The 56,918-nt window shown below is 32.0% G+C and overlaps 4 protein-coding genes across 5 annotated transcripts; 2 read left to right on the forward strand and 2 right to left on the reverse strand.

Moving 5' to 3' along the window:
- The first annotated feature begins 18,574 nt into the window (after positions 1 to 18,574).
- On the forward strand, positions 18,575 to 27,510 carry LOC122602152. 2 transcript variants are annotated; one of them, XM_043774874.1, is made up of 10 exons: positions 18,575 to 18,839; positions 22,308 to 22,412; positions 22,859 to 22,947; positions 23,586 to 23,679; positions 24,127 to 24,253; positions 24,361 to 24,474; positions 24,983 to 25,181; positions 25,698 to 25,743; positions 26,138 to 26,213; positions 26,900 to 27,510. In XM_043774874.1, the coding sequence occupies exons 4-10, from the start codon at positions 23,623 to 23,625 to the stop codon at positions 27,454 to 27,456; spliced, it is 1,176 nt and encodes a 391-aa protein (XP_043630809.1). In that variant the 5' UTR covers positions 18,575 to 18,839; positions 22,308 to 22,412; positions 22,859 to 22,947; positions 23,586 to 23,622; the 3' UTR covers positions 27,457 to 27,510. The 2 variants fall into 2 exon arrangements, with proteins under 2 accessions (XP_043630809.1, XP_043630810.1); XM_043774875.1 differs by having other exon boundaries at positions 22,859 to 22,915.
- A 2,655-nt stretch (positions 27,511 to 30,165) lies between these two features.
- On the forward strand, positions 30,166 to 33,455 carry LOC122600467 (transcription initiation factor IIA subunit 2). The gene is made up of 4 exons (XM_043773184.1): positions 30,166 to 30,212; positions 31,693 to 31,828; positions 31,920 to 31,970; positions 33,157 to 33,455. Exons 2-4 carry the CDS (start codon positions 31,700 to 31,702, stop codon positions 33,295 to 33,297), a joined length of 321 nt encoding a protein of 106 aa, XP_043629119.1. The 5' UTR covers positions 30,166 to 30,212; positions 31,693 to 31,699; the 3' UTR covers positions 33,298 to 33,455.
- Positions 33,456 to 36,020: 2,565 nt separating this feature from the next.
- Positions 36,021 to 45,682, reverse strand: LOC122598998 (probable sucrose-phosphate synthase 1). Its single transcript, XM_043771447.1, has 13 exons — positions 45,455 to 45,682; positions 44,677 to 44,766; positions 43,558 to 43,799; positions 42,192 to 42,255; positions 41,063 to 41,761; positions 40,623 to 40,730; positions 39,961 to 40,092; positions 39,702 to 39,878; positions 38,954 to 39,007; positions 38,810 to 38,872; positions 37,565 to 38,464; positions 37,181 to 37,308; positions 36,021 to 36,481 (listed from the first exon to the last, which is right to left on the reverse strand). The coding sequence occupies exons 1-13, from the start codon at positions 45,632 to 45,634 to the stop codon at positions 36,202 to 36,204; spliced, it is 3,117 nt and encodes a 1,038-aa protein (XP_043627382.1). The 5' UTR covers positions 45,635 to 45,682; the 3' UTR covers positions 36,021 to 36,201.
- A 1,385-nt stretch (positions 45,683 to 47,067) lies between these two features.
- LOC122598979 (spindle and kinetochore-associated protein 1 homolog) lies at positions 47,068 to 47,784 on the reverse strand. Its single transcript, XM_043771429.1, has 4 exons — positions 47,745 to 47,784; positions 47,552 to 47,627; positions 47,384 to 47,451; positions 47,068 to 47,232 (listed from the first exon to the last, which is right to left on the reverse strand). The coding sequence occupies exons 2-4, from the start codon at positions 47,585 to 47,587 to the stop codon at positions 47,082 to 47,084; spliced, it is 255 nt and encodes an 84-aa protein (XP_043627364.1). The 5' UTR covers positions 47,588 to 47,627; positions 47,745 to 47,784; the 3' UTR covers positions 47,068 to 47,081.
- Positions 47,785 to 56,918: the final 9,134 nt, after the last annotated feature.

A 56,918-nucleotide genomic window follows, 5' to 3' on the forward strand; every position in this document is an offset into this window, starting at 1 on the left:
TCTCTTCAAATCTCAACCACTCATTTTTTCTTTCTCCTCCGTAAATCTAAGAGGTCTTTTTCTATTACTTACATAGTATCCGAAAGAAGCCTCTTTATCTTGTTAGAGGTAACTAAGGTTATCTACTTTTTAACATCTCTCATAAATCGTTGAGGTATTGAGACTCAAAATTCGTAAAAACCGATATTAGATGTTTCTTACTTTACTAAACTTGAGTGAATTTTTTTTCTCTCTAACTTTAAAACTTGTATACTCTTCTTTTTTTTTTTTTTTTTATTGAGACTCAAAGTATTTTATATACTCTTCCTTTTTTGAACCATTTTTTTTAACATATACTCTTCCTATAATCAATTATTTAAATACATTATACTCCGTATATTTATTATCAATTTTCATAAAGAAACAAAGGAATTGGTCATTGCCGTGGGAGAGACGCAGCAGGAAAGGCGCGTGGGAGTATGTGTAGATTTTGGCAACATTGAGATGGCAGGCAAGTTTGGGTCTGTTCGATCAATAAAATACGAGTAAAAAGGAAAGATGGCAGGAGGTCTGACAGGTATGCCACTAGAACAGGGTTCCAACCACCGTCCGATCCGGATGGAACCCCACACCCCCAATTTCCATGGACCTATTTATTCATTCGCTCATATGTTTCCGACTTGTTTTAGTTCTTCCTATCACATACACTTAATTATGTTATCTTAATTTTTGTTTTCATGTGTTTTTATTGTCTATATTCCTCAATTAGCTAGGACGATTTCTAACGGAAAACTCGTTAACTAAGACAATTTTATTAGTAATAACTGGATCGATTTTATCTTCACTTTTAATAAATATAATAAAATACACATTGTATTCGCTAATTTAATCTTTTCCTGGATCGTGATACTAATGGGTTTTGGCTGCATTCAGTTGGCTTGAACTAGCTAGTTGGATGTAGCATTTGCCTTTTAGCCACCAGGTTCCTTAGCAGTGACAGAATCATAGAAATTTTTTTTTAACACTAGCATCATATAAATGCAAAGTAACGCTAATTACTAGATTGTTACGATTTTTAAGCATTTTTTCACGATTTTTTGCTATTTTTAGCATTTTATTAGAGTTTTAGCAATTTTGTTAGTTTTTGTTCACCGTTTAGTTAATTAAATACATCTATATAAGTCTGTTGCTATAAAAATTATTTAAAAGTTTGGAGTCATCTACATAGACCGGTATCCCTAATTTTATTGACTTGTAGCACCAATAAAAAAATCAACGTATTTTGGAAAAATTTACACTACGTGGTTTAAGTGAACCTGTAATCGGGCTACCCAAGTGGCGGAACCAGGATTTCTAGGGATGGGTAGCACAAATTTTTTATTGCTAGACTTATGTCAACATAAAATAACGCTACCGACTAAATTGTTACGATATTTAGCAATTTTTTAGGATTTTTGGCTATTTTTAATGATTTTTAAGAGTGTTTAGCACTTTAGTAGTTTTCATTTATCATTTAATTACACAAGTCCGTCTTTATGAGTTTTATTATTAGGATAATCGTTCACAAGTTTAGAATTAGTTATATTGACGAGTATACTATATTTGTTTGACTCGTAGCACTAATAAAAAATACATCGTTTTTCAAAAAAATTACACTACATGGATTTAGTGGACCCGTAGCTCGGGCTACCCCAAGGTTCTATGTATTTCCGCCTATGGCTACCCCTTTGCTAAGTGTAGTTACGCTCCTAGTCTTTAGACGGAATTTAGATTATAAAGTATTTAGTAGACTATTAAAAATATATATGCATGGTCCGGTCGACTTGTGAGATGTATCCATTATTTTACTTCAGCAAAACATAAATGTATCAAGATCTTTCTTTCACATTTATCTTTTTGGCTCACCAAGAAGTATAATGGCCCTTCTTCCTTTTCTCTTGTTTTTTATAACAAGAATGAGCTTGTTTTTTATGTTTATGCTATATGAAAAAGGTTTAAAAATGTGAAATTGTTTATAATAATAACTACTATGATATTATGTGCAATCAAATTTTAGGAGTGATCAACCTATATATATTTTTTGTATTTGATAAAATTTTAAATGTTGAAAAGTTAAAAAGAAAATTGTAATATGATTATTTGATCCTTATTTAATTAATTAAAATCATTACTTTTTATTTTTATAAAAATATCTTCATTAACTTTTCAAATTAATTATACCAACAATCGCCGTCATTACCACCAATCTCCATTATCACCGCACTGATGTTATCACCGCTACTCACTGCATTGTGCAAGTATTCTTCTATTCAGGTACTATAAGATTGGTCTAATTTATCCAAATTAGATGGTGATAACGGGGTGGCAGTGTGGTGGTGGCGTCTGATGTAAGGTATTTATGTAAAAGGAGATAATGCAATTATTTTAAGAGTTAAAAGATAAATGTTGTAATTAATTAATTAAAGGTATATTTGGTAGAACATATACTATATATATATATATACTAAGTCTTTTACCCGCACGATGTGCGGTTATTTAAAAATATAATTAAATTAAATGTTGGTAAAGTTTACATTATAGACGTCAATTATTATTAATAAATCGCGGTTGTTTCAATCTTTAAAACCTAGAGTGCCATTAATAATGATTAAAATTATAATGAGCAACATATATAAACTTAATTAAACATATTTCAAGTTCTAGTAATCAAATTTTGTCAGAGTTACTTAATACAAACACATGTAAATATAATTAAATCCTTGTAACAAATTAAGTAACCGAAACAAATTTTGTAAAAATATAAGAAGATTTGTCAATCTTGTAAAAATTAACAACTTGAACTAATAAAAAATGTAGTAAACATAAGAAACGGATTGTAACCCAAGATCAAAATAAACAAATTGCATGTAATCCGATCTTAATTTTGCAAAACATAATATACAGTGAAGTAAAACAAACATAATACAAATTACTACCATGAAAATTTGACATTCATTTTATTAGCATTACATCCATTTGTAATTGATAAAACCCAAGATCTAAAGTAACAAAGAGTTAAGCAGATATAAATTTTGAAAAACAAAATATATGATGAAGTAAAAAAAAAAGAACATAACTAAATTATTGGAAAAAAAATTATAAAAATGCCACATATGATTAAAGCTTATGTGGCAATATCATAAGATAGTTTGAATTTTTAGAAAAAAGAACATAACTAAATTATTGGAAAAAAATTATAAAAATGTCACATATGATTAAAGCTTATGTAGCAATATCATAAGATAGTTTGAATTTTTAGAGGCTATGGAATCGTTCGGATTCTTACTGTTTTAATAATTATATAGATATATATATGGTGTCTATCAAATGAGAACACTTTTAAAATGAGAACAAATGTAAACACTTAAAAACTACATGTTGATGCATTAATAGTCCATAAAAATGACATAGTGCATAACTAATTATCATTATTTCAGTGTTTAACAACACATTGATCCATCAAAATCAAAAAAATCACGTTTTTTTTTTGATGCATCATTTTGATGAATATGCATCCAAGATGGATGAAAAAAAAACGTGATTTTTTCAATTTTAACGGATCAATGTGTTGTTAAACACTTAAATAATGATAATTAGTTATGCACTATGTTAGTTTTATAGAGTTTCAATGCATCAAAATGATGTTTTTAAGTGTTCTCACCGTTCTTATTTTAAAAGTGTTATGATTCATTTTTAATCTCCACCCTTCAAAATAAATTCAATACTAAATGTTAACCATTGAAACTAATAAACATAATTTATAGGAAAGATGGTGTCACATTAAATGATGGTTTAATTAAATAATGAAATTCAGAAAACAAATTGTATAAGTACATCGTATCCTTGACCATTCTCATGTTTTAACAACTTTTGTACATATTATTATAATTTTAAACTAACATCCAACAAGTTTAAATATATAATTGAGTTAAATGCAAAAATGGTCTATGTGGTTTGTCGGTTTTTGCAAAGGCGGTCCCTCTTTTGAATTTTTAGTAACGATGGTCTCTAAAGACATGTTTCAGTTACAACGGCGGTCCCTCTCTAACGGATCCGTTAATTAATGTCATTAAGTTTTTCACGTGAGTAGAACGTGAGGGGTATTAATATCTTTCAACCTACACAAACCTAGGGATGTTCAAAACTATCTATATCTGAACCTGTTATCCGAAAATCTGATTCGGTTTTCTTTGAAAACTCGGATATTCTATATTTCATATTTGAATTCGGATAGTGACTTTTGAAATAGTTTAAGAATTTCAATATCTTTATTTTCTTAAATCCGAAAATATTCGAAAGTGTCAAAAAACATTTATCGAAAATGACTACTTTCAATATCCGAAAATATTCTAAACTTTACAAAAATATCTGAAATTTAGTCTCAATACAAAAATACATAGGATATCTATTTTTTTTTCTTTCTAAAATTCGGATACTTCAGATATCTGAATATGGATCTTTCTTTCAGGACCTCTATTAGTACATTCTTCCCCAGGTGTAAATGTTAACGAGGCTAGCTTGCTTAGAGCATCGGCTTTTTTATTTTGATTTCTTCGTATGTGCTCGATGTCGAAGCTTGCAAATTGCTCGATTAATTCCTTTGTTTTTCCCAAGTATAGCTTTATGATTTCTCCCTTGGCTTCGTATTCATCTTTGACTTGGTTGGCTACGAGCTGGGAGTCCACGAAAGCTTTGATGCTTCTGATTTTCATGCCTTTGGCCAGGTCCAATCCTGCTATCAATGCCTCGTATTCTGCTTCATTGTTCATTGTTTCAAACTCGAATCTTAGGGCATATGTATATTCTTGCTTGTCTGGGCTTACTAGTCGTATTCTGGCCCCGCAGCCTTCTGAACTTGATGCTCCGTCAGTGTATAATTCCCAGGTTTCAGAATCTGCTTCCCCAGTCACTGTGAGTGTCATGGAGTGAGTTACTGAATTTCCTGTTTCCCGTATTTCGGTAATGAAGTCTGTTAGGATCTGTCCTTTGACTGCGTGCCTTGCCCTATACTCGATATCATATGCTCCTAGCTCGATTGCCCATTTTGCCATTCTTCCAGATTTTTCTGGTTTTGTTAAAATTTGTCTCAGTGGTTTGTCTGAGAGTACCACAATTGGATGTCCTTTGAAGTACCTGCGTAGTCTTCTTGCTGCGTGAACAAGTGCTAACACAAGCTTCTCCATCCTTGGGTAGTTTGCTTTCGCTCCTTGCAGTATTCTGCTTACGAAGTAGATTGGCATTTGTTTTTTTTCCCTTTCTGTTAATAGGACTGCGTTTACGCATTCGGCGGAGGCTGCGAGATATATGTACAGGGTCTCTCCTTTCCTTGGGGATGTCAAGGTGGGGAGTTCTGCTATGTGCTTTTTTATTTGTTCGAATGCTTCGTCAGCCTCCTTTGTCCACTCGAACCCTTTTTTGGCCCCGCAGTTCTTTAATGTCTTGAAAAATGGCAATTGCCTGTCCGCTCCTTTTGAAAGAAAGCGACTTAATGCTGTGAGTTTGCCGTTTAGGCTTTGTACCTCTTTTACTGTCTTTGGAGCTGGTAGCTCGAGTATCTTGTTTACCTTAGATGGGTTTGCTTGGATTCCCCTATCCGAGATATAGTACCCTAGGAACTTCCCAACCTCCATTCCAAAAGAGCATTTTTTGGGGTTGAGCTTCATTTTTATCTTTCGCAGTGTCTTGAAGGTTTCTTGGATGTTTGCAAGTAGTTCTTCCTCCGTTCTGCTTTTGATGACCATGTCATCTACGTAGACCTCCAGGTTTCGCCCAATTTGCTTGTGGAATGCTTTGTCTACGAGTCGTTGGTAGGTTGCTCCTGCGTTTTTTAGTCCAAATGGCATCTTTGTGTAGCAGAATGTTCCTTTGCTTGTATGAAAAGATGTCTTTTCTTCATCTTCTTTAGCCATTTGTATTTGATAGTATCCTTTATAGGCGTCTAGGAAGCACTTCCATTTATGCTCTGCCAAAGATTCAACTTTCCAGTCTATTTCTGGTAGTGGATAACAGTCTTTTGGACATGCCTTATTTATGTCTGTGAAGTCGACACACATTCTCTAGCCTCCGTCTTCTTTCTTCACCATTACTGGGTTTGCGATCCACGTAGGGTACATGGCTTCTCTTATGATTCCGGCTTTTAGAAGCTCGTCTACTTCTTTGCATGCTGCCTCATCTCTGTCATTCGATAAACTTCTTTTCTTTTGCCTTACAGGTTCCATGCTTTTTCGTTCATTCAACCTGTGTTCCGTAACAAAGGTCTGTTCCCCTAGGGTGAGCACCCTGGGGACCCCTGTCATATCCGCGTATTCCCATGCGAATATGTCGATGTTTTGTTGCAATAATTTGAGTAACTTCTTTTTGATATATTCTGGCAGCCCTTTCCCTATGGTAATTAATTGATCAGGAAAGGCTGGGTTCACAAGTACCTTGTCATTATCCTGAGCCTGATCGCTCTGGCTGGGTGTTTTCACTTATTCTGGTTCCTCCTTTGATTTTTTGACCTCACTAATTTGTTTAGTTTGGTTGTAACTTGATTTTATCATTCCGACGCCTGATTTCTTTTGGAATAGTACCATGGCGTGGACTGTGGAAGGTACCATCTCCATTCGTTGTATTGCTGGTCTTCCCAGGAGAAGGTTGTATGGTGAGGGTGCTCGTACTACAGTGAAGTCTAGGGTTTCCGTCCGTGCAAACGGAGGGTTCCCCAGGGTAACATCGAGATCTATTTCCCCCAGGGGCCATACGCGGTTTTTGGCGAATCCTGCGAGTGGGCCTGTAGGGTTTGTCATTCTTGCCTTTATTGCTTTTGATAATTGCAGGAAGCAATGCTCATAAATAATGTCGCATTCGCTTCCATTATCGATATATACTCTTCGTACTGAGATATCGAATATTAGTGCTTGTATTATTAATGGATCTTTGCAGGCTTTTTTTGTCTCCCAAAGCTGGAAAACATAGATCTCTTGACTGGATTTGCAAGTCTTCTGGATCTTTTCGTTTCATGCTTGCTTTATTAGGATCTTTGCCGGCATACATTATTTGGATCTGAGCGTTAAATCAGGGAATCTGACCGTTTTTGTGAGAAAAATTTTCCGGATTTTAACCTTTTTTGGTGTAAAATTTTTTGAATTTGAACCTTTTTTTTGATAAAGGTTGTGGTGATGAGTAGCGATTGTCCCGAGGATGGCGCCAATTGTTTGTACAACGGATTAGGTTAAAGGATTTGGAGGTGTTTGATGGGTTGGACGGCGATTCCCTGCTGATAAGGTGTGAGAACCTTTTGTACGCCGGTTTAGATGTGTTTTAGATCTCTTAGGGTTTTGCCCGTGGATCTTGTATGTGTTTTAGGGTTTTGGCCGTAGTAGGCATAATGATAATGATTAGGGTTTTCCCCCTTTTATAGTTGCTTTTTCGTGGAGAATAAGTCTCTCACGCGTTTTGTATCTTTGGTAACGATCTCCTTTATTTAAGGAAGTGGTATGATCGTATCTTTTCATGTTTATCTTCTTTTTCCCAGACTATGTGATACTCTGGGTGATCTTTTTAGCCTACCTAGGGTGAGACTTTATCTTGGGTGACGGTGGGTACACCATCAATTTATGTGTTTACATGATGCTTATTTGTCAATCTTTTAAATCGAAGATGTCGATAATGTACTATCCATGTAGGCTTAAATAACTATCTAATAAAAACGATGTGTACTTTCTTAAGTAACTTCCCTTGAAACACCCGGCAATATATGATAATGGAAGGCCGATGGTGGCTTTTGAAAAGTGCGGATCGAATTGACAACAAGAGGTCTAGGCTATGTTATTTTAACAGGGCCTATGCGCGCTAGATCGAGAGCCCCTCACCTAATATCTTATAAGAGGAAAAACCCCTAATAGTTGAACCCGAATCTTCCCAAATTCAAACCCTCATGGAAGGACTAGGACTTCCTTATCATTCATAAACAACAATTTAGTTTAATTGTAAGTAAAACTTAATTATTATAAAAATAAAATGAAGTTAGAACAATATATTTAATTTTTTATTGATTGATTTAAAATAAATTAACAAATATGTAACTGAAGTAGTAAGAAATAATCTAACATAATACTCTAGCTTGAATGACAAATTCTCACATACAATATATATTTTACTTTTAAAGAAAATGATCCGTACTGCAGATTTTATCTAAGTTTAAGTATTATTACTTTAAAAAAATTGCAAATTAAACCTTTGAATTTGATAAACATACATAACTCTCTCTGAATTTTACATAATCTCCTCCTGAATTTTACATAAACTCTCTATGCTTTACCTAAGATAGGTATTACATGTTTTACCTAACTTTTTCTCTTACTTGTATACTATAAATAAATAAAAATATCAATCTCTTCTCCTTTTGCCATTTCACTTGCACTAATTTGTTGTTTGTACTAATACCGCTGGTGAACATGGGGACCAATACATTCAAAATGCATTTGGTAAGGGTAGGATGTCCAACAAAGAGAGTCGTAGGCTTCTAAATTGAGTAAATGTTGTCTCCATCTTTCTAATGGTATACTTGAATTAGACAACCATCGACTCTTTTCTACATAGTGGCTAATCACGGCGTTTTCCTTTTTATATCTTTGGGTAATAAAAGTTTTTTATTTAAGTTTTGAATTGAGAACATTTTGCAAGAAGCTTTGTATCGTTAAGAAAACAATATTAGATCGCCTGTTAAAATAATATGGTTGCGTCCGGAATAAGTTATTGAATAATTCTTTACAAACTTGCTAAAACTATATATGGTTCATATTATCGGTATTACTAACAGGCCACATATGAACCATGTATAGTTGTAACAAGTTTGTAGGAGATCCATGGTCATAATTATTTATAGTGTAACTGTGTATATTAAGAAAGGTAAATTAATGCAATACTGATTAAACCCCTAAAATAGTTGATCCAACTTTTTATGTGAAAATTGGATCAACTTTAACCATTGAATTAAATTCAATAATCAAGATTTAAACATCAAATTTTAATTTTGATTATCGGATTTAATCCAATAGTTAAAATTGATTCTAAAATAATTGTTCTTTTTTAACAGAAAATCATATTTATGTGTGTGTGCACGTGCATGTATGCAAGGATTTTGCAAATCCTTGTTAAAAAGCTTTACTTTGTTAATTTGATCTCTTTTTTTTTTCCTAACTTTGATAGAATATAAATAGGTTAGTATATGTTTTTTCTTCCGCACTTGAAAAGCGATTATTTTTCCCTATTATTTTGATGTGTAAGTTAATGAAAGTATCTTATTGGTAGCTCGCAAACATTCAATTATTTATATTGGTACAACCATTTTCGAATAGCTCTTACAATTTTCTTTTTTTAGACATTTAATATGTACTGATAGTAATGGTGATAAATCTGATTTCATGATAAGACACATTCAATCCCATACAATAAAATTTCATACTAATAATTTGACATGACTTTACACTTAAACAAAAAGGTACAAAATTCTTTAAAATCATTGAAACAAGGTGGACTTGTGGGAGGACTAAATAAATAAATAATAAATGAACAAGGGGAGTTAGTAAAAAAAAAATTAAATATATTTCTCAAATACAAAAAAAATAAAGGTGTGGGGTATCATAAGTTTCATTATACCTCTATTATTCTTCTTGGGATTGGTGGTAAAAAGTCCTCCATTCTCCTATAAATACTCACACCTTTCCTTCATATCTGCACACCCTGCAACAAACCCCCTCTTTCTCTGCTGCACAATCTTTGTGTTTTTCAATATGTCTTTTCAAGAACCCTAATTAGGGTTTTCATGAAATAGATTAATATGATTCTGTTTCTATTCTTCCACGGCTTTCTTGAACTGCAAAGGTTTCGATCTATTAGATCTATGTTTTTTTTTATACATATAATGTTTTGCGGTTCAATAAAGCCGTGGGAAGATAGAAACAGTATCACCACAAGAAGTAAAGAGACATAATTATCTCTTATCTTTAATTTGTTGTTTTTATTTCTAGCTTGATAGTTTCAATTCAATTTTTCTTAATCTTTTTTCGTGTTTTTAGTTTTTAATCTTATATGTTTAGTTTTTGAAACTTATTATTACAGGCCAAGACCCAGAATTATTACATTACAATTTTTATTTAGAAATTGTAGTTTAGATATCAGATTTGACTATTAATTATATGTTATGAATATTTAATCTTTTGTTTTGCAGGTGAAAAAAGACTCTTGAATTATCTAGGTATGTTATTTTACAGTATGTAACTTTTTAATTTATGGGGTTTTCTTCAGTTGTTCATTGGGCCATATAATTACTAATGTACGCATGTTGATTTGTCTTTTTTTTTTCTATGTTATGTAAATTTAGTATATGTATATATGTTTATATATGTGTATAGGTGTAGATATCATGTTGGAATGGATCATATTATGGATATATATATATATATAATTCGGTATGGGTAAATTTTAGATTTGTATATTTCTTTTTGCAAAAAAGAACAACTATAGATATGTGTGTGGCCTATGCATCTTAAAGAAGATTCAAATTGAGATTAGTCACCTTTCACATCTTTGAGTATTGGTTTATTAATTATTATTTCAAAAGAGTTGATAATTAAAATGCAAAAATTATATAGATCATATATAGAAACAGGCCAAAAAAAATTGGAGTTTAATGAATATAGTAGGGTACCAATCTATAATGTATGTCAATGGACCACAAGAATACAAATTCACCTTTCTCATATAACCCCTCCCTTTACCAACTTAGCTCAGACACAACTCTAAAGCCATTCATGTGAATTAGGTAAAAAAACATGTGATTGATGGGCAATTTTAGTGTTTATTTGATAAATTTGTCTAAAAATATTTTTTGTAAAACTTGTTGCCTTTTATTTTCTCGAGTGACAAAATTTGCTATCATCCTATAATTAAATTTCAATTGGTTGGTGATCTATCCTTTTGTCATATTTTTGTAGAACTTGTTGTCTTTTATACACACTTGATCCATTAGCTTTCCAAACGAGTAAGCATATGTATATGTAGAGATTAATTGGAAGGACGACTAACCATGTCAGATTTTGTTTTTGAGTTGAGCTAGCTCTTGTGACTATAGATACACAAAAAGGGCTATCGTCTATGAGGCCAAAAACTTCGGGCTTCATAATGTCTTCATTAACCTTATAGGACGTACTTACATTATGGCATTAGAGTCCTTTGCATATATTTCAATTTAATGGAGTGTATATAATCGCATATATATGGGTCTTTAAAATACTTCTACACATGTATGATGATAAAAAAAAAAAAAAAAATGTTTTCATAAGAAGATCTCCAATACAAGGTTGGATAATATCATTTTATATATTTGAAGAAAACGTCTTTCTTGTCGGAGAATGGAATGTTGAAAACTTGACATATTCCAAGTCTACTTAGGATGCCGAGCAAGAGGTTCCGGTAGTCAGCTTTGAGTATGAGTGTAAAAGAGTCGAGCCGAGTCCCATCTTGATACTGCCCGAGCTCGAGATCGAAATCGGGTTCATTCGAACTTTAGGATTTAAACTCAAGTTTGGCTGATGTATTAAGAAAGCTCAAGCTCAACTCGGTTGTCTAAAAATAAACGAGTTCGAGCTTGGTTCAAGCTCGACTTGTTTAGGCCCAGCTAGATTAGTATATGAAAACTCGATTAATATAATAATATGTGTAAATATATATAATATATGAAAGCTCGTTTAGGCTTGCGAGCTTAACCGAGTTATGTATTCGAGGTTCGAGATTGGGCTCGATTAATAAACGAGTCAATTGTTAAGCTCGTATTTGACTCGAGCTCCTTTAGACTTTTTACGAATCGAATTCGAATAGTTCGCAAGCAGATTTGACTCATTTACTCCTTAGCTTTGACCCATTAGGGCTTTGTTCACCTTTAATTAAGTATATAAAATTTGTTTATTATATATTATTTATATATTTAAACATAGAAATGATTATGTAAAAAGAAATATAGAAATGGGTGTTTGAATAGTATCTTTTATTGTACTTTAAAATTAAGAATTTAAGACAAATACAGATTACTTAATACAATTTATGTAATAGTTGAAGTCAAACCATAATTTAGGAAACATAACTATTTCATATGGGGTGTCATTACTGAAACCGAATTACGAGTAATATTTACCTTTCATAAATTTATAATTGATTATAATAACATATGGTGAAGGATAAATGAGTGAACATTTTATAGTAACATATGAATTATGATATACATGTAATTTCCATCATAGCTCAGTGGTTGAACACCAATTTTACATACTGGAGGTCTCGAGTTTGAGACATGGGAATGACATTTGAAAGAATTTCACAATAAAGTTCTTCAATGAAGCAGGTTTGTCCTCCAGTGAAGCAGGTTTGAGTCCTGCAGAAAGGGCAGGTTTTTATCCCAATTAAATGTGGTGGCTTCGGGCGGTTTAATTGAGAGTTTTTCCTCCTACTAAGTATTGATGGTGAGGGGGCTCTCTAACGTGGATCCGATTAAGACAACGTAAATTAGATCCTCTATTACGAACAAATAATCCACATTTAAAAAAAAACATATGATACAGATGATTAAAAACATCAAAAGTTCAATTCAGGTTATTATAAAATGAATATTTCATATGGTTTATTATTTAAAAATTATAAAATAAAAATAACGATTTATCAATTGTAAGATTGTTCATTATCACATTTATTATACGTGGAGACGGAAAGTTCTTGGTTTTAATTCTTGGCAAGAGAAAATGTTTTCATGAGGAACAGAGATAGAGTTTCCCAATATGAATTTTTTTTTGAGAGATAGAGTTTCCCAATATGAATTTCTTTTTGAGCTGAAGTTAAAGATATGAAGAGGCATGTTACTATAACCAAATTTACCATTTAAAAATAATAATAATAAAAATATAGATGGTAGTTTTGCAATGCGCAACGGATGACTTTTCAAAGATTTTGGTATATTAATGTTGAAATCAACTTTAAAAATAAAAATTCAATAAAGTTTTTATATGTAACCATGGATTTCAAATTATTTAACACGGAAATATATAAAATTTTATTATTTATTTATTGGTGAAATGTTTAAAAGTTGAAATAGTTGACCAAAATCATTTATATATTTATTAGTGAGATTATCAAAATAACTTTCTGTTTTCATGTGTCCCCCAAATTTTATTTTTTTTTTTATTTTTTTATTTTTATTTTTTTTTTTGCGATACAAGAGATTTGTCTCACTTCATTTACAACAATCAGTACTACAAAACTGTGACGAATTTTGAAAATAATCACAATTAGCAATACAAACTTTTGGATTTTAATAATGTTGCTGATTAAACAAGAAGACATTTTACTAACTTTAGTCGACAATTACCTTTACTTTTAATTCTTCTTTAATTATAAAGGTAATTATATTATGATTGTCCACTAATATTGTTGGAACAAACCCAAACAAATTTGATTAAATCACAAATTACTTTAAACATTATTATTAATCTATTCAAATGAATGGCAATGATGCTGACTAGGCTACATTGCTGACTGAGTTAGGTACGGGTCCAACAATCTAGACTGTACGTACATTATCAAGTCGATAGTCGCATTGGAAACGACTTTATATATACGCAATAGTCTAATAAAGGATTTCTTAAAACAAAGTTTATATGTATATAATCTTATGAGTACTTCTAATGAAAAATATAACAATCAAATTGACATACGTTTTCATAGAATTAAAAGTTCAATAAAAATCTATTTGTCTTTGAGCTATAGCTTAACTAGACATTAATGGTGTTGATGAGGCTTAGAAACCATTTGATCTTAGGTTCTAAGTCTTCACCATAAAGGGTTTTCCTATTAAATAGGTTTTCTTTTACTTAAACATGGTGTGAGCAAAAAATGCTCTTTAATCCTAAAACATGAATTTTCCAGATTAATTGGATTTTCTTCAAATAATTGAAAATGAATACATGAATAAACATTGCCAGTGAACCCAATTTATCATTCTAAATAAATAAAAAAATAAAGATCTATTTAATATATGTATCAAAACACCAAATTGGGTGTTTTAATATGAAAATTCATCTCTAACCTAAACAATCAATAATTTAATGTAGTTTCAAATACAAGATTAAAATTTTGAGACTTTTTAAATTTGGAGTAACACTAGCATTAGTACTACAAATATTAACATAAGTGTATTTTGCATTTATCTATAGTGTATTATATATAAAAGGGGTTTGCTAAATACAGCCCTTAGGGCTGTGTTTAAGGTGCATAAATTGTTTGTATATTTACCATGAAAATCAGGGGCGGACTTTTAATATAGAAGGTACAAGTTTTTTTATGCACGTTAAATACAGTCATTAGGGTTGTATTTAGCATTTCCCTATATAAAATACATGTCTTTTTCTTTCTATCAAGTTACGATTCAATCTACCTATTTCGTTCCTCACTTTAATTACTTGTATATATATTTCCAATTCCAAATTGATGTACCAAAAATACCTCAATTGAAATGATTACAACTCTTATCCTTCAACTTTAAAAATAATTACATATATTATTCTCTTTAATATCAATTACTTTTTTATCAATACCATACAATCATACACTATTAATGCACGCATGATGGTGATGGTGGTAATGACGACGAGTAGTACTAATATGGATTGTTTTGTAAAAGTAATTCATTTAAATGATGACGGTTTACTATTTTGGGAGTTCGATCAAAAATATTGATGATGTAAATTATTTCAATTAAGTATTTTTAGTAGACTATACATGTAGGTTTAAACTCAAGTTTTGCCTTATCTTGCCAGTTGACGAAGACGTCGATCGAGAGGAAGGAATGAATTTCCTATGCATGCATAGATTTAAAATGTATTTCAATAAAGTTCTAATCATCAAAATTTAACAAAGATTGAAGCATTTTGTGATGAATATATGCATTAATTAAAGATGCGCTAAATTTAAAGAAAGTAATCTTTTTGACTTTTTATTCATCACTTTATGTGCTAATTATTTGAATAAGTGGCCGGCTAATAAAGTTTAGACTAACCTTTAAAAAGAAAAGAAAAGTTAAGATTAGACAGCATAATTTAGCTGTTTGATTAATTATTAAAAAGGTTTCTTATGTATATATATTCATACGAGTACAATTAAACTGATCGAATCCACCATATATTGTCATACTAAATTAATCGCGACGATCTCCATGAATGTTGATATGGTTGTTTTTTTATGTTCTTTTATAGTCACTGCCATTATTGTTACATATATATATATATATATATATATATATATATCATATATACTAATAATTTTAGTTGTAGGCGAGTAACCATTAATTATTTTTGAAAAGAATTTGATCAACATAAAAAAGATCTTGTGTCTCTCATAATTATTAATGTCACAAAATGATATGATGTTGGAAACTTTCGCTCCAACTTAGACTAGATAATAGAAATTTTCGCCTCTAGTTTTTCATGCACATCGAGATATATACATAATTCGTGTGCACATACTTAATTAGAATAAACTCGCAAAGTTTATACAACACAGCAAGTCGAAGCAATAATTAAAAGTCATGACTTTTCATTCAAGACAACTGAAATTCTTCGCCTTTTATGCATCAATTGTTAGCTTTTATAATTAGTAGTGCGTGTTTTGTAAATATGTATTTGTAATGTCTTTAATGTTTATCATGTTTAGATAAAGGGTTTGTCTTGTTATTATCCATGTACTTGTTTGTATTTATGAAGGGGGTTTAAGTGCAATTTATATGCCTATATAAACCCCCCACATGTAATGAAACTTAACCTTTTGCCTATTTAATTATTCTATGTTCTAATACCTACTTTCTCTCCAAATACTTACTTTCCCTTCTTCATAAAGGTTCACGACACCTTTTAGCATACATTACATCAATTTTAACTGTTATGTGACTTCACAAAATTCATAATATGAGACTTCGACTTTCTCCCTTCATTTTTAGTTACCATTGTAGTATTGGTGGTAATTTGTTCCGGTTTGTTTTTCTCTAAGTTGACTTCGCAGTGTGTTTATCTTTCACGGGTCAAAACTCAAAAGGGGTAAAATCCTTGAAAGTCAAGCCAAAAAAGCAATGGGCCAAACGGGTCAAAATTTGCGCAAATGCTCTCACATAATTCCATTAGAGAACCCTGAAATAATTTTTCTAAGATAAAGTATGGATGATCTTATCTAAGGCATTACTTAGTTATAGAATTCAAAACGATGGATGCTAAACAGGTCAATCTGTATTTTAAAGTTGAGCGTTTCATCAATCAAATAACTCGATCCCTTGCTTTCTTAATCTCCCTTTTGGTGCGTACCCGTCAACCATAGCCATATTAGACACCACATTTCTCCTTGCCATTTCATTAAACGCACTGCTTCTCAATCTTTTCAAGCTTGATAAAACCCAGTAACCATAGCATTCCACGACGTTATATTCCTCCTGTGTCACGGTATGAAAATGAATCATTCATACAACCATTTTTCTATATAACCCAACGATCATCGAGTTCAATGAAATGACATTTGTAAGTGGCTCTATACCATACATGTATCTAAGTATGTGATACAAGTCTTCATTTGTTTAACAATTATAACAAATGTATGTATAAAGGTGAATAGTATCACTACAAGAAAAATAATTTTCTAATAAAAACTTTAAGGTTAAATGCAAATTTCGTTCATTTGGTTTTCCAAAAAAATGACTTACCACCTAAAACCCCAACCCCCACCCCCACCAAATCATCGTATCCACTTTCATCGTTGTTACATCCAAACACATAGACTAATAGACTTGGCACTTAATAAATTTAATAAGAAATACTTAATAAAAAAAATCTAATAAATAAAAAATAATTGCATTAACGAAATTCATAAAAACATTATCTATATATCCATCATTCATATAATTAATTCCATTTAATTAATGCATGGTTAAAAAAACAAACATGTTTACTTTTTTAAAGAAAACTCACACTTACAAAATTTAATGGATTTTTCTAATGAAAATATAAAAGGCATAAACAACTCATACTTTACCATTTTAAAATTTTTTATGATAAAGATATACTGTACCTGTGGTTGTTGTTTTCAAAAAAATAATAATATTAGTATCATCAGTTTTGATATATTTCATAAATATACAACAATTTATGTCTACTATACAACTAGTTAATGCATAATAATGATAAATGTATCAAAAGACATGATAAAAATATCATTACCCTACCTTTTCAAAAACCCAACTTAGAATGGGTATTTTACGCTTATTTCAAAGTTTAATAAATTTAAAATCTTTCTTTATTTTTCCAAGATCATATAATTATATTTCTTTCAACTTGTTTCTAAAAAGGAAAAGTTATAAAAATGTAATATTTTTTACTCAAAATTAATGATAAGGGGAACTTATTTAAGTTTCATCTACTAGAAGGATTTTATTGTTAAAATTTTTTTTCCAATAAAGGTAATACCGTTAGTTTTTACCCTTAGGGTGTTTGGCTCGCAGAATTCCAAAAAATTCGATGGAATTGGAATCTTAATTCCATTCCACATCCTGTTTGGTTGACAGAATGGAATTCAGATTCCATTCCAGTAGTTGTTTGGTTCATATGGAATTGGAATTTGATTCCTTCAAATTCCATCATATGATGTAATTCAAGATTCCTTCACATTTTTTATGCAAAGTTTGAAATTCCTTTGGAATTAAAGCTTTTTTTTGGGAGTTTCAAGTTTTGATAAAAATTAAACCTTTTATAATTATTTTTTAATTATTAAAATTATTATAATATATTATAAAACCATGTTTATTATTATTATTATTATTACTGTTAAAATTATTATATTTATAAAACTATAATAATATTTATTATTATTACATTATTAATATTATTGTTAATAATTACTTCGTATTAGTTAAAAAAAATTTTAAATTTTATAAAAAATTATTAATACTTATAAAGTTTATTATTACTTATTAAAGTCTTTTATATAAGAATCTAATCCTAGATTATAAATTTTAATATTATTCGATAAAAATATTATTTTATAAAAAATTAATAATTTATATATATATATTTTTAAAAATATTCTTTTAAAAAATTATAAATAATGATTATATAAGTATTTATAATTATTGTATAAAAATATTTATAATTTTTTAAAATTTTATTACTATTTAATAAAAAAATTCCTATTAAAAATCTAACTTTAGTTTATAAAGTTTAATCTTATTCTATAAAAATATTTATATTTTATGAAAAATTAATAATATTTTATATAGATTTTTATATTTTGTAGAATATTACAAATTAAAAAAAATATATTTCAATTTTTATTATTATTATTTTTATAATTAATATTATAAATTCCATTCAATTCCACTCAATCAAACACAAAATATTTATCACATTCAAAAATTCCTTTTAACGTATTTCAATTCACTATACCACGTCATTAAACAGCCCACATACACATTTGATGCGGCATTGTATGTGGGTATAATGGACTTTTTAACCTTCCCCCAAAATTTACAATCTCTCTGCGTACAATCACCCTGGCCTATAACACCACCGTATCACCATCAGCCCACCACCACCTCCATTAATATTTAGACGTAACGTTGGATAAGAAAGATCGATCTTGACCGACGCCTGTGAAAGGAACAAGTGTTGAAATCCCAGAATGTCTTCTTCATCTTCACCCTACAACCTGCGCCGCTGCCATTGTTAAAGCTCCGACCATCGCCGCCCAAAATTGTCAAGGTCACTTTTCTTTTTATCATTTAATTTTTGTTAAAGCCCAAAATACCATCCCAACTCAATTGACTGTGAAGGGTTGGAAAAAAAATAGTTTATTTTTTATTTATCTGTTTGTAATTATTAGATGTTAAAAAAAAAAAAAGTAAATGGGTGAGAACCTCTGGTCCCATGTACCTTTTTGATACTCAGAGCACACCGCATAAAACTCATGCCTAAGTCACCATCACAAGATATAGTTTCTCCACTTGCTTTTGGCTAGTTTTGAACTTGTGGGCCCATATGGTCACATGATGGCGGTAGCATTGGGTTTCAGCTACTTGTTTATCCAATAGTTATCTCTGGATATGAAAGATCAGGTTCAGTCGAGTCTTCGATATCAGTCATGTGTAGTCGATATCAAACCCGTTAGATTTTCACATCTTTTGGTCCACAAGTTTTGATGTATATAAGGTTTTTCGGTCATTATATTAGTTAATCCCAAGTAGTATGTTCATGGTATCATTTTTTAGGCTCTGAATGCTTAGATATATACTTATCCTTGTGTCGTTTAGACTTTTGATATAAAGCTGTAATGATAATCCGTGAGACTAGACTTTACCAAATTCTCATACTTATAGATATTAAACCAAACATTAGTTTTGTGAATGATACTCAGTCTAATGCATAACGAATACTGCAGTTTTAAGTAATCATATCCATTCCCATGTCGTTCTGATATCATACCGATACTCATAGCTAATCCTGACTAACGGCACCTTATTATAGTACAAGTCTTGGGTATTAAGTTTGAGGATCAGTAGCGGAAATAGTCTTGACGATCAACATTAATCTTAGTTGACACATAGTTATCTAAGTTGCATAGGTAATACCTTTTTGTCTTGGGTCAGTGATGTGAGATGTCCAATGGGAGCACCACTGGTGAGCCGGTCTTGTCCATATTCTGATGTAAAGTGAAGTTGATCATTCTTACCCAATTTATATGAATGTTGGCAGCATTGAACTTTATACAAAAATAAATCTAAGCTAACGGTTTATACTAACACTTGTGGTTTCGTGGTTATGTAATAGGGATAAGTACCTGGTAATGTAATAAAATATGCACGAATGTTTATGTTATGTAATGAACTACCTAGATGTTTATTGTATGTAATGAACTTTCAAATCTCGGTTATTGAATGTACCCGGGTATATGTGGCAACTATCTAAGCTGCCACTTGTACGCTTTTGATTGATCGAATACACTACTAGAAACAAGGCTATCCTTGACCCGCTTTTTTTGACCCACGCTTCAAGATGACTCGCAAAAAACGTGAGTCATAAAAAAACTGTCTTATAAAAGATGACACGCAATTTTAAAAGTCATAAAATACCGTCATGTGCTCCAAAAAATTCAAACTTATAGGCGGCTTTTTACTCCAAAAACTGAAATCACTTTTTTCAAAAATTAAACCCTTCATACATTTACAACTAGCCTTGTACCCGCGCGATGTAGCGGGACATTGGAAAAAACGTTGGTTAAGTAGCGGTACCGTGTTATTATGTGAATGTATGATTCAACTAAAGTGTTTCTTAGTCCGGCTGAAAGTGCAAACCGTCGTCGTTGTTTTAGAGCGAACGTTTTTTATGTTGATTGATTATTAAATTCAGTAACGTACATGTGTTATTTTGGTATACTATGTGAGCAACTTCAGGGAAGGGAAGGACACACGTAAGATTTTTTTTTAAGGGTAGTTTTGGAATTTCAGGGATGAAGTGTTTGATGGTAGTATAAATTAAAAGGGTAAATTAGAGATTTTAAAGGTAGAGTGTTAAATTTTTAGGGGTAGTTTGTTTATATAGATAGTATAGATATACCTGACAAACCTTTTCTGTAACCTAAAACTTCACAATGCCTTCCTTCTTCCCCTTCCAAAAAAAAAAAAACAGATCCAGACTTTTGCATCATCATCTCTTTCTCACCTAACAACGAATTTGTGAGAAAGTTGTTTCCCAATCAAAAATTAAACGTGAACTGTGAACATACGAAATTGTTTCCCAAACCAATCCCACTAAGAGCTCGTTGTCACAATACATTGATTCTACCTTAAAAAGTTGAAGGCTTAAAAAGTTGTTTCAGTTTTACCAAAAAGCTCCTCAAAATTAAAAACCTCCAAAAACCATACGACAAAAATCAAGTGTTTCACTTCGTTCTGTCCATCTCCGCTAGCATATTCGTCTGTTCCTGGAAATCTTTTAGTCAAATCTGGTACTCTTTATGTCTCACTCTCATTTCCGATATTTTTATGTATGTGTGAAGTTTTTGATTTTGGTGGGCTTTATTTGTTTATTTTTGATATTGGTTTTGAAGATATGTAATAAAGCACACAACTTGTTTGATGAAATGCGTCTGAGACATGACCACTTGTAATTTTGAAAGTATGAAACTTTTTGTTAGTCGGTATATTATAATATGCATACGCACACAAAATTTGATGAAAAAGCCATCAGTTTTAAAGTTCAATGTAGTTAATTTGATGGAAATGTAGCCTGTTAATCGAATTTTGTTATTTTATCAATTTAATTTCATTTAGCTGTCTTATTTGATTTTTTTAGGGTTTAATTATCATAAATAGTATTGTGACTGTCTTGTATGTATTAATATATATATGTATTGCTTTTGATTTTTTTTGTATGTGGGTGCTGTTTAGCCTAATGAAACATATGTTACTGTGTGATCTTAATACTTACCTAACGAATGTGGGACTCAATATGTAATCTTACTTATACTTGAAATTTGTATAGTAGTTGGTCAACTTGAAAGAACGGTTATTTGATGTTGAATCCGTTGGATATGGCCATGTGGTTATATATGTAGAAATCTTGTCCTTTATCCATTTTGTTCGTCATGTGTATAATGACCCGTTAGGATCATTTCATGTGTAAAATGGCAAATTTTGAGTTAAATGAGTCTTAAATAAGGTTTGAAGTGTATGCATGTTTGTAAGTCTACTAGAATACGTTGGAAGTAGTTTGTATAAATCAGGGTTATGCTGGTCCAAGTTTGAGTCATTGGCCCGTTTGACCCGTTTGAGCCCGAATTACAAAATGGACAGTTCCAACATGTTTCAAATGTAAAAGCATATAGATCTGTATATTTTTTAGGTCTAAAGCGGTCGATTTCGGGAATTTAGAATGTTTGAAGAAAAATGTCAAAGAGTCACTTTCATGCCTACTTCAAGGGCCTGTAAATTTACATGGGTCAGGTTTTGCTGTAAGGTAACTGTTGCGTTGAAAAGTAGAGTTCAAGGGCTTTGAAATGGTATAGGATATGTCCAATTTTGCCTAACGAAAAGGGGTTAAAAAGCTGCTCCAAAACTGCTGCTAAGCTGCTGTAAAAACTGCAGAAACAGCACTTTTATATAGAATATAGCATCATGTGCTTTATATCTCAGCAATTGGCACTCTAACATGCTACCTATAACTGAATTGCAGGTTTTTGCGAAGTTGCTGCAACCTCCTATTGACGAGGCCGAGGCTATAGTACAGATGCGATTTCCCGTAGCTCGTTTAGTCACCTGTGATTAGCATGGTTCTCAGGTCACAAATTTCTCATCTTAATTTATGAATTATTGCCTTATCACCAAGATAAAATGAACAAATTAGTATAAATGCTGGAATTGTGAATATGCATAATTATGTGTCACTTGGCCATTTTAGGTGCTACAGCCTATAAATGCTCCTCTGATGAACTCATGAATTTCATGTTGAGTTCCCTTTTGTGGCAGATTATGTTACTTGTTCGGCCCATGTCTTACTTTTATCAAGTTTTACCTATTGTACCATATATGCAGTATTAGAGTTGACAATTGGGCAGTTCAAAATGGGTATGTTTTGAACAGGTAGGATTGATCTAGAACACTTTCAGCCAGAAGCTTTAGATTTTGCACAATCTTATGTGACACTTCAAGTTGCAGTTGCTACTCTTATATATGAAATGGAAGTTTTAGTGTGAGATGATCATACATGTTATTTATATTTTGCAGGCTAGGATGGGATCTTTTCTAAAAAATTTGCTATATCACAGAGGCTTGGTATAAGAGGTTCTGCTTGAGTATTAAAGTTATAAATTTAGGTGTTTCCAACTCTTAAGCTCTTACTTGTCTTGTGTAGTTTGTTTCACATCTAAATAACGTTATTTAGACGTGTAATGGTTAACTTTAGAATTGTAAATGAGTTTGTATTTGAATTAAACGCGTTGTTTTGATATATATGAAATGCATTATTTTAATATTTGTGTTTTTAATTTTGTATTATCAGGTTTTTAATTCTCATTTAATAGAAAAATTAGGAACTGAAAAAAATTATTTTTTTTTATAAAAAAAATAGGTTATGACACGCAAAAAGGCACGTCATAAAAAGGGGTCATAAATGCGTGTCATAAGTGCGCGTCATAAATGCGCGTCATAGACGGATGACGCCCAAATGCGGGTCATGAAAATTTATGACTGGTCCTTCCTTGACGCGCATTTGCGCGTCATCTGACCCATTTATGACGCGCATTGCGGGTCAAGAAAAGCCCTTTTTGTAGTAGTGATACATCCAATAACCTAGATTTGAAAGTTCATTACATACAAATATACAATAAACATCTATGTAGTTCATTACACAACATAAACATTTGTGCATAGTTTATTACATTCCTAGGTACCTATCCTTATGTTATATTGTAATGTTATTCCTAACACAGACACCAAACTTATTGATTATCAGGTGACTTTTATGCATCTCTCGAAAGATCAGTAACACAATGGATCTCGATCCCTTTAGACTTGACATTGATGAGCTAATTAATGAGTTTGCAGAGGTATTCACTGAAATCTCTCTCTCTCTCTCTCTCTATTGTATCTTTTGTTCAGTCTTGATTTGTAGAGCCTGTAGAGGTGGCAAAATGAGCGTATTAGGAGGGGTTGGTACTTGGTAATAGGTTGTTACAAGTCAAGTGGGCTGACTTGAATCTGTCGGAAAAAAAACCCATTAAGTTGTATATTGTATGTATATTGCTTCTGGAATAAGCTTTTTTTTTCTTGATATCAAATTAGTTAATGGCTTAGAAGGTTTTATACATTAACTTTGCACTTTGGACAATGCATCAGTTTCCTTTTTGGCTCTTTTTTGTGTACCAGTTAACCCTTTAGATATAAATCATAACCCAGATTGATCGGTTCAAAGTTAACGGTTTGAAACTACCACTTCTATTGAATAATTGGTACTCTTTATGATGAACATTACCAGTTTATTGAAATTATTACAGGGTGAAATGACTTCATTGGCTGATATGAAGAGGATATGGCTTTTCAAAAAGTTCTCATGTATCTATGCAGCTAAGCCCAGCACAAAATTGGGGTTTTTTATGCAATCTTTGTATGCCCATTCCATAGGTATACCGTATACCCTCAAGATTTAAAATTGTTTCAGTAACGGAATAATGCATGTCCTTGGTTCATTACGATATAATATGGATAATACTGTTTATGTTCTTCTGCAGGTTATATGACGTCTACTACGTCTCTGTCACACAGGCTGGGTGGTCTTTATTGCCTTTACTGCCTACATGAAACGCAACCATTTAAGCCCCCCTTCAGAATTTATATATGCACACGTATGTTATCACATTCTCCTGAATCTGTTGCTTCATCTCTAAATGGGTTTAAGTGGAAGAAAGAACAAAAAAAGGAAATGAAATCTAGGTTAAACGAAACAGCTTAAATAGGTTAAACACGTTGAAAGTCACTCAAAGTGTATTTTGAATGCATTAAGACCCCTATCCTTCTAAATCAGTATATTTAAAATGTTATCTGGTTAGTAAAATGTTAATGATTTTTGTAAATCATATTTGGCATACTATTTATCTATACCAAATTTAAAAACTTCAGACAAAATAAAAAAGATTCACGTTAAACCAGCCAACACAACCTGAAACAATTTTTACGGGTTCAAACTTGAACCCACTCTAACTTGTTACCCAACCCACCTATTTCTTCACCAATTCTAACTTAGGGATCCGACAAAATGGAAGAAGAAACAGTTTTGACTTGTGATATCGTTTGAGTCTCTAAAATTTCTTCTTTTATAAGTTAATATATTCTACATTACCTTCCATTCGACAGGTGAAATGAAGAGGCTCAAGGAGCTGATTACTGACGCAAAGAAAGAGAATATAGGAGTTGTTGCACCATTAGTCAATAGTATGCTAGATAGGAACTTGTTCCTTTTTGGGGCTTTTGACTTGAAAGAAGGATCCACAGAAGAGAGAGTTAAGGAACTAACCGAAATGCAGAATGCCCGTATTCAACATGCAAATAAAAAGTAAATCCTTAGTCATTTCTTAATCCTTTTTTTCAACTACACTGTTGCTCTGCCTATGCAGCTACTAGGTTTACTTCTTCGTGAGTTGAAGAGCAATAATTCATGTCATGCATATAACTAGAGGTGGCACTTTGACCCATATACTTACAAATCAATCTGGTTGAGCTATGTTTGATCTATAAACGGTCAGATGGGCTAAACTAGAGGTTTTTACTCAAAGGGAACTGGGTTAAAGTGATTCCAAGTCCATTAAAATGCATAAAAACCTCCTTAATTGGTTTGGTAGAAAGATTAAATTATTTTTGTAATCTGATGGCACACTTATGTGGTTGCAAGTTAGTGCGCCACCCTGTTTTGACCCACATTAAAATGTTACCATTTTCAACTGTTACCCAACTCTCGTCACCTGTATATGTAACTTTTGCAAAACCAAAGATCTTGGTGCACCATGTTGCTTCTTATGTGTTATAACATGAACTATCATTAATTCTTGGTTTACTCCTTGTTTTGGAATAGGTTATTTGCAGACACACAGATTAAACGTTACATCCACATGGACATGGTGAGTATGCAAATTCATTCCCTTTATATAATATGTAGGGGTTGTTTAGTTATGCCTTTGCGAAGCGATTATCCGACTTCAAGTATCAGATAAAAATTGTTACTAGAATTGTGTTATTATTTGTGTTTTCGAAGTAATTGTCTCAACTTTAAGAATCAGAGATCAGAACAAGGCATGTATATAATCATACTTAAGAATAATTATGTTAACTCATGACCAGTCACAAAATGTCAAATTTCTTGGGTATTTGCGACAACCATATGCCAGCTTTGTATTTTCAGCAACCCCCTCTCTTTTCTCCTCTTTTTTCCTCCTCCTCAAACAAACACAAACGCTATATGCACATCCAGAGTTTTTATTTGAGATGCTGATTCAGTTCATGCTTCTGATCCAGGGAAAAGAAGTTGATCTTGATTCCCTCACAAAGATGTCAAGAGATTATTACATTGCGAAAGAGCTAGCCATTAAAGGTTCTTTCTCATCCTCATAAAATCCTGCATATTTTAATTGTTTTTACTTTATTTTATAGTCTAATAAAGCCCGATAGTTCATTCCAGCATGTCGAAGTTTCCTCTCGTATATTTAGTCTGAAGTCGCATGTTCCATTTCAAAGGCAAACACAAGTTTTAGGAGTTGTGACTCGTGGATTTTTTTTGTCTGCCATGCTAATTATGATAGAGATTAGAGAGGCTCAATATTTGTATAAAACTATAGGTGGCAAGCTGCAGGCAGACTGGGTAATATGTCCAAACAAAATTTTTGGGTTGGAACGAGCACCTAAGAATAATCTCTTATCCAATTTTAAATTCTTACTGCTACAATTTATCCAGCTAGTTCTGGCTACAGAAATCAGAATGTTACCATAATAATGTGACTCTTTGAATAAAACTATTTAGGTAGTTGTATGCATGATAAGTATGCATTTTCATCCCATTTGTCATGCTCCATATATTGTGTGATACTTAAGTTTGACACATTTGACATATTAAGCAGTTAAAATCAATCTATCCATATGTATGTGGGGTGTAACTGCCACCTCATACTTCTTGCAAATTTTAGTTTTTCCAGCTCAATAAATGTAGTTATAGACATCTTTATTGAAACCCTATAGATTCTTGTTTTTCATTTACATTTTTTTCTGTGGGTCATGCAACAGAAGCTGAAAAGTTGGTAAACACACAAGACATAAAGCACATTGCAGAAAACCAGACGCTGATTGGAGATATAATAGGGAAAACAACTGAAGACTGGAACATTCAGAAAGAAACATTCTATCAGAAAACGGGGCTCAACCAGGGCCTCAATCAACAGCAACTGACTGAAAACCTAAACTTTGAGAAACAAAATGGCAATGGAAACTTGGACGCAGCCGAGTTCAACGCGAATATAGAAATGGAAGATGCACATGCAGGAAATGATGATGACTTTTGTGATGTACCATTGAACATAGAAACGGAAGATGCAGATGCAGGTGCAGGAAATGATGACAACTTTTGTGATGAACTAGAGAAGCAGCTGTCATCTTGGAACGGCAACGGAAACTTGGACGCAACCGAGTTCAATGAGAATATAGAAATGGAAGATGCGCATACAGGAAATGATAACTTTTGTGATGTACCATTGAACATAGAAACGGGAGATGCAGATGCAGGAAATGATGACAACTTCTGTAATGAACTAGAGCAGCAACTGCTATTTTGGACAGAATCCTAGCTGTATAATATGCATTAACATACAAGTTCGGGTGATGGATGTTTAGTCTTGTCATGTTATGCTTTTTTTTTTTTTTTTTTTTGTTTAAGCATTTTTGTTAGATATGCATATAGTAACCTGGTGAACTTTGACAAACAGATAAAATTATAAAAATACAGATATTGTTGGCATCTTTTAAAAAGGTGAGGTGAAATGACAGATATTGGGCCCGTTCCCGGTTGTATAGATTTTTGAAAGATAGGTAGCTGGTTACCATCGTTCACGCTCTCACGCCGATCAACAAGGACAACTGCTTATTACCCAAGGCATGGATTTGCTGTTGGTGGAGCCACATTGAGTCGAAAGTTGGCTATGGCCACCCAAAACGATTGAGATTTTTTAAAGTTGGAAATAGCTTTTATGGTTGGAGATTCAAAAACAATTTTTGAATCTTAACATTTGATTAAAATTTAAATACCAAGATCCCTTCATCTTTACTAATAAGTTTTTTCCAACTTCAGATGATTCTCATCCATCCCAGATCTCAATTCCTGATTGAGGTAGACCTCAATTCCCGACTACACTATACCTCAACACCATAACCAACCATCTCAATAAAAAGTAGTTGTTTTATTTTCCTTCTTTAATCTTTACATTCGCTCAATACTATTTTAAAAATAAATGAAAAGACGTTTTTCTTAGAAGACTTGCCACTCTCCGAACTTTGTTTTCTTGTTTCACAAATCTCCCTATTCTACTAAAGGAGGAAACAATGTGACCCGAGATTTGCTTAATTGTCAAGTTTTTAACCTAAGCCGTACATAATTATGAGGTAAGGGATGATGAAATTAATGTGTTTTTCGTGGTGTTTTAATGTGTGTATATCCATATTAAAATTGAAATTGTCATTTCATATGCTAAGCTACTGCCGTTTTCCATGTATATGTGTTTCATGTATGTATTGTATCTATTGTATGAATGTAGTATGTAGTCTAAGGAAGATAGGGGGATGCTTATCAGATATAGCCCAGCTCACTTTTATATATATATATATATATCATAGGTGTCAATAATCCTATAGTCCAAGTACAAATACATTGGAGAGAACAGAGTGATGTTTCAAGAGCATTAAATGTAAGTTGTCTTCCCAAGTAACCTCATCCGACGCATGCTCTGTATAGGCCGATTGGTATATTCAAAATTTGAATTACTATCAGAGATATAGAGAGAGGCCAGGTTCATTACTTTTCTCTTTCATAACACACACACATAGAACAAATTTGAAAAACAAATTCTCTTTATTTTATGTTGGGAAAATAAATATGGCAACTAATAAGATCTTCTTTGTGGATGAACTTGATGCATCAAAAACTTTCGTGAACATGAAGGTGAGGATCACTCGTTGATGGATCAATACTGTTGGGAAGCTTGACATGGTTTTGATTGATTAAAAGGTAACTGATTCATATCCTTCTGTTTTGACCGATTTCTTTATGTGTCTGTTTGGGCCTTATGTTTTTTTCTTGGGTTTGGGCCAACAAAAACGGTGTATACCAAGTGTTATATATTTGAATTCAAACTTTTTCATAATCATTTTTTTAAAAAAATATAACAATAACAACTTGGTTTTTTTCAGCTTATAATTATGCCAAATTAACTATAGCATATGTTAATTTGGGATAATGACAATGTAATGCCCTTAGCATGTATAGATAAAGCAATACAAACAAAATAAGATTTGAATACAAAATCACTTGTCATGTTTTTACGTTCACAAATAAAGGAAGATAACTTGGGGTTTAAGTTTATGTATAAACAAAAATCACCATAAGGTTAACCAATTGTCAAAATTCCGTTAAAGCATATCAACCATTGTTCTCCAGATACAATTTATAATTTTCAGTGCCAATTCTATAACCTAATCGTAAATAAATACAAAATTTTATATCAAAAGGCCCGCGTTTTACGCGGGATCTAAATCTATATTATTATATATCAATTTACGTTGCGTGAGTATTATATTATCGTTTTCCTACAAAATGTTTGTTTTGAAATTAACGTTGTCATGGCACCCTATATGATGTCTTTTGGCGCCCTCCGCATCATGCGGGTGCCATCTATTAACTCAATATATGCTCTAGAAAATTAAAAAATAAAATAAAATTCATGTATGCATTATCTATATCTATATCTATACTCCCTTATAAAGCAAAGTGGATTAAGAAATTAAGCATTTTTTCATTATTCCTAAAATACTTCTAATTACTTTTTTTTCAATACTTTTTATATTTTTTTTCTCGCTAATCATAACTATGTGTGTATCCATCCCTAAAACATATCTTAAATCCTAATCCTAAAACATATCTCCTCTTTGAGTCTCTGCCCTTTCTCGCTAGCTCTGGCACCACCGCTACCAAACCATCATCGTTGACACCATCTCCGTTGTATCGCGTGGGCATACGTCTAGTAAGTTTAAAAATGAAGAATAAAATCAAATATAACCTCTTATAATTTTCGTTAGGCCGGGTCAGGAAAATTAAAATAACTGGGCTGGGCTGGGCTTGGAAGCAATTATTTTTTCCTAAACATCTAGACGTGCTTAAAGACAGAAATACCCTAAAAATATCTTCCAACAACATAAAGACCAGAGGGTAACTTCGTCAATTGAAATTGATACGTCGGTATATCAGCGTATATATAAGGCAGAGCTACAAAAACTAGGGTATAAAAAGCAGATCTCATTCCCTCTTCGCAACAACAAAACCAACGACAACAGTGTGAGTCTCTGATTTCTATATATATATATAAATATAAATATAAATTCATAATCAAATTCTATTCAATAAATTAAATATATACAGGACTTTAAATTTATTTAATTATCACTTTTATTATTTTGTAACATATCTATTTACTGTATGTATATATGTGCATTCGTGAATTTGTGTATATATAAGAATAAATTTTGTATGTATTTTATTATTTTTATAGTAATGATAAATCTGGTGAATAAATTTGTGTAGGATTTTGAGTTTAATATCTCTCGTATTTGTTTAATTTAGTGAATATTACGGAGTAATAATTAAGCTCATTATTATATGTGTGTGTATGTATTAGATACAAATTTTGTATATATATGTCGTTTTTATGTTTTGTTTTAGCCATTTGTATGTGTATATACAAAGTTTTCATTGTATCCGATCACATGTAAGAAAAAATAGAAACGACAACAGGACCCAAACCCTGAGCTGGGCAGGGGGAGGTAAGCCGTAGACAGTTTTACCTCTACGCAAAGGTAGAGAGACTCCTTCCATAAGGACCTCCGGCCACAAAGAGATAAAAATCGGGAAGTGTAAAGGGTTTAGTTTCCATACCTGTCGGTCGAAAATAGCATAAGAAGATATACCTGTCCGCTGGTTATCACCCGGCTACATTAAGAGTAGGGAAGAGTAGCAAACAAGTGACCTAACATACTTTGGCACAGGTTCGACAAAAATAGAAAAATAGTTGGAAACATGTGAATTGACATATATAAGATGCATTGTATGTGAATCAAAAGCTAAATTTATTGTTATGACTCAGAAAGTTTGCAACTTTCACATGTGAATGACTTAACCACGAGTGATATAACATATTAATTAACATGTAATTTAAAAGTTTTTGCAAAAAGCAATTCTCAAATGAGCTCAAGATCAAGAACTGTGAGAGCTATTTTATTACATGTTAAATAAGCATTTAGATGTAATTAACTCTATTCGCGTGTGAAAATTGGTTTTAATTAAAACAAAAAGTTGAAAAACTAGAAAATTACATCAGAATTTACATGTGATTGGATTTCTTCACATGTCAACAATGATCGTTCATCACATGTGAACATATCAAATAACTTGTGATTTAACACATTTTTATCTATTCTTTTTGTCTCAATTGGACCTTTATCACTGTTTACATGTTAGTAGACTTGAATCATATGTGAACGAACAAATAATTCTTGATCTTTTTGTGGTTCTTGTTAACTGAAAAATTTGTAAATTAAAAGGAGCAAGGTTTGAGTCTTTGAACTTTGAATATTGTATCAAGGTTTAGAAATGTGTAACACATCACACACGTGTATATATGTTCATAAACATTTCCATACGGTTTATCATTGAAAATTTTTTCTGTTGGGTCTATGGTGGAAATGTTAATGTATTTGATAGTTTTGTGGAGTTTGTTGGTTTGTTTTTCCAATACTCATTTTATTTGTGAATATAACAGGTTTATCATGGCAACATTTGAATTGTATCGAAGGTCTACCATTGGGATGTGCTTGACTGAAACATTGGATGAGATGGTGTCGAGTGGTGTACTTGGCCCTGAGCTTGCTATCCAAGTACTCGTTCAGTTTGACAAGGTCTCCTTTTGAGTTTGTTTACCTATGTTGTTGAATGCATAGTGTTGGTTAATATGATGCCGATCATGACTCCTTGTTTCATTGATTTTAGTCAATGGCTGAGGCACTGGAAAATCAGGTTAAGACCAAGGTCTCCATTAAGGTAAATGACTGGTTTTTATCCATTTTCCTTTTAAAAAATATTGTGTTGAGCTTAGCGAAATTTGATTGATGAAAGAAACTTTGGTGTGACTCTTGTGTGATTATCTGTTTATATTAGAAAGAGGGTCGAGTAAATTGAATTCTAGTTTCCGTTTTTAAGTTTCTAGAGATACACGATGTGTTCGTCATATAGTGATAAAAGTGTTGACTTAAAAGATTCTTATATGAGCATAGAGTTTATTATTCAGGTTGCATGTCCCCAATATTTCATTTTTATTGCTCGTTTTTAAGTTATATGCACTTTTTGTACTAGTTTTGGCCAGATGAGGTTGTTGATAGCTCAAAAGCTGGTCACTGTTATGTATTTGCATCTGCCAACTTTAAGAATGTTTTACATAGTGTATATGTTATGTGTATCTTGAATTTCCATGTAACATGTGAAGCACTACCCTTCTACAAGAAAGAGAACACATCTATAGGTAATGTCTGATAAATCACTTACACATTCGAAAAATCTTCTTCATGTTGGGATACTCTCTGTTTACCCTTATTACTTACCCGTTTCAGAAGCTTTATTTTCTTGTTACACACTGCCTAACGACAATCTCAGTTTTTGATACCAGTCTAGGAGATTAGACCAGCCGCAACTCTAAACATATAGTTAGTAAGGCGGGTACCTTCTAAACCTGAGCAAACTGTCTGACCTTACCTAACCTAACCCAAAGTGAAAGTATCTGTTATCTCTAATGAGTACTAATTAGTAATGGCAGCACCTTTAAACAATTTGTAGGAAAATGGGTCAATTTGGGTTCTTGATAACAGCTCAAATGGGTAAAATACAAAAGATTAGCTAAAAAGGGTCAAATAGGTTGGAAGTGGTGTGAAGTGAATTTAACTGCTTAAAACCTCCTAGTTTTTATAAAATTCAAAAAATGGCATTGATACTAAAATAATGTAAAACCTCAGTTTATTTTCCAATGTTGATAGGGCCAAAAGAAAGTATTGGTGGGTTAATGTTTGACCTGAATTTGAAGATGAGCCATTGTGACCTGAACTCAAATTGATCTGCCCAACCCACTTGTTTTGTCATCTCAGCAATAAGCTTTCAGAATTGCATACCATTTTTGGCTTATTGTAAGATGTCATCACTGTATGAAATGCTGATCGTTTCTTATACCATCAAATAGGGGCATTTGCACACTTACAGATTCTGTGACAATGTGTGGACATTCATTCTTCAAGATGCTCTCTTCAAGTATGATGAATCCCAGGAAAATGTTGGTCGAGTCAAGATAGTGGCATGTGACTCGAAGTTGCTAGTCCAATGAGACATGTCTTGGTTCTGGTAAATTTTAGTGTAGAACAAAATATGGGGTTTGTTCCTCTGTTGTATTCTCATGAAATAGAGTGAATTTGAAACAATGTGCCCAGAAACTCGGTTGTTTGATGCTAATTCGTTTCAGTTTTTCACCGTTTCAAAAGTGAATTGCTTGGTACATTTTGCATAGATTTACTTGCATTATGGTATAAGTCGGTTAGCTAATGTATGAGCCAAATATAATAGCTAAATTTTACTTGAAGCTATGAAGAAATATTTCACAATTCTTGATCCCAGTCTCTATGAACATTGTATTGTAATGTTTGGCAACTTGTATTCTTGAGCTATAACTTGATAATTATGTGCAAACACCTTTACTTCTACATTGATTTTGATTTCAACTATCCTTTTATTTCATCGTATTGTAGTCCTCCATATTTTCTTACGCTACTAGTTTATAATTTGACATTAGGTAGATTTTTTTGACCAAAAGGTCTTTTCTGCCAACTCAATTCATAGTGCTGGTTAAACAGATTGTGCTTTAATATGCGGTACTTTCCTGTCACTTTTCTCAACTAAAATGGTTGTTTTGTTCTAATATAAAATGAATTGTTTTTTATAGCATGGATTCATGGAGTTTTTTTTTTTTTTTCTTTTCTTTTTGTCGAATGATTTTCCCATTTTTTATAACAGGATCAATGCCAAAAAGCCAAGATCTATTGATGTTTTTGTCGATTAAGTTTTTATAATGTCATATTTTCTCTTACGTTTTTCTATCATCTTGATAAACATCATAGTAAAAAACACAAAATATCATTAATAAACACACGGTGTTGGTGAAAATCAAACGGTTACTAGATATCCCGTTCACCCGTTGCATGCACGGATATATTGCTAGTAAACGTAAAATGACAAATATAATTTTCTAAGGGTATATATAACTAGTTAGGGGGCTAGGGGCAGATAACTTATTTCTTCCATAATTTTAAGCTATAAGTTTACTTCAAATAACTTACAGGTTTTGAGCTTATAGAAACCATAAGCTACTAAAGTTTTTTGGTTATCAAACAAATATAAACTTCAACTTATGGAAAATCACAAGTTAGTTGCCAAATACACCCTGTGCGCGCACCTACATAATTTGGTTGTAGGAAATTATACTCAATGGCACTATAAAAGATATGATCAGCCACTGAAATTTTTAGAAGCCTCGACTACAATCTCGACCAAAGTACATAGTTTAGTATTTTCCACAATAACCCCTTTTCTCTTATAATATAGACGTGGACACACTTTACATAAGTTGATGCGTAAAGCGGTAAAGTTAAGAAATGCTTAATTTATAGATAAATTACAAATAAATTTTTACAGATCAATGTTGAACCAACAAATTTTTACAGACCAATGTTGAACCAATTAAATTAAAATGCTACAATTCATATTTGGAGGTTTTTGTGCGTAAAGTCTCACTCCATATCATTATTTTTTTAACACCCTTTCTTTTTGGTTAAGTTCTTGATTATTTGGAGGTGTTTATGGTTCACGGTTGGCGTATACTCGAGATTTGTTGCGTCCTGTACTCTCTTTTTTAGAAACTTTTTTGAAATGGCTGTCCTCAAGGATTTTATCACTAATTTGGACTTTGTTGATCCACTTTATTTGCATGCTATTGATATAGTAAGTTTTATAGTGCCATTGGCTTGACCAGTGGAACTTGCCCTTCAAAAAAGTCCAAAAAAGTGCAACTATTAAGTTTTAAACTAAGAGGAACTGAAAATTACAGGTCATTGGCTTGACCAGTGGAACTTGCCCTTCAAACTACAATAAGAGACGTTTATGTTTTATATCAAGATCATGTGAAAATTCATTAACAGATGAAGTTTTAGGTAAACAATGGGACACATGTAAATACCAAATGTAACTCCTCCATATAACATACACTTTTTCACCTCTGCTTATTTTATAAAACAAGACTCTAAAAATCCAACGATGAAAGTTAAGGTAATTGTTACCGAAACCAGTGGAAGAAAAAACAGAAAGGGGGTGGTTGTCCATTAAATCTGATGTGAAAGTTTATGTTAGTTTAAGTTACGAGTTGTCTTTAGAAGGATGTACATTGTAACAGGCTAAGGCATGGTTGATCATAGTCGAAACGGTATTAAAAATACTTTCAAGTTCCATTATCAAGTTACTTACATTAATATAAAATCAATTATCAAAAATGATAATCTCCTGTTCAAGAATTTTACAACTTTCACGGAGAGAATTACTATCTCACTAGCAAACGACTCATATCATCTCTCAAATTGAATGCTAAGCAGTGGTAATTCTAAAGATTCCCGGAGGGAAAAATAGAGATGCCTCCTACGTTACCATAATATGTGGAAGTATCAACGTAATTTCATAGTCATTCGGTCTGAATGCTACATGAAGAACATAAGCCAGATGATGGAACGGGAAGACCTAGGATGTAGAAGATCATAACATGAGTGACTCGGCAGATTTTGATTCCTATATATCCACCCATGTGGTACTTCATTATACCATATATATAAAATCCATCTGTATCGAGTGTTTTTGGGTTTTTTTACAGATAAAAACACATTGGTAGGCAACTACAATCTTAATATAAACAAAGATATTAAGCAGATAATATATCATGGATACCCTGATACAAATATCCATAACATATGTGAAGAAAGCATGTGAAAGAATACACTCTGGAAAAGGTGGTGGCCTGAAGGGGGGAATACAATCCCCTCATTTATATCAACTTTCTGTACAAATTATGGTATTATAGCATCATGAATAAGCATTCATGCAAATGCAGATTTACTAGTAGCAAAAAGATAACGAAACACACTTCACCTGGAAGTGTATAGTGTTGAATGGGAGGGACAACAATTTTAATTACTTATGACTTGAGAACTCCAAGTGTTCCTAAGGAAGCACGGATATCAGCACTGCTACATTCTTCAGTTGTCTGAATGATATTGGTGCTCTCTGTAGGTGTGACGTCTGTAAGTGGGTAGACTCTGTTAGCATGAAGTTGATTGGTGGTACTGATGCCTATTCCCTTCAGTATAACTGTTTTGTGAACACCGCCCAGAAATCCTTCATAATCTGTGTCGCCACTTTCTCCAACAAAAACTACCACCTTTGACAAGTCCATACCCCACCTTAGATACAAGTACCTGCAGGTATGATGTGTTAAATTCTAAGCATTTGTCCCAGAATGGGCAGATTCAGTAACAACCAAAATCAAACTAGGTTGAAGCTAATCACTTCTGTTTTTCTAAGTAATTATTTTCCAAGTTCAAGTAATTATTTTCGAAGTTCAAGTAATTATTTTCTAAAAAGTTTTATCTAATAAGAATACACTTGTTGCAACGTTCTACCCATTCCTCTTTAAGTTATTTTTTTTCACTCATTGGACCCCTTAAGGCCTTATAGGTAAAGCATACTCCAATTCAACCCATTCATAAGATATGGGTTGAATTGCGAAACCTAAACAGAAAGGAATGGTACACAAATGAACCGGTTACTGGACCAAGTCTGGTCCTTGGGGCTTGGGGGGATGCACACCTAGCCAAACTGCTCATTACCAATCCTAACTTCCATCAGTCCCATATTGTAAAAGAATTAATTTCCGAAAACAAGGACTGGTGCTACTTTTAAAAAATCAGGACTGGCGCTACTGATCCTTTGTTTCTGATCTTTTGCTTTTATTTGTTTTTCTTATTATTTATGTTAGTTACTTATAGCACCACTGTTTTTGATTTTTTTTTGTCATATAAATTCCATTCTTTTGTTAATATAAACCTAAACAGATTATTTGACACCAAATGTAAGTAACTAGACAAGAAGATGTATTTAAAGAAAATTATAACTACCTGAGGGCTTGAGAACGAGATGCCGACACTGGGATAACATTTATCTTTCTACCGTTTTGGCAATAAATTACATGGCAACGAAGAGCTTGAATCCTCATTAACTTCCGAAGTTCCTTAACAGGAGGTACCTGCAAAAAGAGCCACTAAGATAAGACACATAATACATTGCATAGACAAGCCTGACACACACATGTATGAGTATCTGTAGACATTATAAAAATGTGTGGATACGTCTGATGCTTGGGGACACTTGCCTTTAAAATAAAAAGAAGATAGAATTACTTTTCTTGAAAAGTAGAAGATAGAATTAGTAATGCAGCATCAAACATATACCAATAACAGAGAATAGCATAAAAATAAGTAGATAATCATAAATTAACTAACCAGTCCCGGCTTATGAATATTGAAAGCATAACAATAATTTGTAGTAACTTCTTCATCTTCTGTAACAACATGCTCTTCATTTTTATTCACGGCCTTTTTGTCAATTATAGAAGATGCCCACTTCACCAAAGTCTTCCTCAGCCCTTCACCACCCCAACGATATTCTATGTGTGAATGGTAATACAAATCAAACACAAACGGGTTATCTTCAGAATGCGAAGACGAATAGTAAAGATCAGCACCACTATTGCAAATGAAAGCATCAAAATCTGAAGGATTCACGCCCTTTGAGACCAAAAAAGAATGAATTTCAGCCATTCGTAAGGATGTCGCAAGTATAAATCCAATAGAACCTTCCATCTTTTCCTTCTCTACAGCCTCAAATATTTTCTTTATATTATCAAAAAGAGATCCGATATCATCATCATCAATAGCAACAACAAAGATATGTGTTCTTCTCCTCAATGCTGGGAATTTAAGTTGTTCATGTTTCTCTCCTGAAACTGTCCTTTGTGTACTTTTACCGACACCTTTTGCATATGACAAAACAGCATTCTCTAATTTACTACTATTACTATCATTTTCTTTATCACCGTCAATCGACCACTTCAAATTTAACGATATGTCTTGCATATCTCTTAAGGAATCACTTGGTGAGTCAGATTCTGAATTTTCATCATCATCGTCATCGTTTTTTAGCCACCCAGGATACCTTGGTTTACAACTTGCTATTCGCGAAAGATAAGTTTTGCAATGTTCGGTCCATGAGAAGAGATGAATGTTTCTCAGTCCATTTGCCCTGCATTTGGCCCACAGCTGCTTATCTGCAACAAGCTTTAACAAAGCATCTGCAATTGACTGTTGATCATGGGGGTCAATAAGCAGACCATTGTCAAGTACCTGTAATGATCACATCATCAATTCACTGAACTCATACTAAGACATAAGCATATAATAAAGCTAGAGGTAGCAAAATGGTTGGTTGGTTCATGGGTCAAAACAGGTTAGCTTTTGGTACAGATCAAAATGAGTTGGTGTTGCCCGAATATTTATGAACATTTAGTATGTCAAATGTGATGGAAAATGTCATCTACTTTTTAATAATAACTAATTAACGTGTTCTCAATTAAGATGTGATCTGTAAAAATTTATGTTTTACGCATCAAAGATAGGAAGAACTCGAGTTGCCAGCGTCATAAGCGAATAGATCAATTGCTACCTCTGAATAAAACAAACATAACTCACCCGATGTATATCCACGGGGCCTCCATTTTTTGTTGCAACCATTGGTAACCCATGAGCAGCAGCCTGTTCAATAGAATCTGACGTGTTAGACTAATAATGTTATATTGACGTGTAATTGAATGATAGAAAAGACAGAAAACTCACTTCGATCAAAGTGAGTCCAAATGGCTCTATGAAAGCCGGATTTATAAAAACACCCTGCCAAGACAAGTTCAACAATGTTAAGTTTCCCTCTTCTACCTTAATATAAAATCTCTTCATTTAACATGTTAAAGACTGCACATCCAATTTAGAAAACAGGATGTTATACACAACTTACTCTTGGAATTTTAGGGATAATCAATAATGATCATCCAGATCATTAAGGGTAATGGTAACTCACAGTGTGTTTGGACTTGCGCCCTTTCTTGTATATAACTTTGAATAATTCGATTTAGATAATCATAATGAGAAATGAGCTGTTCGAAATAGTGCTCTAATGTGCTTCTAATGTTAAAGTACTGAGGGAATATCAGCTGTTTTAAGTGGTTAGGAATATTAATAATTTAAGCCATTAATTAATACATAAATATACATAAAAAAGGACTATTTTGTGTGGGGAAATAAAGGATATAAGCCTTATGAGATGGGAGTACAAGTTTCTCAATTTAGTTTTCTTGCAGATGGTATAAAACTGATTATCTTCTAACTGGTGAGAAATTGAGTATTTGATTCCTAAATAGTCAGATAATAAGAAATAGCATTGCTTATTCAAACATAAAACTTGAACAGATAATCAGTTTCAAGACGCAAGATTGAAAGAGCCCTTGAAATGATCAACATACAGTCAGCGTTGTTATAAATTAATACTATCATTGATACCAAATACACAACAAAAGGGTACATCTGTTACCTTAGTCTTAGCTGCTAACCGGTAGATATCAGCGACTTCACTCTGCTTATGATGTTTAGGATATGCCACTTGACCGTAAAGATCATACTTGTCGATCATCTTAATAATTGAAAGAAGCATCGAAGCACTGGTGCTTGACATCTCATCGATATTATCTCGGTTACCCATTATTAGTGTCTTCACATCAGAGAAAAATATATCTTAATGACAAATGATAGTTAACTATATAGTAAAGAAAAAAAAGGATAATCAGACATACAAGATTAGCAAGCTCTCTTAACGGTCGACACTCCCCAAATGCTTTAACCAAAGTTGTAAGGTTCTTCTTAGGATCTGGCCTAGCAAGAGCAAGTATCATGGGCTTTCGTGGGTTGGTAAAGAAGCGCATTATCTGCATTAAATATGAAGTTAGTGACTTGTGATTATTCCAGAATAATGATAATAACAATAATAAAAGGGAAAGAGATGGAAACAAGAGACATTCAAGTAGAGGTGGCAATACAACCATCTATTTATATGTTGATCAATTTGGGTTATGTTATATCTATAACAGGTCAAATAGGTAATTATATATGTGCGACTGTGGGTCAGTGTCATAAGAAAATGTGTCTAATGGGTCAAAAGTTGCCCCAAAGAGTTTTTATAATGCATAAGACCTTCAACATCATTCTAATCGAAGACTTGTGTAAACTAAATTTACAAAACTTTGTAACTATACTAAATAGCTATTACTAATTATGAAGGAAAAAGCAGTTTGACAAAATGTGTTCTGGGACAACCCAACCTGACTCCCTTCGACACTAAACACTATCCGTCTTGACATGTTACCCAACATGCCAGGGTCTGCCCAAATTACCACCATGACATACATTGTACTAAACAGCATTCATACTTGAAATAATTAATCAAAAATCCTCAAACCTCAGTCCAGATAGGTGGGGCCTGATGATTTTCTCCTCCTTCTGTTTCACCATCCATATCAACTTCATGTGGTACAATATGATTGAACTCCATCCCCGGAGGAATTACCTGTCAATAGTTATAGTGATTAAGAATGTAACTAAAAAAAAAGTCGAGGTTGGTATAGCTGTGCACGGAAGGGTCGGCAGCAGCTCAAACTCAGTTATTCTTTATTTCTAATGGGAAACATATAACAAATAAGTTGGCTAAAAAGAAACAAATGATTAATGAAAGTGTATTGTTAATGCAATGATGCATAAAACCAAATGAAACATCTTAGTAAAAGAAATAAAATTAGATTACTATTTGAAATAATATAATTTTTAAAATCAATTCTGACATTCTATCTTTCCAACTTTAAAAAAAACACTAGCTACACATAGGGCATTGTTGGCACTTACATTCATTCGAGGCATGAACCTGCCATAACAGCTCACGTTACGCCTGATCCTAGCTCGAAGTTTCTTCTCTAGCACCGGGTCAAATCCATCATACAACCTCCACTGTTCATCAATTTCTTGTCTGGTGCTAGTTATGACCACCTCAGAGGAATCAAGGCTTACCTCCTCAGCCTCTATCCTACGCATGATTTTATATGTAGTATTGATTTCTTCTTTAGTTAATCTTCCTTGTCTAAGAAGTTGTTCCAACTTATCTCTTCCGAGTGAGTGACCCGTGAAAAGCATAGGTACATTTAGAGCACCAGATAAACGAGCCGCTGAGTCACCAGCATCTGCATAATGACCATGGATAGCAACCGGCCAGACAGGGTGGCCACCGCCAATTTGCTCACCCAAAACTTTGGACATTTGTATTACGTGGCTAAGTGCACCATCAACAAATTCAGGAATGTGGGGCCAAAGAAGCTCTTTGGGGATATATTTGTCCTTTGGGCCAAATGGAATGCGAATTATGTAGGCACCGCTACTCTCCCCGAGCTCTTCTGTCATACCATCAGAATTATGTGGATTTAACATTTCTGTTGGTTCACCATAACTCCAGTCAACATCAGGGCAGGCTACTTGTCTTGTAAGCAGATCGACCCGATAGACACCTGGCATTGAAGCTAAAGCTCTTGCAAGTTCTACAACATACTTAACCTGAAATATTAGTAACAGCCCACGTCAATGAATGTCAATGAAAAAATGTGAGATGTGGCAAGAATGGTGGGTCCACAGGTTGAATGACGTATAACATGTCTAAATGGATTCAGGAGACAGAACTGGGTTGGGTTGACTGGGAATCACTTTTTTGTCCATTTTTTAAGTTCATCGACAAAGTTTAAATGACTTCATTAATTATCTAAATCTTGAAGCTATATGATTTATAAGGTTTGATTGGCCATTTTAGCTATATAAATATTGATTGGCCCGTTTGAGATAAAAACACAGACGCCATTGATCCATTCATAAGTATACAGGTCAAACTTCCACGGCTAGAAAAGCATGGATTAGACAAGTCCGGAAACTACAAATCACTTTAAGTGAACAACAAAAAAAAAAAAGATAAACTGAAAGTCTTGAACCATACCTGACCGCCTGTATCAGAATCACGCCCGAGCTCCATATTTTCACCACGTATTAACCCATGAAGGCTGTAAAAAAATTGATTATAAAATCACACCAAAGTTCATAAGGCGGACAAGACACACACAGCAAAACTTAAGGTATTTTCCATTAATTTACACAGGATGTAACAAACAAACCATATGACTGTCATTTATGGGCTTAAAAGTATGCAAGTTTCCATATTGAAAGTAATGGTGATGATTAGAAAGAAGGGAGAACATCATATATCCCCTTTCTAAACATCAAAATCACATATTTACCCACTTAAACAATATAATATCATATATATCCAATCTAAATTTTAAAACTATCAATTTTACCCATTTTTATTAATCAACTCATTAATGTTCTCATATTTACCCATTTTCTTAATTAAATTCAATAAAATCAATTTTATGTATTTAAATCTTTTTTCCCTCCAATAAATAACATAAAATTGCATTTTATAAGATAATTTTACATTGGCCTAAAAATAGCAAAAGGCTTTTGACCATTACAGTGAGCTCGGCCGATTGTTTTTTCTTTTTCTTGCAAATAATTTGTCATATTAATCTACTCATTTATGTTTCTAAATAATAAACGTAATTTGATTATAGCTATGAATTTATTGTTGTCGAATACTGGAGATTTAGTGCAATCTTTTTCTTTTGTAATGAATGTTATACATGAAACCTAGTAGACTATTAAGTCATACGCTAATAAGGTGCATGATCTGTTTAGCATTGTCATATTAAAATTTTATAATTATTAAATTTTCATTGTCCTTTAATACATATATATATATACACATAGTATTTATAATTATAGTTATATCGTACATATTTAAAGTTGAAATAACCCTATAAAAATGATAGTTTATGTTATTATTATATGAATTAAGGATGATCGAATGATCGATGGGGTATATATATTACAATGAAGAAGGAAAAATGTTTCTTGTGATTATATAATCATATATATAGTTAGTCCAGTAGCTATCGTTAGACTATATGCCTTATGCTTATCATGATAGATTTTAATATTGAATATCAATTTAATGAGTTTATTAATAAAATGGGTAAATTTGATAGTTTTAAGGTTTAAATTGGGTATCTATGATATTATGTTGTTTAAGTGGGTAAATATGTGATTTTGATGTTTAAGAAGGGGATATATGATGTTCTCCCTAGAAAGAAAAATGGGAAAAGAAAAGAAAGGTAAAAGGTAGTTCTGTGTTACATCCACAGGATAAAGGAATTTGACTATGTATCCTATAATGCTGAAAGTTCACGTATCACAATTAGCTTAGTTACTGGTAAGACTAAATGTTGATTTTGTGAGGCACATACCTTATCAATACAAGATACAGTTTTTTTCCCTTTTGTTGATTGACCCATGCCTCCATCGCATCTACAGAACTCATTCTAGGCAAACGGCCTCTGTGGCTATCACCATGAACAGATACATCACCAATGGTCTCACCTTTCTCCCCCTCTGATAAGTCCTCTGACATGTCAGCAACCGCTTCTCTGCGACCCTTTTCACGCTCAATACGACGTTTGGCTGCTCTATTAGCTTCCTCATTCTCAAGCTGACAAACAGACAACATAATAAGTATTAACAAAGTAAATCGAGTCCATAAACCATAGATCATACTGCATAGCATGGAACATGCCCATGTGTGGCATTTGTATTTACAAATAACATAAATTAATAATTTTTTGGCTTCATCTATGCAAAAAGAGTCCACTTCACTCATGATTTAGGAAACACTATTTGCAGACAAAATTTGGAAAACAATGAGTGAAGATAAAAGAACTTCGCTCGTGGTTAAATTCAACCGAAAAAAGGCTCCTTGGCCAACATATATGGAAATGATTGTGAGTTATCTTAATGTTGAATTTAAAATAGGAGTATCTGTTTAACTGAGAAACACTTGAAACGTCTCATGAACCTTTTGATTTTTGACAACACTGCTGAAACTCAAAATCAATTTTGACAACACTGCTGAAACTCAAAATCAAATTAACCACAGAATTATTTTTTTATTTTAAAAGACCAACCACAAAAGATAGTTGGTTCAAGTTACAAGAAAGACATAACTAACCTTCAAAAATCACTCAAACTACACAAACTTTTGGCATTTAACTTCAAACTCAATATCATACAGCAAGAATCCAGATTGTTTATAAAAATCTTCCAATTCCGAAGACAATTACCCTAAATTTAACTTTCATGTTTAACTATTTTATGGAGAAAGTTCATCAATCAATGAAAAACACAAACAGTTATTTATATGTTCATATTTCAAAACCGTTTTTAAAATTGAGCTTCTTTTCCCCCTTAAGTTCATATATAAAAGTCAGCAAGTGGATCGACACCTAGTTACATAAAAATCCAAAGAAAAAAGAACAGCAATTTAAATATATAATGATAAAAGAAAAAGAAGAATAAGAATAAGAAAAAACCTGTTTTTTCTGACGAGCTAAATTCCAAATCCTCCAACACATATTCTCAAGCCTGGTGTTCCTCTCTTGAGGACTCCTGGTCGCTTGTGCCTTCATACACATACATACAATGATCAATAAGTTTCCAACCACAACCGATATACATAAAGTGAACATTAATAAATATCATTTGCACACATATAACCAGAATATTAACTACACGCCTTTTTCATCCAGTAAATAAATTTACGTATTTTCAAATCTCGTTAAAAGTATCTTATTACAGTTAAAGATAAAATCACATCACAATACATCAACACCAAAAGTCCATACATTTGCTACTATATTTCTTTTCGATTTACCTCTCACGCAATGGTCCTGGCACGGTCTGGTGTGGACCGCCCAAGGTTAGCCAAATGATAACCTTTTGACAAAATATGTATTTACACACACATACTAATACTAACAATCAAACAGAACAACAAAGCACATACATGAACAATTTTTTCAACATTGGGTCGTAGCCAACCAGTGACTGATCATTCACAAGAAAATCGAGTTCCATTCGATTATTTCAATTAAAATAACTTAAATTAAATATACAATAGCATAAACATAAACAAATTAATAATTTAATACAAAAAGAAAAAAAAAATCAAATTAATTTACTTTAATTCTTCCAACTGAACTTAAAATCATAACAAAAACTGATTCCAAACTCACAAAGTTTACACCTTTTTCTCAATACATATACAAATACACCATATATACATACAAAATATATATATATATAACGTACTTTAACCCAGGAGCGATGAAGATCAGTCTCATCGAAACCGATAACGTTATCAACGAAATAACGAGTTGGACTGAATCGTCCTCTTTCACGAAGCAACAAAGATGTTTTCGCATCGTCTAGTCCTGGCCCTACATCCAGTATCGCCTCCAAGTAACTGTTTATCCAATCATTTCCCGCCATCTCCCTCCCTGTATCTCTATATCTCTATCTCTGTGTGTGTGTGTCTATATATATATATATGTTATATATGTGTGTTTGTGTTTGTGTGGAAGAAAAAGAAACTGACAGAAAGAGAGAATAAATTTAGATTTTTACTTTTATAGAAGAAGGAAGAAAGAAAGAAATAGAATCAAATAGAGAATATAGGGACAGAAAAAAAAATAACCGCTAATTATTTAACTTATTTTATTATTTAATTTAATATTGCTTTCTGTCGACACTTTTTTAAGTCCATAATAATAAATAAAGATAAAAATAAATAAATAGTTATATTATTATTATTTTAATTATTTCAATGTATTTCCAGCGAATTAGATGATTCCAGGTTGTTGAATTTGAGCTTGGAAAGGACACGTTGGTGATTTATGATTGGTTGTTTTAATAAATTTTGATATAAGATTAAATTAAAATTATAGTTACATATCGACACCTGTATATGTACTTTTTTTGTTTATTTAATTAATTAAGGAGAAGGAAAATATGAAAGGTATATTTGGTGGTTTATTCTTTATTTTATGCTCCGAAGAAACATGATGACGTACTAACAGCACCATATTCTTGGGGGGAAAAAAAAAATATATATATATATATACATTAGGTCTTTTCCTCGCACGATGTGCGGATGTTAAAAAATATTTACTAAAAGTTTTATACAAACATTTTTAATTACAAACGTTTTAGTTATTATCGATTTTTAATATCTTAGTTTTTTTTTTTTTTAAGAACATGAAAAGAAATAAAACAAAAGACAAAATTTTTGATACATCAAGCAATCTAATAACGTTATATGAGTTTAAAAAATATGTACTTACATACAAAGCAAGCAACAATTTGGTTGAAGAAGTAATATCATAGTTTTATTTATGAATGATGATGGATAACAAAAACTTGTTAGAAAAAAAAAAGTATTATTTTAAATAATTAGTAAACACTATAAGTTTTAATGCATGAGCATAAAATCCTCAACATATAGATTTAAAATAAAATAAAGAGTAAATTACAGTTTTCGTCCCTGAAGTTGGCACGTTTTTCACTTTTCATCCCTAAAGTTTAAAAATTACAATTTTGACCCTAAAGTTGGCCAATTTTTTCAATAACCGTCCCTCACCAAACGTCGTTAAGTTTCAGCCGTTAAGTAGGTCATGTGAGGGACTGAAAGTGCAAAAAATTACAAGTTCAGGGACGAAAAATGAAAATTACTTTTCTGTTGTCGGAAAACTTCATCTTCTCCGACTGATTGGCCGGAAAATTCGCCGGAAAACTTGGAATGTCGATATCTCACTCGTTTCTTCGAATTAGACCACGAAACCACCACCAAACTTCTCAAAATTCATTTCCGCACGAACCCTAACAAAAGTTGAGAGAAGAAATATAATGAAAAACGTAATCAGCAATTGTTGAATATCTTTTACAGGTTAAGAGAAGAAATATAATGAAAAACGTGTTTAGAAACCTTCCTTCTTGGGGCTGCAATAAGCTGGGAATTAACCTCTGCAAAAGCAGCCATGTCATTAATGGCCGCATTAACCTTTTCTAAAGTTAGCCTTCCTCTCGTATACCTGCATTTTGATTAATGATTATTTAACCAAAGATGGGCAGATGGAAATAGAAAAATTGGAAATACATAGCAATGGACCAGATAGTAATGTAGTAATATGAATTGCGCAGCAGGTGTGGCAGTATGAATATTCACTCAATGGTTCCACTTACGATGACAAAGAGTCCAGTTCATTGGCAGTAATGTGCCACAAAGGTGGACACCCACGACCCTTTTTCTCCTATAATGTGAAAGCATGTTACCCTAGTTAGTAATTATCATAACTTAATCCTCATGTAAAGACCACATGATAAAAAAGAAAGAGGTAAAAGGGCACTCACTTTGGGTAATAGAGCAGGCTCCTTAAATTCCTGCATCCCGAAAGAATGATCTTGTGTAGGTTCCTCTATGATGGAACTGGAAACAAGTGAAGAACAAAACCACAAGCATTAGTGTTGGACTTGTATTCCTCAAGAGCACTATATCGATGTAATGCAAAACAATATAGTTATATGGACACGAAAATATTAGCACCATGAACTATTATCTTGATGTGTGAGCTTTCCCCTTTCAGGCAAATCAAGGTAGGAAAGGGTTGTTTATGTGGTAAATATATATATATATATGTATGTATTTGTATATTCATGTGGTAAGTATATATGTATTTGTATATATCGTAACTATATATATATATATATACATGTGGTAAGTATCACGGTCATTTATCTTTTAATTGTTAGGATTCGTGCGGAAATGGATTTTGAGAAGTTTGGTGGTGGTTTCGTGGTCTAATTCGAAGAAACGAGTGAGATATCGACATTCCAAGTTTTCCGGCGAATTTTCCGGCCAATCAGCCGGAGAAGATGAAGTTTTCCGACAACAGAAAAGTAATTTTCATTTTTTGTCCCTGAACTTGTAATTTTTTGCACTTTCAGTCCCTCACGTGTTTTGCACGTGACCTACTTAACGGCTGAAACTTAATGACGTTTGGTGAGGGACGGTTATTGAAAAAATTGGCCAACTTTAGGGTCAAAATTGTAATTTTTAAACTTTAGGGATGAAAAGTGAAAAACGTGCCAACTTCAAGAACGAAAACTGTAATTTACTCTAAAATAAAATAAAACATGTAGAAATACACACATCTTGATAACTTGTATGAAATTGAATACATGTTAAATATGTCTAACAAATACGTCCTCTGACAAAAGTCATGGAAAAAATCTGTCACAAAAGATTTATCCCTTACAATCCTCAAAGACATGTAATTTTCAACGTGAATAGGATTAATTATTTGACAGAAACAAAGCTAAAACTAACTTTTTTTAATTAATAAATGATATTGATAATTAATAAATGAAATCCTGTTTAGGAAAATTCTGAGCTATATATAACTTTTTTTAATTGTCATCAATACATCCAAAATAAACAAAATTAATGGAAGCTCAAGAACTTAAAGGATATTAGAATTCTCAGAAAAATTTAGTTATTATTAGTGATCTGTTTTTGTTTGTATCATTTTTCCCTGTCAAGTAGCCCGTGATCTATCTATCTAAAAGATTCAGATTTGTTAATTAAATTTGATTTTTTTTAATCAAAATTTGGATGTATGAGAGATTTTTTATTTAATGCAATTCTATTAAGATTTCGGATGGCGTTAGTCTTTCAAATAAATAAGTTATATTTATAATATTCCATACAATATTTTCCTAATTAATTCAATTCCTCTATATAAATTTAATTTAAATATCTTTTATATATATATATAAATAATAATAATAAATAAATATATACAAAGAAGTATGGAGATGTCACATAGGATAAATCCTACGTGGCATATTTTTAAAATAGGTTTGATTTTTTAAAGGCTTTAGAATCATTTGGTTTCCTACTGTTTTAATAATTATATAGATATATATATTTTAGGTAATGTATTTTTCATCTTTATCACATTAACTATTTTTAACTGTTTATTCTGCTAATACTTGTTAAAAATTTTTTTCATGTTATCACCTTTGAAATGGACTCACCTTTATTTAATTAAAAATATATTTTTTCTTAGAAAAAATTAACACACTTTCATTAAGATTAAGATTTAGAATAAAAACTAGATTTTAGATCCGTGTCCAATACTGGACACGAGTTTACAATATTATCAAAATTAGATCTTCATACATTTAAGTCATAAAAACTTATAATTTTGACGATATAGTACAATAATCATAGGTTCGTCGTTGTCATTATTAGCTGAGTCATTTTGATAGAATTGTTTGTCGTAATCATTCCACAAGGCACATGTTATAATAATTTCTCTATAATATAATTTTTTAAAACCAATTGTGCTCAATTAAGAATTAGTACTTAACATTCAAGTATATATACTTGATCATGATATGAAGTTGTGAACCCATAACACACATATGTTTATTTTCAATCACTTGTCCTATGATACTTGGATAACAATTATAATTGTTTTCATATTTTTTGATAACAATTAAGACTCTTGAGTGACAATTGTAACTTCAAACATTAATACACAAAACTAATATATATAAAAAAATTATGTACCTTTTTCATTGAGAGATAAAATGAATCTTGAATAGAGTTCATATTGATTTGGATTTAGTATTCAAGTAACCTTCTGTTGTAAATCGTGTTTTGTTCTGTGATCGTCCCATGTTATGTGATTCCTATTGTGTTTAGGATAAGGATGTTGTACATCGTTATCTGTTATTATGTTTGAGATATGTATCTACAGTTCAAGTTGTATTTATATTAAATATTAAACTGAATATTAAGATTTATAATTTATAAAAATCTAATCTAATATTTGGAATATTTGTTAATAAGTCATTAGGTTTTAAAAATAGTTTTTTATATACAATATTTCATATATTGATTTTTTTTAAAAATAAGTAAATGATTGTAAATTTTTAAAAATTCTCTCAAGTTCTGGCTAAAAATAAATAAATATAAATAAGGTATTCAGGGTTAAAAACTGTAAATTATTGATGGAAAACAAAAAAGTATAAATTAATGAGACTTTTTATACAAATTAATATAAATACTAATATAATAATATATTTGGATAATGATTATTATGATTTTTAATTTATATTTAATCTAAATGATGACATAAGCGAAAGTTAATTTGATGAAATTGAGCGATTTGATTGATTAATAAGTCATTAGTTCAACTATTTTAAACCCGTGTTCAACACTGAACACGGGACTTACAACATATCAATATTAGGTATTCATACATTTTAATCATAAAAGCTAATAATTTCAAATTTCAAGTAATAATTAAAAAAATTGTTCAATTCAAATATTAAGAATGTTATGAAATAAAAGGTAGAATATAATCAATGAACACTAAAATCATATATATTTTTAATTTTCCTTCATCTTTTGCAATAAATGTTGAGTGTTGTAAGTCTTTCCATCTTTGTCACAGATCAACACTTAGAGGCCCCTTTTCGACTTAACTCGAGATACTGCAACGTACAACTGTCCGTGTAAGGACGTTGTAGATACAAACCAACAGTTGATAATTAATGTCTTACAAAAGGGTAATATGATTTTTATCAGTCATATTTGTTTGATTGAGTAATTTTGATGGTTTGATTGAATTTGTTCGTATGGTATTATGCACGTATGGTATCATGCAGCCTAATATGACAATTTATATAATGACTATCATATAATTTGATAAGAATTAGGATTGTTTTCATATAGTTTGAAAAGAATTAGGACTCTTATTTGATTGAAATTCTTAACTATAAACATAAACATTAATTAATACATAAAACTAATATACAAAAAGGGAAAAATTGTACCTTTTTTTATTGATAGATATAATGAATTCATATTGGTTTGGATTTAGGTTTCAAGTAATCCTTTGATCGGTTTGTTATATATCATGGTGCTCTGTAACCTGGTTTGTGACCACCTCCTTGTGATCCTTTGCGATAGTATCCTCTTGTGATTGTGATTAGAATGAGATAGAGATGTGGCATTATGTTTGGGCTTTTGTTTGCCGATTAAAACTTCATATAGTGATTTTATAATAATAAATTAAATATATTATATAAATGAAATATTTATATTTATATTAATTTATAATTAATCTTAAGGTAGTTATCTTAAAGGTATATGGTCGACATGATGGTGGATAAAAAGTCAAAGAATGTCAAAATTAAAAATTTTGTGAAATCGAACGATATGATTGGTTAATAAATTGTTATTCTTTAGTATAATAGAAGAAGATACATAAAATATATATGAATTAAAATAAAAAGACATACTGATAGAAAAATACACGGATAAATTACTAGATCAAAATAAATACATAAGAAAACATAATGATTAATATAGTATAATAACTAAATTATCGTATGTCATCAGACTTAGATTGAGTATGTTTCTTTTTCCAACTACTTAGACCTTTTGTAGACAAAAATTTTCGTATGTTACTTTTAAAATGTCAAGATTGAGTTTTTTTTTTTTAAGTTATCAAAATTATAGTCCCCTAGATGACAACCGTTTTCCTAATGTTAGACACAGAAGCTTTCGTTTAGATCGACTTGTTGCAATATCACCTACTGAAGACATATTAAAACATTCCCCCTTTGACATCTATTTTTTTGCTTGGATACTTATAATTTTTAAGAGATTAAAACATTTAATTAATAAAATTAAGGGGAAATGTTAGGTAAAACATGCAGTACCTATCTTAGATAAAACAGGGGGATTATGTAAAAATCAGGGGGAGGTTATGTAAAATTCAGGGGGCTATATATGTTTATCAAATTCAAAGGTTTAATTTGTAACTTTTTTTAAAGTTGCAGTACCTAAGCTTAGGTAAAGTCTGCAGTACGGATCATTTTTCCTAAAATAAATTATAAAATAATGTCTATATACTAATAAAATCTTTAGATTTGAAACTATAACTTGACGTTTAAGTCACTTTACATAACTCTTGAACAATTGTCCTTTACTTCCCTGTTAAAAGAAAATCATTTCAATCAAAATTAAAAAATATAACTGTTAAATGTGAAAAGAAAAAATGCTGAAACTGGTGAAGATGTTTCACGAATTGTCTATAGATGACACGAATGGAACTTTTCAATACCATATAATCAGGGGTGTTCATTATTTGGATTAACCAAATAACCCACCAAATCTATTTGACATTTGTACTATTTGGATTGGATTATTTGGATTTGGCTTGGTGTTTGGATAAAACCGAATAAGTAAGTTGTTAAACGGTTTGGTTTTGGTTTAAAAAATTTTAATTGGGGTCCAACCAAAACCCGATTAAGCATTTAACGTTTAATAATAACCTAATGTAAATGGTATTTATACAACTCTAATTATTTAAATACGTTGTTCTATACATCTAGAAACATATAGTTAGTTGAATAACCTCAAATGTATAAATAAAATGGTGTAAATTGACATTCGGATTGCATGATTATTCAAATATACTAAAGTAAAAGTTGAAAGAGTTTTTTATTTGAGTAATCCAAAAACCGACCAAATAACCCGAACTTTATTTGGATGGTTTGGATTGGGTGATCATATATACGGATTGGGTATTGGGTGGTTTGCTAATTCTTAGATAACCAAATAACCCAAACCGACTAACTCTATACCCCCAAAACCCGACCGAATGAACACCCTTACATATAATCATACTACTAAATTTGGTGTATCTTTGATGTATACATTAGATGGTACATTAGATTTGGTAAGATTATAATTTTATCGCACTATATATTTGATTTTAACTTTAATATAAAAATATTTATTGTAGTTTAATTTTCTTTCTTATATTTTACATTAGCCTTGTACCCGCGCGATGCGGCGGGACATTGGGAAAAAAGCTGGTTAATTAGCGGTACCCGTGCGATTACCGGATCACCGTACCTATGGCTATGTGTGTTTTAGATGGCAGAGACAACGACGGGTTTTTTTTTTTTTTTTTTTTGGGGGGGGGGGGGGGGGGCTATGTGTGCTTTAGAGGGAGGCGGTTCTGAGGGGATGTATGTGTGTGTTTTGTTTAGGGGGGATGTATGGGTGTGTTTTTTGGTATAGTATGTGAGCAGCTTTAAGGAAAGGGAATGAAGACAAATTGGGCGTAAAGTTTTCTTAAGGGTATTTTCGATATATCGGGATTAAAGTGTTTGGTGGTAGTGTAAATTAAAAGGGTAAAATAGGGAATTTAAAGGTAGAGTGTTTAATTTGGAGAGGGGTAGTTTGTTTATATAAGGAATATAGATATAGATTAATTCTTTATGTTAAATTTTAACATGTTAAAATTATATGAACTAATTAATTAATAGATCGTAAGGTAAAGGAAAGGAAATGAACTGTCCACTGGTTTTGGCATGAATACTTCAATGGTGTATAGAAATGTTAAAATGTAGACAGACTTTCTCCTTATGAAATAAATGGTCTAAGTTATAAACTAAAAACTAGATGTTGTGTAAAATGATTAAGATAGAAGATATTGGAATGTGATGTTATAGTTATTGTTTTAACACATCATCTTTGAATTGGTGCAAACAAGAAATCTTCTATCATGGTTATTATATGTCCCTAAGCATCAATACCTTATCGGTTTCCACATTTTGCATTTACCCCACCCATAAGATCAAGGAGAACGTGAGGATGAAGACATCTTTTGTAACATCCGCAAATTTTGACCATTTAACTTTATACGTGATTTGACTAGCGATTAAATTATTAATGTAATTTCATCTATTTTGAGACTAGGTTACTAATGGCAGACTCGACGGGTCGGTATAATAACTAGAAACATAAACGGATCAACCATGGATCGAACCCAAGACCCACAAGCCACACCCATTAACCCAACATTATCCCTCCAAGATTTTGTAGCCCACTCCACCACCACCCACCCATTCCATCCATTCATTTAATCTTTAATTTCTCTCTCTATCTTTCTCTCTCTAACTCTCATCCAATAACACACTTTTTTCTCTCACTCCCTCTCTCTCTCTCTCTAAAGTTCTTACACCAAATAAATTGTTTCAAGTTAGATTTAAGTTAGAATAATCAACCTTATCATCATTTGAACATCATATCAAACATAGAGTAGTCAAAGTGCAAGGAAATTCTTCAAATGGGTCAAACCCTTTGGAAGAGGCTTTGGTAAGTTGAATCTATCCCAAATTAATCATTTGATGTTATTGAACATGTTTCTAGTCTAAGTGAAATGATTCTTGGTCAAATTTCTAGCCCAAAATCGAAATTGGTCAAATTAAGGTTCCAAGTGGGTAATTTAGGTCAAATTAGGATTTGAGTATGAAATTGTTGTTATGATTTGAGTTTTGAGGTGGGTTATGTCTAATTACGTTCATACATACTGCCAAGATGGGTCAAAGCTTTCCAAAATCAAATTTTAAGTCAAATTAGGGTTCTTGGTTATTTGAAATGGGTCAAAACTGAATTAGAGCATTAAAATGATGTTATGAATCAAGATTTGTAAGTGGGTTTCATTTTTTTTATGAATCTCCAAGATTTGCAATGTATAAACTTGAGTTTTGAAGCATCCCAAATCGGTTTCATGTCAAAAATTAGGGTTTGGAGAAGTTTTGGTCGACTTTGACTTTTGTTGGTCAACAGTGTCTTGTACGCCCAAAGCGCCGTATGAGACGGTGCTCTATAAACCCTTTACGCCACTCTGCCGCTATGTTACGCTGAAAGGGCTGAGCAAGACGTCAATTTCCTCTAAACCGAGCCACCGTCTTGGACGGTGGTTATAACTTTCCAGATGCCACCTGTGACTTTGCCAGCGTCCAAGACGTAGTGGGCCAACGTAAAAGATGGTGGTCCACCCTCACCCGACGTATGAGACACCCTAATTGACAGTGCTTACGCTGGTGCCTAATGAACTGGCGTGTAAGACGCTGCTGAGCACCGAACTTTACGTTTCTCCCCAACTTTTGAATTTCAGAATTGTTTCCCCATTTCACTTCTAATATCCTAGGACCACGTAAAGTTTTCATTTGGATCCCTTCTTGACTTCTCTAGTGTAACACCCTACTTTATAAAATGCGGATTTCAAAAAAATTTCAACATAAAACATAACTCTGTTAAGTAAAGTGCGAAGCGACGTTTAAAAATCTCATTTGATCCATAACGGAATCAATAAAACACATAGAATGTTTAAAAAAGGTGTTACCAACAGTATCATCACAATAATTCTTATGAAATCCACAATCAATATAACAAATGCCAAACGGCAAAATAATGTTTACTTAAATAAATGAAATTGTGGGTAACTAAAGCCAACGTCCATAAGCTCCAGTAAAAGCTACCCATCTCACAAGCAAGATGCCAAGCTACTGATCAACGTCTAACCTGAGGGCACAACACATTTGCACAAAACACAAGTGTTAGCTTAAAAAGCTGAGTATGACAACCAGTTAGTATAACAAAAGGATTGCCAATTAAAACATTTCAGAAGAAAGTATCTCACGCATACATATAGGCATCAATCGCACATACACATTATAAACAACAAAAGAATTAACAAATTCTATAATGTGTCTAGCAATCCTCCATAATCCACAATATCACACTACATCCACTACTCACGTTATCTACTTTAACACACTTTAATATCTCACGTAATTTGAGTATAGTTATGCCATTTAAATCAACATTAAAGGTTTTTGTGTGTAGGCGGTCATAAGACCTCACAGGAAACCTCACACCAGACTTGGTTTATGAGGTCTTGATCTTTCTTAATTTCTTTTATTCTTATTCTTTTTTTTATTTTATTTTGTAAATTTAAGTTTCTAGATCTATTTTTTCATAATATTGTGATATAAATCTTCTGAAAGAATATCTCGTTATATATATATATAATCATTAGGTCGAAACGGAACGTTAGGGTTTAGATTGTGTATATAGATTCAATCTTCGATTGATTGTTTGTGTATGTATATCTATATCTATATATTCCATATATATTATTGGATCTTATTTTGATATATAGTTTTTTTTTCAGCTCGAAAGAGAAGCCCACTCTAGGGTCAGTTTTGCTCTTATATACAACTCTTTATTACATATATAGATAATTGTGTTGTTTTTAATAATTGTATTATATTAATAATTATATACTGTATAGACGCAGGGGAAATGATTGGTTGTGTTGTTTTACGTTGATAATATTTTAAATGCATGATGACTTTTTGATATGTGTTTTATTAAATGTGATTTTGACTTTGGGGTGATCCTATTGTTTGTATACTAGTATCTTTTAGCAATTCAATATCGTCATTTCGGCATTCTTTAATAGTGTTTGGTATTATTATTTTTATTTTGTTTTGTTTTGTTGAAACTGTGAAATATATATTAATGTCTCAAAAAACAATACAAATAAAAAGTACAGTTGGACAGGCCCAACCCAGCACAACATACATACTTCAAATTCCACACTGATACAATCACATGATTTCAGATTCTAAATACTACCCATCACTTATTCGCTCCATACATTTTCATTGAAATTTGGTTTAATTCCCCATCTCTCATATTCCTTTATGACATTTGTTGTCTTGAGAACTTTCAAACCCATGAGTCTTAGTATGATGGCAACACTTATACATTCAACCAACTGTTTCTCAGTCCTATATTCTCCTGCAAAGATTCTTTTGTTCCTTTCTTGCCAAACAA

This window comes from Erigeron canadensis, chromosome 5 (assembly GCF_010389155.1).
Source record: "Erigeron canadensis isolate Cc75 chromosome 5, C_canadensis_v1, whole genome shotgun sequence".
NCBI lineage: Eukaryota > Viridiplantae > Streptophyta > Magnoliopsida > Asterales > Asteraceae > Erigeron > Erigeron canadensis.

Bases quoted from the DNA above. Each gene is read 5' to 3' on its own strand.
- LOC122598998 (XM_043771447.1), bottom strand. From the start codon at position 45,634: ATGGCGGGAAATGATTGGATAAACAGTTACTTGGAGGCGATACTGGAT. The intron at 42,256-43,557 runs GTATGTGCCTCA...ATTTTTTTACAG, and splicing joins CTGTATCTTGTATTGATAAG to CCTTCATGGGTTAATACGTG. The intron at 39,879-39,960 runs GTATGTCTGATT...TCTGATGTGAAG, and splicing joins TAAGAGAGCTTGCTAATCTT to ACACTAATAATGGGTAACCG.
- LOC122600467 (XM_043773184.1), top strand. From the start codon at position 31,700: ATGGCAACATTTGAATTGTATCGAAGGTCTACCATTGGGATGTGCTTG. The intron at 31,829-31,919 runs GTCTCCTTTTGA...CATTGATTTTAG, and splicing joins TACTCGTTCAGTTTGACAAG to TCAATGGCTGAGGCACTGGA. The intron at 31,971-33,156 runs GTAAATGACTGG...ACCATCAAATAG, and splicing joins AGACCAAGGTCTCCATTAAG to GGGCATTTGCACACTTACAG.
- LOC122598979 (XM_043771429.1), bottom strand. From the start codon at position 47,587: ATGCAGGAATTTAAGGAGCCTGCTCTATTACCCAAA. The intron at 47,452-47,551 runs GTGAGTGCCCTT...TTCACATTATAG, and splicing joins AGCCTGCTCTATTACCCAAA to GAGAAAAAGGGTCGTGGGTG. The intron at 47,233-47,383 runs GTAAGTGGAACC...ATCAAAATGCAG, and splicing joins GAACTGGACTCTTTGTCATC to GTATACGAGAGGAAGGCTAA.
- LOC122602152 (XM_043774874.1), top strand. From the start codon at position 23,623: ATGGATCTCGATCCCTTTAGACTTGACATTGATGAGCTAATTAATGAG. The intron at 23,680-24,126 runs GTATTCACTGAA...AAATTATTACAG, and splicing joins TAATTAATGAGTTTGCAGAG to GGTGAAATGACTTCATTGGC. The intron at 24,254-24,360 runs GTATACCGTATA...GTTCTTCTGCAG, and splicing joins TTTGTATGCCCATTCCATAG to GTTATATGACGTCTACTACG.